The 72,089-nt window shown below is 36.3% G+C and overlaps 2 protein-coding genes across 2 annotated transcripts; one reads left to right on the top strand and one right to left on the bottom strand.

Annotated features, from left to right (window-relative positions):
• The first annotated feature begins 37,092 nt into the window (after nt 1-37,092).
• On the top strand, nt 37,093-40,575 carry LOC108466944 (E3 ubiquitin protein ligase RIE1-like). The gene is made up of 5 exons (XM_017767336.2): nt 37,093-37,903; nt 38,799-38,918; nt 39,506-39,638; nt 39,728-39,886; nt 40,003-40,575. Exons 1-5 carry the CDS (start codon nt 37,431-37,433, stop codon nt 40,162-40,164), a joined length of 1,047 nt encoding a protein of 348 aa, XP_017622825.1. The 5' UTR covers nt 37,093-37,430; the 3' UTR covers nt 40,165-40,575.
• An 88-nt stretch (nt 40,576-40,663) lies between these two features.
• Nucleotides 40,664-49,983, bottom strand: LOC108456060 (nuclear pore complex protein NUP155). The gene is made up of 13 exons (XM_017754655.2): nt 49,469-49,983; nt 48,772-48,941; nt 47,905-48,031; nt 46,154-46,416; nt 44,281-45,940; nt 43,993-44,205; nt 43,620-43,867; nt 43,107-43,521; nt 42,744-42,949; nt 42,119-42,476; nt 41,499-41,717; nt 41,025-41,353; nt 40,664-40,891 (listed from the first exon to the last, which is right to left on the bottom strand). The coding sequence occupies exons 1-13, from the start codon at nt 49,625-49,627 to the stop codon at nt 40,774-40,776; spliced, it is 4,485 nt and encodes a 1,494-aa protein (XP_017610144.1). The 5' UTR covers nt 49,628-49,983; the 3' UTR covers nt 40,664-40,773.
• Between the last annotated feature and the right edge of the window lie 22,106 nt (nt 49,984-72,089).

Here is a 72,089-nt window from a genome sequence, read left to right as displayed (position 1 = left end):
TATCGCTGCATGAGTTAAATCCAGATTTCGTCCAGAATTGTTGTCGCACCTGACAGCTGTCTGTAATGTCGTGGCATGAGTTAATCCCAGATTGTATCCAGTATTATCGCCGCACTTGACAGCTGTCTGGATTAGAACTAAATCTCCGTGAGCTATCCAATCTAGTATAACCAACGTGTACATACAAAGACAGAATATTTTTAGGGAAAGGACACCTATACTAGGGAGGAGGGCATAAAAGGTAGACATAAGAAGAAAAAGAGAGCTTTTTCTCCATCATCATCTTCATTGTCCTACCTTGAAGGTTGAGGCCATGGCAGCTTAAGCCTTTTACAGGTGAGCCAACGTGAAAACCAGATGCAGACTAGCTCCTGTTGAGGAGACCTAAGTTGTGACAAGAGGAAATTGAGAGATTCAGTTGAGTTGTTTAGGGATAGTATTCTCCATTCGATTCTTTCTTATTTCTTTCTAAATATTGGTGATTACTCTCTAATTTCTGATTGTATGAAAGTACTGATGAATTCTTGGTGACATTTTATCTTATTTAATCTTGCTTTTATTGTTTATTCTTGAGGTTTGAATGTTTTTTAACATGAAAGTGTTATTGCAATCATTGACACTAGAAAGTGCAGTGACAGTTTGAGCTAACAAGCATTATGACGAAAGTTAAGTAAGGATTAGAGGAATTTAGTCCACTTGTTCTTAATAGTACCATACTACCATCATCGAAGGTGAGGTTAATATACATGTTTAAGTTTGAGATTAAATAAAAGAGTAACGCTAAGTAAGATATACATTGAATTTTATTGCATCGACAATCACCTATACTTTTATACCTTATGAGTACTTAGTATTCTACTAAAGATTCATGTTGGGGATCCTAGTTTATCATTATCATATTTTATTTTATTTTTTTCCAGTTATTGCATCGAAAACTATCCTCACAATTTATCTTGTTTTCATCTAGTTATTGCATCGACATTAATAGACAAAAGACTACCATCCCTACAGGATCGATATCTGACAGACTCACATCTGTCTACTATACTTGCATCGATAGTGTACGCTTGTACATTATTGTTGTGACGTTAAACAGCCGATCAACATTACTACCAGCTTTTCTTATCATTGTAGTTTGGTTGATTCTTTGACTATCTTGCTTACTCGCGTTCTCAGACATCATATTCATCCGATCATGCTACTCTCCATGCGAGTCATACAATGATCTCCCTCTTCTTGTCCTGTCAACTTAGATTGACATTTTTGCGAACCTTATCTGGCATCATAGTGCAAATATGGTCTTACAATGTTTGAACTCATGTTTAATGTCTCGGCAAACTCGATATGTTGCCATAGCCTAGGTATGATCTTACACAATATGATCCCACGTTTAATGTCTTGAAGGACTCCATATATTGCCATAGCCTAGCTATGGTCTTACACATTATCATCTTATGTTTAATCTCTTAGAGGACTCCATATGTTGCCCTCTCTAGCTATGGTCTTACACATATGAACCCAAGTTTAATGTCCTAGTAGACTCATGATTTTGAGGTGTCAATAAACCTCTTCTGAGGTGTTGCCCTGAAAGACCTGATAATCAGTTCCCTGGTGTCGTCCCGAAGGGCCTTACCATTTTTGCAGTATCGCTCCATAGAGTCGATAGACTTTCATCACAGTGTCGCTCTAGTGAGCAAGTCAATAACGATCCACGGCACTACCAAACTCTCTTATATTCCCTTAACAATCCACCCATTCTTCTATTCCGCCAATTATTCCTAAGTTCTTCTACCCTGTCAAGGTACACTTCTTCCGTGCTTCATATATAATATAAACATGCATTACACACAAAAGCAAGATAATTATTACAGAATACACAATAAGTCAATTACTCGATCACAATGTAATTACCACTTATCATTCAACAATCATACTTATACAAAGTTATGCATCCACAGCATACTCACTCGCCATTTCACACATAACAACAGATTCAGGTAACGTAGAATAGTCACATCACATTGTCATCAGCCACCCAAAGGTAGAGTACAGAAACTCACCTAAATCCCTTTATCCTCGTTAGCTTAGCTAGTTCAAATGCCAGAGCCTCGTTCATCCTAGTAGCTAAGCATGACGACCATTTCCTAATTAAATTGAAGGTATTCAAACCCTAAAAATAGAATCTATAATTATAAAGTTCCTTTTGAGAATCCTTACTTCTCTTTCCCATAATCCATGAATACAGGGAGGCTTAGGCCTTACCAATTTATCAAATTCTTTATTTCCCAGACTTCGTATCCCACATTTCTTGAACTAATTCTTCTTCTTCTTTGGAGCAACCGAAGAAGACATTGTAGATGAGAAGGAGATTACCAATTAATTCAGGAGAATTCTTTTCTCTCCTAATTTTCACGGTCTCCTTAGTCCATTTGAGCCATTCATTACTAATTATTTTGTCTCCCACTAAGGAGATAGTCGGTTCCAATCTAACTAAACCAGAATTGAGATCCAACTATTCACAATTCAGTAACTAAAATTTTGAATTCCCAATGAAGCCCGCCAACTCCCAATCCATTCAATTAGGTCTTAACTTTCTTTTAATTTCAAGACATAAGAGAAAACCAAGTGAGACAACTCCCCCACCCTTAAAGAAAATTACTTCCTCGAAATTTCTTTTCTTGACTAGCTCTATAAGTGGACTACGGGTAGTTATTTCTTATCGAATAGGCTTATATTATAACTAAAGGGAGGACACCACTATACTTACCTATTACCTTAACACTAACCATTAACTTAGCTTTTCCTTAATCCCATCTTTCTTGCATAGCGGGTCCGCTCATATTCCATATGTAGCGGGTAACGGGCTTAAGGACAACCTCACCATTATCTTGGTGAAACATCTAGTTTACACCTAGTGCTAGAATGTTCCCAAAGCAAAGTTATCTAACTGACTCTACTAGTGTACACCAATTTGGCAGATATTTAACGAACAACTTACTTTAGTGGATCTTTCCACTTTTCTGGTTATCAAAGGGTTTGGGAAAAAACACCCTTCCCTAATCAATAGGTGTCAAAAGTAGGTTCGAAAACCTAAACAACTATTGCTTTTTGAATCCAAGCTTCTCTTGGACACTTGTTTATTTAAATAAGAACTAAATAAAAAGAAATTCCTTTATCTGATACCAATTCCCCCCTAAATTCTGTCTTTTAAGTTACTCTCTGATCTCTATGTCTCATTTCTTCCATTTCTTAATTCCTTTACCAGAGTGATTCTTCCTTTGTGAGTACTTCTCAATTTCCAGGTAATCCTTCATTTTCTTTTCTTCTTTCTTTTATCTTACACTATATCATTATGTCTAGGTTTACACCAACATTCGGAGGAAGGGCTAGGGGTTCTGGTCCTTGGAGTCAGAAGAGCTACTAGAGAAGTTCTATAGTTGTAGATGATAGTGGTTCCCAGTCCCAAGAAACTAGTTCTTCAGTGAGAATGCCACTGTATAGATGCTTAACCACTTAGAAGGAGATGGTAAGTAACTTGGCAACCCATGGTATACTATTTCCAAACTTCTCCTTCCATTTCGAGATTATCACTAGGGAAAGGCATCTTAGTGATTCCAGCGAGTCTGCCCCTTTACTTGTTAGAGATTGGCTTTCATCTCCCAATGCATCCATTCTTCTGCATGGTACAAGAAGAGTACAGAATTGCACCACAGCAGCTAAATAGTCTATCTTGGTGGACCTTGGTAGTGTACTTCTTACACTGTAACAGCTAGAATGAGCAACCCCTACTTGGCGCCTTCTAACAGTTCTATCGGTTGAAGGTTCTGAATTAGAGGCCTTTAGCTAGGATGGTCTATTTTAGGGTTCATCAAAGTCGCGAGCTCATACTCAAGGATTTGGCTCCAAACCTTCATCTAGGTGTTCACAGATAGGCCATATCAATTTTGGGTTAATTCCCACATTGATAACTTCTTATGGGCGTCAAGCCTAGGGTTTAGGTTCTCTCTTTCCAGAACAACGGATCCGTTGACTAAGCCTGGTTTGTATTAAGAACAAGAGTGAATCTGGTTGCATCCATAAACCAAATTTCTTGAGATAATACAAAGAACAAGCTACAATAAATCTAAAACCTAATAAAAGAGAAAAACTAAAATACAAGTAAAAAAGAGAGACTCTAAGCTAAGTAATTAGTGTCCATAACATGTGCCAAATAAGCCTATTTAGATACTGTAGGTAGCCATCGTCCTTAACCCTAGGTTAACTAGATGCTCTCGAGATTTAAATTGGATTGTGCAGACCAAAATGCCCCCTGGCTTGTATTAATTCCAATCTAGAGTCAATGTCGCAATACATCAGGACCTCTGTCGTGACATAAAAGTTAGTACACTTTTCCTTAGGATGTCTTCAGGGGTATGTCGCGACACCCTTACGCTATGTTGCAACATCGAAGGCAGTTTTGAAATTTCTTTCATCTACTCCCTATGTTATGACATCGAATTCTCCGTGTTGCGACATAGCTACCAGTATCAATTTAGAACGCCTTCTAATGGTCTCCTACAACTCATAAGGTTCATTAGCTCACCCTTAGGCCTCATGCAGCCCCTAAAGTCAATAAAAGACTCAATTTGTTTACTTTATTGAATTTAACTAAACTTATTAAAATATAACTAAAACCTAATGATAATGCTTATTTTCAAGCTCCTAAAGTGCAAAAACTAGTTTAATCTGCTACACCAAATTACGACAGATCAAACTCCCCTACACTTAAGTCATTGCTTGTCCTTAAGTAACTCAAGCAAAAACAAGAAATGAAAAAGACAACCCTTAAGCAAATATGATACCATCATTAACTTTGGAGCACATAACTAGGCATTTCATCTTTACAAATAATCTTGACATGATGCATAATTGATTTACCACTTTTGACCTCAGAAATCTAAGTTCAATACATTACAAAGTAGACAAACATTAAGGGTCTCACATGTAGGAACTTATCAACAAATCATAAAAGTAGTTGGATTATCCTAGTAGAATACAAATAGTTGCTTATGTGATTGTTTAGTATAATGTCCATTTATGCATAAGGATTCCTAGGTCACATAGGACTTTTCAGCTTGTAATGTTCTGAGGCTTAGGACAGGTATGGTATTCAAAAAAAAAGTAAGCATCAAAAAGGTTGCAAACATGAAAAAATGTTGGCACATCATATCAATCCTTATTCTTCCCCCTTAACGACCCTTACCCACTCACCGTCTTATTTCTCCTTCTCTTACCTTCATTATTTCTCCACATAGGAAATCACAGCATAATATAGTAACTATGGCTAGCCTACAGGTTTTGTGCACTAATAAATGAGTTTTTCTTATTTTTGTGACTGTAACACGTGTAACATTCAAAATAAGAACACACGGCCATGTCTCAGCCCATGTCCACGCCTATGAAACTTTCTGACTTGGGTCACACGGCTAAGCCACACGCCTGTGTGCCAGGTCGTGTAACTCTCGAAATGCAATCTTTAAAACTTACAAGGAACACACGGTCGTGTCGCATGGCCATGTGTCACATACAGCTAAGACACATACCTATGTCTTAGGCCGTGTGGATAAGAAATAGGCCAAATTCAAGCCATTTCTTACACCCAATTCAAGCACACCCTTACAAGCCATTTGCACCTATATTTAAGAGTTCAAAATGTACCTAATACATGCATAATAAAGCTAGATCAATATGATAGTTATCCATACAACCAATATACCCAAAAGGCACCTCAATCACAACAACCAAATGTGTTTAAACATTTGGATAATCTAGCCATTCACCAACCATACACAACTACCTATTTTTATGTCAAGCCATAGCATAATTAACCATATGCCAAACACATCTAAATATACCAAATTTGGTCAATCAAAACATATCATCACTTAACCAATTCAACATCAACCATTTTAAGCACCAAACTGCTAACATGTCAATCACTTAACCAATTCAACATCAACCATTTTAAGCACCAAACTGCTAACATGTCATTAACCATAAAACCACATATATACATGCCAAAATGACAAATAATCTATCAACCAAAATACCATATTTACAAGCCAAACATAATGGCTATTTCAACAAGCACAAAACACCTATACATTTAACATTCTTAACCATCTATCCATTAACTTGTTTCCATATCAAAACATATCAAAATGACCTTACCATTTGGACCACTTCTCACATGCATCAAAACCATTTAAATGTTACCAATCTAGCCATTTCCAAATGGTTCCAACAACCAACATATATACATACCAAATTTATGTTCAAATAGTCATAATTCGACCAAACATACTTGATTAAATTCCATATCAAAACATGCCCTAAATGATCAATTTGCAACCATTCCAACACTTACCACTTTGGCTATAAACCATGCATCAATTTGATCTCATAAACACCAACTATTAAGCATTAAAGTGCCAAAAGCCCACCAACCATCAAGGCATCAAATATCATAAGTTTCACAAATTCAAAGCAACATTGCATGTCGATATCATTAACTAAACATTAGACATAAGTCCACCTATACATGCCATTATAACCACGACCAAAGAATCAAAATCTACCGATAAAATTGATGGATAGTGTGATGGATCTTCGACTAGCTTCCAACCCAATTTAGCTTCTGATAATCTATAAAATAATGGAAAAATAACTACGTAAGCAATGAATGCTTAGTAAGCTCGTATAAACTTTAAGCATAATATTCCATTTCAATAATAAACTTTATAGAATAAACATAAATCTATGCCAATGCCATAAGATTCATAAATTTATATGATTATCAGCTCACAAATCAGTAAGTTCACTAAAGTCGCATATATTTATCATTCATAACATGATAGGATTTTATGGGACGTAATGTATAATCATCAACCTTTTTATAAGATTATACACCTTTCAATGTACTTACTTTCCATTCCATTTCCAATGCTTATCATAAGCCTAAACGACATTATCAATTCCCGACTTAGTGTATTTATCCATGATATAGGTATATTCATCCATAGCATACATAAATTTCTAACAAATGAGTACATCTTTAACTATTATGTCCTTTTCATCATATTTCTTTTTAACTATGAATTTACCATTTCATTACCTTTCCTCACTCATTTCATATGCATAACACACAAGATATAAGCATAACATCAATCATGATTACAAGTTAGTTCATTTAAACATAGCACTTATGGAATCAACTACATGATAAACCATTTCATAAGAAATTACATACTTTGTTATATACTACCTTTTTATGTACATAAGCATATTACCCATTGAACACTTACTGTTTCAATGTATTTCATTAAGGCTAAGCATGATATAATCCATTCATAATGTTGGCACAAGCCTAAGCACATCAAAAACACATGCTAGTTTATTTAAACATAATTCGTATGAATTTAATATGGATAACCTTTATACCTGAGCATCATTCAATTGAATTTATCATCTATCATAACGTAACATGTTTTCCTTGTAGCTCACTATTTTAATGTATTTCTTACATACATGTTTTGGTACGTATAGAACACTTACCATTTCCTTGTAAATTCATGCCCGTTGAACCGATTAGAATACCGTTGGATACACGGGATAGCTCACATGAAGTGTGCTAAGCATATAACTGTAGCCCATTAATTCCTTTACATATATGCTCATACGAGCTGTGAATAAATATGCTCACACGAGCTTTAGGTCGGAATGTAGCTACACGATGCTGCTAACACAAGCTGTGGAGTATCCGCAACACATGCCAAAACTCAGTTACTGGTAGGACATTCAAGACTAGCACCTGAAACATGTAAACCTTAATCACATGTCATTTGTATCCTATGAATTCCTAAGGTTTAAACGAGCTCAATAATAGTCGTATGTTATTGGATTTCCATCGTCTCATGACATGATATATTTCATAATAACATATATATATTGATTCTTTTACATTAGAATAACGCATCAAACATTCAATTTAACCAGCATTTACGTAACTATAGTTCACACGAACTTAGCTGGCTAAATTGCAGAAAATCAAAGTACAGGGGCTTTTTTGGTAATTTTTCATTCTCTTCGATTTTCCACTCGATCTTGATCTAAATTAATAATTTTATTCAATCTATTAATTAAGACAGTAAAATAATGTATTTTATGCAATTTAGTCATTTTTGACATTTTTACAAAATAGACCCTAAAATTTTACTATTTTTCAATTTAGTCCCTGAGCCTAAACATGCAAATTAACCATTTTTATTCAAATTATACATGATAAAAATATTCATAGCCACCATTTTAGCCCATTTTTGCAACAATTTCACAGCAAATCCTTGTATTTTTACTAATTTAACAATTTAGTCCTTAACCAATAAATTCATCAAAATTACTTAACAAAATGCTTTTAAATGTCAATAAGCATTTCAAATTCATTTAACATCTAAAAGCACAAATATTTGTCAATGAAAACATTCAAAATCTTTAACAGTTTCAAAATCAAAGGTACATGCTAGCTGGACCTAGTTGCAATGATCTCAAAAACATAAAAATCATTAAAAACGAGTGCGAAATGGACTTACATGCATAAAATGAAACATGGCCGAACCTAAATTCTCCATATCTATGGCTTTCAATTGAAACAAAGAAACTTAAGGTTGAAGATGGCCACTTTTGTATTATTATTACTTTATTAACCTTTTACTTTATTATAATAATAAATTAACTTATAAAACATATAAAATTAAAAGATTTTAAAGCTTAAAACCGTCCCACTATCTTAGGTATGGGTAAATTACCCATTAAGGCCATCCGACTATAATTCTTTAATCAAATTACACCTTTAAACTAATAGTGATTGACTTTTTCAACTTTTACAATTTACTCCTTTTTGCTTAATCAATTATCGAAACATTAAAATTTCTTAAAAAAATTTAATACAACCTTAATGACACTCTGTAAATATTTATAAAAATAATTACAGCCTGGTTTATAGAAATAAGATCTTGATACCTCATTTTCTAAAACTACTTAACTTTAGGGTCTTACCACTTAAACTAATTAATCATTCAAATAGCATAAATTACCATATCAAAAACCCTTTAAAAACCATAGTTGACTTGTAAATATTCATAAATAATATTTACAAATTTACTTGTCAAATTTGGTGGTCTCGAAACCACTATTTTTGACATCACTAAAAAATGGGTTTTTACAGTGACTATCATTTTTTTTCTTCTTCAATACATCTCACTCACAAATTCTTTTACTTTTCAAGTACTTTTTCAATCGTTTTGATTTTCCTTTTGAATTTCTCCTCCTTTTTTTTTTTTTTTTGCACTTTAGGCTAACCTATAATTCCTATATCACACTGATCTTTCCTATTTCACTCTGTTTTTACAAAATCCGCCGTGATGTATCTACTTAACCCTCCATACGTATGGTTAGACATCTATAGCCATGTAATTCAAGACCAAAGAAAGAGGGAAAATACAAATTAACATTTCTAGCTCAAGTTTTGAAATAAGGTTCATTAAGAAGAGTTTATAGGCTCAAAATAGGTACTAAGGGTGGATAAGTACAGGTCAGCTTTTTGGCTCTGGATATGTTCCAAACAATGCCTTAGGCCATCTCTAAATATCTCAATATGCACAAATTTAATCAACCAAACAAACTCAAATTCAACCATTTATCCTTCATTCTAGCATTCTCACTTCCTTGTATTTTCTATATCATTTGGTACAGTTGATTGTTTAATGCCTATTTATAATGTAATGTGAAGAACTTAGTAGTTTAATAATCAAAAATTTAAAATCACCTATCATCATACCAAATTTATTTGTAAACACAAACAATCTACACACATGCTCCTAACCAATTTTTCTTTGATTTAAACTTTAGGCTAACCTATGGTTCCTATATCACCTTGATTTTTCCAATTTCACTCTACTTTTACAAAATCTATCGTGATGTATCTACTTAACCTTCAATACATATGGTCAAGCGTAAATAATCGTGCAATTCAAAACCAAAGAAAGAGTGCAAATACAAATTAACATTTCTGGCTTGGGTTTTGTAATAAGGTTCATCAAGAAGTGTTTACAGGCTCAAAACAGGTACTAAGGGTGAATAAATACAAGATAGGTTTTTGGCTTTGGATGTGTTTCAAATAATGCATTAATTCATCCCTAGATATCTCAATATGCACAAATTTAAGTGGCTCTGGATGTGTTTCAAATAATGCATTAATTCATCCCTAGATATCTCAATATGCACAAATTTAAGCAACCAAACAAACTCAAATTCAACCATTTATCATTCATACTAGCATGCTCGTTTCCTTTTATTTTCTATATCATTCGGTACAGTTGATTGCTTAATGCCTATTTACAGTGTAATGTATAGAACTTAGTAGTCTAGTAATCAAAGATTTAAAATCACATATCATCATGCCAAATTTATTTGTAAACACAAACAACCTATGTACATGCTCCTAGCCAATCACTTCTATTTCTACAAGCTGAAGCACACAAATGACAAGAAAAATCAAGAAAAAACATAAAAGCTTAAAACAAAAATTTTCTATGTTACCCACTTCACACTTTAGAAAAACACATTGTCCTTAATGTATAGCCCTGAAAACAAAATAAGGAAGGCAGTTACCTGATTAATCATGATCATTCCGTAGGTTATTGGTGGGTGTTTCATCGTTGTTTATTCTTAGGATGTTTTCGATGTGTAAGAATCTATATGAAAATAAATAAAGAATTTTAATTCAACAATTTAAGAAAGTACAATATCCTAATAATATAAACTGATTTAATTTTCCTAAATCCATTTATTCCTAAAAAAATTAAAATCCTACTAAATTATCTCAAAATATTATTCATCATCTTCTTGAAATCCTCTTTTCCTCTTTTCATTTTTTATGCAAAAGAATGAACTGCTTACATATGCCATCCCTAAGTACTTTCCTTGGAGGACTCATGGTCCTATCTAATCGCTAGATAGGTACTCCTACTTTTTTACACAATTTTGTCATTAAATGGGGGGAAATATTCTCTTTTCCAAGTTTCTCACATATTCAACCATATTATTACATATCCATGTACCAATACATATTTTCTTTTTTTGGAGTATCCTGTATTTTATGATAGCATGGATTGGGCTGATCTCAAACATATCTACGATAGGTTATAGGCTGAATTCTTGAACAGACAAATTTCATCCACATCTTAGCTTTTGGTGCCACTAACTCTTGATTGAATGTTTTAGGTATTGTTGTTCTTTTTCGATATGTGTACATCTCTTTCCCTTTCGTCAAGAATTTTAGTATTTCCTTCGTGTCTACATTTTTTAATTCCTTCATATCTGTTTTACATAGACAGCCATGATAATAATATGTTGTATCATAAAATTGACAAATACTCATCTTAGTTACCAAGACATTGATCCCTCTAATCTTCACCAAAAACTACATTTCATAGAATGGTCTGGTTGCTTCCCTTTATTTCAATGCTAGATAAAATTCCTGCATTATAGGAATTATTACAGGCTCTTCAAACCGCAAACAAAAATTGGTCAATTCTCTTTCTGTTACATTGTCCCGTACGCCTTTATAATTCCAAATGGCCATTCAGTAATCTCTTCTTGTTGATTTCTCTTGTAAATCTTCTAAGTCTGCAAATTGATATTTCTTTCCGGTAGTGGTAAAAATAAGAGGATGGATGTGGCCTATTTATGTTTTAGAAGAAAATAATAATATATTCAATTGTTATAATTTATTTCTACTTAGCAAGAAGAGAAAGAACTAGAAACATAGTATAATTAAACTACAAAAATGTTAGCAGTTAGTGTTAGTTCAGAAAGTAGAGTTATGCAGGGGTGTCATGACAACCCTTAATGGTGTCGCGATGTCGAAAGCAGTTTCCCTGTTCTAAATGTTGTCTGCTATCGTGACAACCAGTATGAGTGTCGCGATATGTAAGTCAGATTCCATTATGTTTCGGTTGTGTTGTGAAATCAACAATTTGGTCACTTTCTTCATTATCACCCATTTCGTTTGTCAATATCCTCTTGTGTAACACCCCTCACCCGAATTCAATGTCGGAATAGGGCTACAGAGCATTACCAGACTTACAGAACAATTAAACATCCATTTAGCATACATTTTCTAAAGACAAGCATTTATAATTCAATCTCAATCAATTTGTCCCTTAAACGAGCCTACGAGGCCCAAAACATGCTTTGGGAGTGATTCAGGACTAAACAGGTAATTCAAGAAACTTTCACAAAACTTTGAAAAAAATTTTCAAAACAGGGGACACATGCCCGTGTGGCCAGGCCATGTGTCTCACATGGCCACCAGACATGCCTATGTCACAAGCCATGTGGACATTTGAAATGGGAGCACATGGCTATATCCCAGGCCGTGTCCGACCCTATGTAACTCTCTGACTTGGGTCACACGGCCAACACACACGCCCATGTGGCTAGCCTGTGTGCCCTAAAAATGGCCATACATGCCTTAGTGCCAGGTCGTGTACTAGGCCATGTCAAACCTGTAGGGTATACTGACTTATGCCACACGGCCAGTCACATGCCCGTATGTGAGGCCGTGTGAAGCATACTGACTTAATTTTAATTTCAACACCAGGGGATACACGGCTGTGTAACATAACCATGCGTCACAAACGGCCGAGACACGCCCGTGTCTCTGCTCGTGTAGAGAAAAATAGGCTATTTGCAAAGCCATTTTGCCACCCTATTATTACATACTTGCACAAGCATAATTTGCAACATTTTATAACTCAATAGACAGCCAATCCATAACATTTCATACACATATTATACCAAATTAAACCAAAACACATGGTTTTATCTTATACCACAACATGTACCAAAATGACTAGTTCAAGTAACCATAACTATCATCTTTATAACTAGCCTATACATGTCATATTTACATATATCCATGAGTTCAAAGGTACCAATCGTCAACTAGATAGAGTGATGCGTATCCCCGACTTTATCTGAATCGAGCGAGCTATCAAACCTCTATAAAACATAGAAAAGAAACAGAGTAAGCTTTATAGCTTAGTAAGCCCATATAATTCAGAATTTAACTTATCATTTATACATAATCAAACAATTAAACAAAGTATATCAAATTCACTTACCAAATGTCTATACACAAGCATTCATCAATATGATAGTCTTATAAGCACATATAATCAACCTTTATCTCAATTTCATACATCAATGTATTACATCATACCAAATTCAAGTAACATGTATAAAATATGTAACAATTCATCCTCATTCATATAATTGACAAACCATTTATATAACCAGTAACTCATCCGTATAACCATTATAGAATTATGCCCATTGAACCTATTAGAATATCGATAGATACACGGGTGAAACACACTAAATATATTAATTGGTAATCCGTTAATTCATCATCGTATTCACTCTTTTAAGCTATGATCGGTAAACTCCTCCTGAGCTGATGAACAATAAACTCTATCGAGCTAGAAACAGTAAACTCTGACGAGCTGAGAATAGTAAGCTCTTATGAGCTGGCATATCAGTAAGCTCATACGAGCTGCGGTGAGTCCGTAACACGTGCAGGATCTCAACCTAAATGGTAACCCTAGTGACATGTCACTCATATCCTACGAATTCCTAAGGTTCAAACGGGCTCGGTAACCATTAGATTATATCAATAAGGCATTCGAATTTCAAGTAGATCATTTACTCAATTACATACATTTATTTCAAATAATTACAAGTATTTAAAAGTTCAATTCTAATTCTACGAACTCACCTCGTATCGCGCAGATAACAAATATCGGCTAATCGTTAACCTTTCCTTTTCCCCGATTTAGATTTAATCCTTGCTTATCTTGATCTATATATATTTCAAAATTAGAGCATTCAGTATCCGATTTATTCAATTTAACTTTTAATTCATATTTTGGCAAATTTACACATTTGCCCCTAACGTTTCACACTTTTACAATTTAGTTTCTATCACATAAAATTGCAAATTCATGCAATTAATCACAAACCCATGCTAAGCTGAATTTTAATGTAGTCCCTAGCAGCTCATATCTTTTATTTATTCACACTTTTACCCACATAATTTTACATTTTCACAAATTAATCCCTTTTTGACATTTTTGTCAAAAATCACTTTACAAAACTAGTAAATCTATCAATAAACCTTCATAATCTATTATCAATATCAATTTACTCAAGTATTCAACAATGGAAACATGTTAAATCTTTAACAGTTTTGAAATTTAAAGTACGGTCTAGCTTGAATATGAAGCAACGATCACAAAAACATAGAAATCATTAAAAATCGAGCAAAAATGAACTTACATGCTTCAAAAAGAGCTAGCCAAACTTTGAAGCTATTTTAATGGCTATTTTTTCATTAATTTCGGCAAGAAGATGATGATAATGGGTGGGAATTTTTGTTTTATTTAACTTATTATAACATAATTCATAAATTACAAAAATAACCTTAATAAATAACATCAAAATTCACCTAATACATGTCCAAACATGTACACTCAAACAACCATTGGTCTAATTGTTGTTTAAGGACCTCCATGTAAAAATTCTATAGATATTAAACACCTTTAGCTATTAGAACCTCACTTTTACACTTTACGTGATTTAGTCCTTTTTATCAAATTAAGTATTTAAACGGTAAAATTTCTTTATGAAACTTTCACATAATTAATATATGACACTGTAAAACTTATTAAAATAATAAAATAAATATTTGACTTTGGATTTGTGATCTCAAAACACTATTCCAATTTGACCAAAAACGGGATGTTACACCTTGTTTCCTCCTGAATCCCATAGTGTGTTGCATTGTAAAAATTGTTTATCAACTATCATGTTTTTCATTCCCCCAAAATAATGTTTTATTCTTTGGCAATTTACAAGAAAAAGTTGCCCTCCTTTTCTGATCAACTCTATTGCCTCATGAGGTGTCACCTAGTGTATAGTGTACAAGCCTGCCCATCTCAAATTAAGCTTGTTAGGAAATTCACTTGACCAAAGGAGAAGATGTATATAAATAAGGTGGTGTATAGTGTACTAACGTCCTGAGTGTGAATACTGCAGCAATATATATATATATATAAATGAGGCAGTGTCCGCAAGTATATGGGTCATGTTGTAATATAGTTACAACAGAGTAGGTGAGTACTCTAAGGATCGTACCCAAAGGATACTAGGACTAGATTAATTTCAACCTAAACATCAAAAGATCTAATTAGTACTTGAAATAGATTATATTATGAAAATATAAATAATGGGGATTTTGGGGGGGTTTATAATAATAGTAATAATAATAAGAAAAGCAAATAACATTGGGAGTTTGAAAAGTAAAATTGATCAAATCTAATTATGGGTGATTAGCTTGCTTCAATAATATTAATCAACTATCACTTCGACCTCCTTGTCAATCAACTAGTCGAAACCCTAGCAGGAGCTTCCGATACATCCACTAGAATAACGAGTCAGCAAAGACTACTTATCTTCCGACCTCACAGTCCAAACTGACTCAAAATTAAGGTGTTCATGGATAGGCCATACCTATGTTGGGTTAATTCCCACCTTAATAACTTCCTAAGGACGTCAAGCCAAGGGTTTAGGTTCTCCCTTTCCTAAACAGCTGATCCGTTGAGTAACCCTACAAAATAGTTAATCAATCATACCTCCACTCGCTAATCCCCCATAGAGGGATTAGTTCCTCATGGTTTTCGTAAACAATATAAAACTGATATAAAATGTAAACATAATAAATGAATCAAAAGTACAAAGTTTAGGAATAAGCCTAATTTGTATTAAGAACAAGAGTGAATCCACAAAGTCTAATAGCATCCACAAACCAGATTTTTTGAGATAAAACAAAGAACAAATTGAAATAAATCTAAAACCTAAGAAAATAGAAACTAAACTAAAAGTAAAAAGAGAGATTCTTAGCTAAGTAATTCCTATCCATAACATGTGCCAAATGAACCTATTTTCCTTAACCCTAGGTTAGCTGACACTTTCGAGCTTTAGATTGGATTGTGCAGATCAAAACACCCCCTATCTTGTATTAATTCTCATCCAAAGTCGATGTCATGACACATCAGGACCTGTGTTGCGACAAAGAAGTCAGTACACTCTTTTTTAGGATGTCTTTAGGGGTATGTCGCGACATCTTTAGGCTGTGTCATGACATCGAAGGCAGTCTAGAAATTCCTCTATTTTGCTCCCTATGTTGCGACATTGAATCCTCCGTGTTGCAACATAATACTAGTATCAGTTTAGCATCCTTATAATGGTCTCATGTACATTCACAAGGTTCATTACCTAACCCTTAGGCTTCATTCAGCCCCTAAGGTTAATAAAAGACTCAATTTGCACACTTTATTGAATTGAACTAAACTTATTAAAACATAATTAAAACCTAATGATAATGCTTATTTTCAAGCTCCTAAAGTGCAAAAACTAGTTTAATCTGCTACACCGAATTACGATAGATCAAATCCCCTGCTCCTCCTCTAGTGCCCATGACAATAGTCCCAATATCTGACTCTACAACACGCCCCTTGTCCCTTTATGTAGTCCTTCTCGAATCCTCTATTGAGTCTGCCAATGTTGTAGACCCACCTACTACTACCTCTATTCCACTTCCCACAAATTCTGACACTCACTACAAAGCTCTCCATACTTCCCCAATTGGCACCCTCTATTATACTCCCATTTTAGTAGAGGTCCAAACCTTCTTCCCCTGGTGGAAACATATCGGCACGGGCCAATATTCCTTCTCTCCTCCGGCCATCCAACAAAGACAAGACAAGGATCTATCCTAGGAATTGAAAAAGTTTTTTTATCCTTCTTCCCCTTCTTTTGACGTTCAAAAGTCCACTTTCCTCGAAACTAGCGAGTTCCTTCTCCATGTTATCACCAGAGTGTGGCCTCGCGAGCTGGGCCCTTCAAAAGGCTTGTGTTGAAGCTGAGGCTAAGCAGGCAAAGTCTGAAAGGGCCTTTCTCTCTAGCAAGAAATCTCATACCCAGCTTTTCCAATTGTATGAATCTTTTATCCAACAAACTACTAAGCTTACAAAGTTTGTCTCCACCTGGAAGGCCAAGTATCAGTCCCCAGAGACCTGAACAAAGGAGTTAAAGGAGAAAGTTCTCCAAATGGAAACCTTCAAGGAGTAGCATCTCGCCAATAAGGAACGAATTTAGAAGGAGAATAATGAGGTCTTGAAGAAGTATAATGCGGACACCTAGAAAGGCATTCAGGCTTATCTACCTAGGTTAAGGGCTAACATGATCCTACACGCACAGGTTGTTGCAAGTCTACTGAACTTAAGTCAAGTAAACTTCAGTTGTATGCACTAGTTTACCAATGTGAACCTTGGCTTCAACGTTTTCAATTCCTTGGGAGCTAGCTGGGAAGAATTTCAGAGGGAGTGGAAAAAATCTGAGGAAATCTATCATGCCAAAGACTTGGAAGTGTCTAACCCTGAGACTCTAAAAGAGTCAGTTCCAGGGGAGAATTAAAGTTTTCATTGTATCTTGTAAAAATCATTCTTTTTATTTTTAATGAAGATTGCCTTTACTTTTTTTTCTTTGTCTTTCACATTTTGCTTCATTTATCTTTCCTTCGGCTATGGTACGCCAAATGTCGACTTTCAATGATTCTCATAATTGCATCCACTTCCATAACACACATTAATCTTATATAATAATGAGGGACTAAGTGAGACCTATTGTAACATGCCTGTAAGGGCTATTTTTTAATTTCCCATGTCTAGAAGATCAGCTAAATCAAAGTTTTGATACCACTAAATTTGTAACACCATATACTTGACCCGATTGCCAGGTTCAGGTACTAGATGATACAATAACCCAATAACTTAATGATATTTCTGATTCTGATTTAATTACATGCTTATGCAACTCAACTTTCAACATTTAATTGTTATTAAAACTCATACAAACCCAGTGTTAAATTCTTACAACTCTGATCCCAACAATTATTTGCAAATTTTAAATTAAGACTCGATTACAAATATAATCAACTTAAACCCTGAGGCGTTGCCTCTAGGGATGCCCCTCTATACACATGAATGACTTTCACACCCATCCCTTAAATTTGGCGGTGTTTAGGTTAGTCCCTTCACTCAATTCTCGAGTCAAAATGTTTATCCTACAAACAATAAGTAAATTTGTAAATTCAAATATACTTGGGCATAAAATAATGAAGTAGAAATTCTAAACTCCCTATATATACTTGGGCATTCCGTGTAATAGCCTATTTTTCAGTGGTGTCAAAAATAGTGGTTTTGGGGCCACAATTCTAACTATTAAGTCAGTAAATATTATTTATTTAACATTCACAAGGTTATCACAGTGTCATATTAAATTTTGGTTCGATAATTTTGACGTTTGGATAGTTAAGTAAGGAAAAAAGGTTAAATCATAAAAGTTGCAAAAGTTAATCACTATTAATTTATATGTGCTAATTAATTATAAAATTATAAGTGGAGGGTTTTATGAAGAAATTAGCCCATGTTAGCTATAGTGGACGGTTTAGGTATGGTATTTTAACAAATTTAAGTTATTATTAAAGGTTAAAATAGTATTTTAATAAATAAAACATAAACTAAAACAAACAAATATCATCTTCCTCATTTGAGCTTACCAAAAGAAAATCACCATTTTTAAGGGTTTAAGAATCGGCCAAGCTTAATCTTCTTGCATGTAAGTCATTTGGAAACCCGTTTTTAGTATTTTTTATGTTTTTGAGACTGTTGTAGTTTAATCTAGCTAGTTTATGGACTATTTTGTAAAACTATTATAGGATTGAAATATCACCGTTAATGAATTTTAAGTTTTTAGATGTTAAATAGTTGATCTTGAAGAGTTGTTTTGATAGGGGATTGTTTTATAAAGTGAATTTTGTTAATTTTAAGTTTAAGGACTAAATTGATAATATATTGAAATTAGCATGAAATTCTTGTAAAATTTCATTAATTATGGGTTGTAAATGAATAAAAGTAAATTTAGCTAACATTTTTTGGGCTTAATTATGATAAATGTGTAAGTTTCGGTTTTAGGGGCTAAATTGAATAAAAGGTAAAAGTTCAGGGTAATAATGTAAAATTTTATTAAAGGTTCAAATGCATGTATTTATATATTTTAAGGTATTTTAAATGGTTAATTAAATTAAATTATTATATAGATCAAGAAACAAATCAACCGATCGATAATCACAGAAAAAGGAAAATTGCTGAGTAGTCATTGGTGTAGTGTTTATTGTTGTCTCATTTAGTTAAGTTCATATTAGGTTTATTCTATTTAATAATTTCTTAAGTTCATATTATGTATGTGAATATAAGTATATGTTGATATGATTGGTTGATAAAAGAATTGAAAGTAGAAATAAGGGATTGAAGTGTAAAGTATTCTAGTTGTACGTGTTTGAATTAAATTGTATTATCATATAGAATGTTTATGGTCATGTTGAACATGGTACTATGATGTAAAGATGGAAAGAGTATGAGAATTGAATTAAGGCTCGTGTGAGCTTAATGAATGATTAGGATACAAATGACACGTCATTAAGGTTTATCAAGCACTATGCATTAGTGATTATATTTATCAGGTACTTTGTAACGATGTTACAGTTATCAGGCACTACGTTTTGGTTTTATATTTATTAGGTACTATGTACTGATGGTGGATACCATACCAATGGCTAGAATCTAGCATTTGTTGTAGATTCTCGATAGCTTGCGTAAGCAGCATCGAGTAATGGTTAATGTCCTGATTGTCAACTTGTGTGAGCAAAGTTATCCCAAGTATCCAAAGTTAATTTACTATAGTTCTTCAAGAAAAACAAGATAAAGAAATGAATGGAAATGTTGAATATGAATAATGTGCCTATCATGTTAATAGATTGTATGAAATGATGTACTAACCTATTTGATTATGTTGTAAAAGGTGTAAGTGATTATGGAATGATAAGTATGTATGTTAATTGCAATAAATGAATTATGAAATACCAGGTACATTGTGTTTAAGTTTTATATTAACTTACCAAGCTTTAAGTAAGCTTACCTCTTTTTGTTTGCTTCCTTGTAGACTGTCAAATTTGTGTATAGATTGGATCATCTTGGGAGATCACACTATCCGTTAACTCTTTTGGTAGCTATTAACTCATTTTGGCCTAGTTATAAGTGGCATGTAAATAGTTTAATGACAATGTATTATTATAAGTAGTTTGTAACACCCCGTACCCGAGACCGTCGCCGGAGTCGGACATGAGGGGTTAACGGGCTTAATCCACTTACTTGCAGTTCATTTTAAAAATTTCAGACATATGGCTAACGTGTCACTTGTCACCTTAAAATCATATCTTGAGTTCCACAACTCGAAAATCAGTTTCGTGATTTTTCCCTGAAACTAGACTCATATATGCATCTACAAATTGTTTTCTAGAATTTTTGGTCGGCCAATTAGTACAGTTTATTAGTTAAAGTCTCCCCTGTTACAGGGTGCGACTACACTGACCTTCCTGCATTACGATTTGGATATCTCCATGTACAGGGCTTCAATACTGATGCCGTTTATTTCTACGGAAACTAGACTCGAAAAGGAATCTGTAAATATATGGCATGACTTCTAATTATCTCTGGTAAATTTATAATTAATTTCCAAAGTCAGAACAGGGACTCCAGAAACTGTTCTGGCCCTGTCTCACGAAAACTTAAATATCTCTTAACATACTGTTCATATGATCGTTTCGTTACTCTCCTATGAAAATAGACTCGTCAAGGTTTGTTTGCATAATTTATTCACTATTTAATTCCATTCCTACTATTTTTAGTGATTTTTCACATCCACGTCACTGCAGCTGTCAGCATCTGTCTTTAAGGTAGGCTTTACCTATTTCATAGTTTCCATGATTCAACTAGCCCTTAAACATAAATAGCACAAAATATGATCATGATTAACCATCCCAATGGCTAATCGTTTCCAAACATTTCCATACCTCTTAATGAACAACATACAATGATTATAATACCATGCCCAAAGTATACTTAAGCCATTTTCGCATGGCTATCCAAATTTACACAAAACCGAAAGGTACATGACCTACAACAAAAGGGTAGTCCTATACATGCCATTTCAAAGTTCAACCAAAATCGTATACCAAGAAGGAGCTTTGATAGTGTGGGCGACTTCGACTTCAAAATCCCGAGTCCGATAGCTAAAGAACCAAAATCTATAAAACAGAAAATCAAAGAAAACGGAGTAAGCATTTAATGCTTAGTAAGTTTGAGCCATGAATTTAAACACAACCAAAGTATAGCATTCATGTAGCTAAACAGATAATTTCATATGCACAAATTCTCAATATCATACTTACTTCACATTACCAACCCTTATATTCATACACAAAGATCAACTTAGCTAAAGGCGGTAGCTCATTTATCAACTGGCGAATACTTATTTGTAAGGGCTCAACTAATTCAAAGCACATACGAAACATACCTCATTGTTGGGATTTCACAAGCGTATTAACTGAAATTTTTACAGCAAGTTCATTCATTCCCGAATCACGTACCTTCGGAGTTTAACCGGATATAGCTACTCGTTCAAATGCCTTGGGACATAGCCCGGTTATAGTAACTCGCATGATGCCTTGAGGACTTAACCCGGATTTAGTAACTCGCACAAATGCCTTCGGATCTTAGTCCGGATTTAGTAACTCGCACGAATGCCTTCGGATCTTAGTCCGGATATAGTCACTTAGCACAAAGCCTTGAGACTTAGCCGGACATCATTCAATAACCATGCACATTTATCAATAAATCATGACACATTCAGTATTTCATTTTCATTAGCAAAACTCAAACACAAGGCACTTTTCACACTTGCAATTTGGCTCAATAGCCACACACAAAGAGCATGATTTTGATTTGCTTAAAACATGATCTAATCAAATCATAATCTAAGTTCCATTACTCGAAAACTTACCTCGGATGTTGTCGAACGATTTCGATGGCTATTCGACCACTTTTTCCTTCCCTTTATCGGATTTAGTTCCCCTTTGCTCTTGAGCTTAAATTGACAAACAAATTGATTTAATCATTTGAGTATCAAAAAGAGGAACTCAAGGTACTTAGCCCATATATATTCATTAGACATTAAAGTCACATATATACGAAATCATGAATCTAACTCAACACAATAGTCCACACTCTCTTTTAGCCGATTATCTAAGCCAAGAATAGACATCAATATGCTTGCCTCTAACCGAATGCATGCACACCAATCCACCTCATGTGGCGAATATGCATGTCCATGTTGAGGCCAATTATTTACTTAATATCACACATAAATGGCATACATTTTACTAACTAACGATTACATATTGTAACTCAATACGCATCAATCATTTACTTCATAACCGAAACATCATCATATGTAAATATATACCTTGAGATAGTATATATGTCATACCAATACATCATGTGCAAACATATATATATATATATATATATATGTGCAAGAGCCGAATCACAAGTTGATTATAACCAAATATAAACATATATCCAAAACACAAATCTTACCTATCATGCAATAAGCATAAATCATGCTTATGGATATACCATGGCCGATACTTCCAACAACACCAAATAAAAATATACTTCATGGATCTAAGGTAGACCCAAGAAAGGAACTCATAATCATCAAGATTTAGCATGAAACACAACCATCACCCTTATTAATCTCCATAGCCGAAAACCTTACTTATTCCAAAATCACAATTTCAACATGGGTTACCAACAATAACTTGATATCTCACTCAAAATCAACTAGGATTTCAAGAACTAGTATCAACTTCCTTACCTTAATATCGACCTAAGATGACCGATTGCTTCACTCCTTTCTTCCCCTCTCAAATCGCCAAGAAGAACCAAAGAACATAACTTGTTTTCTTTCTTCCTTAGAATTTTCAGCCAAAAGAAGTGAAAATGATGGACACTTTTTTTTCTTCTTCCCTCAACTCACGGCAATGGTGGGGAACACTCACACCATTCTTTTTTTTTCCCATTTCTTTATTACCCATACTCCTTATTTTATTTTTCCTAACATACACCATTGTCACAACATGTTTTATGACATGTTTTGCCCATCACCCTTTGTCATGGCGGCCACTAGCAATTAAAAAGGGAAATTGACATGCAAGTCCACCCTTTGATTACATACACTAATAGATCCTTATAGATTTACCTATCACATTTCAAAAGTGTCACACATAAGTCCTATCGACTAATTTCACATGCAATTTACTAAATCAAGCTTAAAACCTTCACACATTCATAATCACATATTTTAGACAATAGATATCATATTTAAATAATTTGGTGACTCGGTTTAGCGGTCCAAGCCGCTTTCCGACTAGGGTCACTTTAGGGTGTCACAACTCTCCCCACTTAAGAAATTTTCGTCCCGAAAATCTTACCGTAAATAGGTTTGGGTATCGCTCTTTCATAGAGTTCTCGGGTTCCCAAGTAGCTTCTTCCATCCCGTGTTTGAGCCATAACACTTTTACTAACGGAACCCTTTTGTTTCATAACTCCTTCACTTCACGAGCTAGGATACGAATCGGTTCTTCTTCATAACTCATATCGGCTTGAATTTTGACCTCGGAGGGTTTATTACGTGTGAAGGATCGGATCAGTAACGTCAAGCATCGAAACATGAAAAATGTTGTGGATCCTTTCGATTTCAGGGGGTAAAAGCAACCTATATGCAACTGGGCCAACTTGTTCGGAGATCTCATAGGGCCCAACGAATCTCGGACTCAATTTGCCCTTACGGCCAAATCGAGTATCTTTTCCAAGCGACACCTTAAGAAACACTTTGTCTCCCACGATACTCAATATCTCTTCGTTTTAAATCCGCGTCACGACTTCGACGATCCGATGTCGCCTTTGGACTTTCACAAATTATTCTTACTTTACGCTCAAGATTTTTAATCAAATCCACTCAAAATTTTACTTTCACCGAGCTCGGTCCAAAACAATGCCGTCGGCATTTTCGACCGCATAAAGCCTCGTAAGGTGCCATCTTAATACTTGATGAAAACTATTGTTGTAAGCGAATTCAATCAAAGGTAAATACCATTCCCATGAACCACTAAACTCGAGGATGCAACATCTCAACATATCCTTAAGTATCGAATTATCCGCTCGGATTGACCATCATTTGTGGATGAAAAGCGGTGCTAAAATGCAGCTTGGTACCCAAAGCTTCTTGCAATTTCTTCCAAAATCGTGAGGTGAATCTCGGATCTCTATCCGACACGATAGAAATAGGTACCCCGTGTAATCTCACAATCTGAGAAACATACAATTCAGCTAATTTATCCATTGAAAAATCCGTGCGTACGAGGATAAAGTGAGCCGACTTAGTCAATCTATCAACAACGACCCAAATCGCATCTTTCTTACTTGCCGATTAATCGGCGGCCGGATACAAAATCCATCGTTACTCGATCCCATTTCCATTCAGGTATCATGATCGGTTGGAGCAAACCCGTAGGCACTTGATGTTCCGCCTTCACTTGCTGACATATTAAACACTTCGAAACAAAATCGGAAATGTCTCGTTTCATACCATGCCACCAAAACTGACGTCTTAGGTCGTGGTACATTTTGTACTCCCGGTGAATTGACATTCGGCTACAATGAGCTTCGTTCGAATCATCGAAATGAGTTCGAATTTCTTGGAACACACAACCGATTTCGTACCTCAAACAATCGTCATCATCAATTTGAAACTTCGATTCCACATTCGAACACATTCACCCGTCTTGCAACCAACTCATCGTCGACTTTCTCGAGCTTCACGAATTTGATGAATCAATAATGGTTTGGCCTTTAATTGGCTACTAACACATTGTCGGGTAGAACGAGATAAGTGTACATTTATTGCTCGTAAAGCAACAAGTGATTTCCGCTTAAGGCGTCCGCAACCACATTAGCCTTTCCGGGTGATAATCAATGACCAGCTCATAATCTTTCAACAACTCAAGCCAACGCCTTTGTCGCAGATTCAAGTCTCTTTGAGTCATCAAATATTTGAGACTTTTGTGATCCGAAAATACATGGCACTTCTCACCAAATAAGTAATGTCGCCATATTTTCAAGGCGAATACGATGGCGACTAATTCGAGATCATGGGTCGGATAATTTTTCTCATGTGGCTTTAATTGTCTTGACGATAGGCCACAACTCGACCTTCTTGCATCAATACGCAACCTAACCCAAGTAGGAGGCGTCACTATAGATGACAAACTCTTTGCCCGATTCGGTTGCACTAAAATTGAGCTTCCGTCAAATAAGTTTTCAGTTGATCAAAACTTTTCGACATTTTTCCGTCCATTCGAACTTAACATCTTTTGAAGTAGCTTCGTCATGGGTGTGGCTATCATCGAGAAACCTTTACAAACCGTCGGTAAGTAAGCAAGTCCCAAAAAGCTCGAACCTCGTAATATTTCTGAGGCTTCCAGTTAAGTATGGCTGAAATTTTGCTCGGGTCAACTCGAATACCCGATCACGGATACCACGTGACCCAAGAAGCTAACCTCTCTTAACCGTAACTCACACTCATCGAACTTAGCATATAACCGCTTATCCCGTAAAATTTGCAACACGAATCTCGGTGCTCAAGATGTTCGGTCTCGTCTCTTGAATAGACCAAGATGTCGCCAATGAACACAACTACAAACCGGTCCAAATCATCTCAAGATCGATTCATCAAATCCATAAATACCGCAGGGCATTAGTGAGCCCAAACGGCATCACTAAGAACTCGTAGTGGTCGATCTTGTTCGAAAGCGTTTTGGGTATATCCGAATCTCGAATTCATGAATCGGTAATACCCGATCTCAAATCTATCTTTGAAAACACCGAGGCTCCCTTTAGTTGATCAAACAAGTCACCAATACGCTGTAACGGATATTTATTCTTTATCGTCACTTTATTCACCGACGATAGTCAATGCACAACCTCATGGTTCGTCCTTCTTTTCACAAACAATCTTGGTGCACCCCAAGGTGAGAAACTTGGTCGAGCGAAACCTCTATCCGTCAACTCTTGCAACCGAGCTTTCAATTCTTTTAACTCGGTTGGTGCCATACGACACGGAGCTATCGAAATTGGCGTAGTCCTGTACAAGCTCAATACTAAACTCTACTTCCCGAACAAGTGGTAAACCGGTAATTCTTGGGAAAAACATCTGGTATTCACAAACCACCGCATGATTCGGTTTCTTTTCCAATTCCTTGTCATCAAGTACATACGCAAGGTATGCTTCGCACCCTTTCTTACATATTTCGGGCCAACATTGCGATATTACGGTGGCAACCCTTTAAGTCCGTAGACTCAACACGGATTATCTCGTTATTTGCGCACCTCAAATCAATAGTCTTGCTTTTGCAATTCACAACCGCATCATGCACGGTCAACCAATCCAAACCAAGAATAACATCAAATTCATCGAACGGCAAAAGCATCAAGTCCGCCGGAAAACAGGAACCTCGAATTACTAGGGGGCATTTCTTACACACTTTGTCAACAAGCACGTAACGACCCAAGGGATTTGACACCCGAATTACGAACTCAGTAGACTCAATAGGTAGAGTCTTACTAGATGCTAAAGTTTCGCATATATAAGAATGTGTAGAACCAGGGTCAATCAAAGCAATCACATTAGTATCAAAGAGAGTGAAAGTACCGGTAATAACATCTGGCGAGGAAGCATCCTCGCGTGCGCGTATGGCATAAGCCCTAGTAGGAGCACGAGCCTCAGATCTGGTGGTAGCATCTCTAGATCCTCTCTGACCGCCGCTAGCATTGCTCGTATTCCTAGATGGTCTACCCCGAGCAGTGGTAGCACCCGGTTTCCCATTCGATTTACATTCTGCTCGGACAATCTCGGGCAATCTTTGATAAAGTGGTCGGTGACCAAGACTTGTAACAGAGCGGTCATGGAACCTACAACTCCCGAATGCCATTTACCACAATACGGCATTCCGCTCTGTCTCGACGGTCATTTCCAACACTGGCGATCAAGTGACTCGTGTGCTCACGGGGTCGATCGCGATCTCGTCTAGAAAAGCCCAAAGTGTCCCTAGACCGCCCAAGCCATCTCTAAATTTCTTCGATGATGTGGGAAGGGCTTCCCAAGACCTCTTACTGAAACTCCCTTGCTCCCACCTCACTTTTCTTTTCTCCATCTTGAGCTCCTCGGCCTTGCAAGCTCACTCAACAAGTACCACAAATTCTCGGATTTCCAAGATGCCAACATACGACTTTATATCATCATTTAGTCCATCCTCAAACGCTTACACATTACACTTCGAGGAAATGCATTCTCGCGCGTCTGGCTAAGCCTCACAAATTTTCGTTCATAGTCGAACCGACATGGAACCTTGTTTAAGTTCAAGAAATTCCTTCCGCTTTTGATCCATAAATCTCGACCGATATACTTTTTCCAAACTCGGTTTGGAAAAACTCCCAAGTTACTTGCTCTCTAGGCATAACGAAGTCAACGTATTCCACCAATAGTAGGCGTAATCACCTAGCAAGGAGATAGTACACTTTAGGCACTCATCGGTGTGCAAGATAGCTCATCGAGTACCGGGATAGTGTTGTCCAACCAAAATTCACTTGCTCGGCATCATCATTGTCTCGTAGCTTTAAATTCAATAGCCCGTGTTTTCGGATTTCATCAACTGGGGCTTATTTGACCTTATTTGGTCAGCTACGGAGGTATCGTGAGTCTTGGGGTGGTATTTGTCGGGAATGGAGGTTGTGGAACACCAGTATTAGTTCGAATGTATTGGTTGAACCAATCATTCATCACGCTTATAGAAAGCTTGTCTAGCTTCATCATTCGGATTACTAGCATTAGGTTGAGAGTCCGCCGGCCTGTCCCTTAAAGGGAGCAAAGCGCTACACTCTCAAGATCATCACCACCGCTTCGGTCGGGATCGGGATCCATTACTATAAATAAACACATTTGCAAATGTCGAAATCACCACACTATCAAATAATCACATAAAATGGCATGTATAGCTAATCCCAAACGCATTATGGTAGTCCTAGAATCGACTAAACCGTAGCTCGATACCAATAAAACTGTAACACCCGTGCAGAGACCGTCACGAGTCGGACCACGAGGGGTTAACGGCTTAATCCACTTACTTGCACAGTTCATTTTAAAATTTCGACGATATGGCTAAGCGTGTCACTGTCACCTTAAAAATCATATCTTGATTTCCACAACTCGAAAATCAGTTTCGTGATTTTTCCCTGAAACTAGACTCATATATGCATCTACAAATTGTTTTCTAGAATTTTTGGTCGGCCAATTAGTACAGTTTATTAGTTAAATTCTCCCCTCTTACAGGGTACGACTACACTGACCTTCCTGCATTACGATTTGGATATCTCCTTGTACAGGGCTTCAATACTGATGCCATTTGTTTCTACGGAAACTAGACTCGAAAAGGAATCTGTACATATATGGAATGACTTCTAATTTTCTCTGGTCAATTTATATTGAATTTCCAAAGTCGGAACAGGGACTCCAGAAACCGTTCTGGCCCTGTCTCACGAAAACTTAAATATCTCTTAACATACTGTTCATATGATCGTTTCGTTACTCTCCTATGAAAATAAACTCGTCAAGGTTTGTTTGCATAATTTATTCACTATTTAATTCCATTCCTACTATTTTTAGTGATTTTTCACATCCACGTCACTTGCAATTGTCAAGATCTGTCTTTAAGGTAGGCTTTACCTATTTCATAGTTTCCATGATCCAACTAGCCCTTAAACATAAATAGCACAAAATATGATCATGATTAACCATCCCAATGGCTAATCGTTTCCAAACATTTCCATACCTCTTAATGAACAACATACAATGATTATAATACCATGCCCAAAGTATACTTAAGCCATTTTCGCATGGCTATCCAAATTTACACAAAACCGAAAGGTACATGACCTACAACAAAAGAGTAGTCCTATACATGCCATTTCAAAGTTCAACCAAAATCGTATACCAAGAAGGAGCTTTGATAGTGTGGGCGACTTCGACTTCAAAATCCCGAGTCCGATAGCTGAAGAACCAAAATCTATAAAACAGAAAATCAAAGAAAACGGAGTAAGCATTTAATGCTTAGTAAGTTTGAGCCATGAATTTAAACACAACCAAAGTATAGCATTCATGTAGCTAAACAGATAATTTCATATGCACAAATTCTCAATATCATACTTACTTCACATTACCAACCCTTATATTCATACACAAAGATCAACTTAGCCAAAGGTAGGTAGCTCATTTATCAACCGGCGAATACTTATTTGTAAGGGCTCAACTAATTCAAAGCACATACGAAACATACTGTTGGGATTTCACAAGCGTATTAACTGAAATTTTTACAGCAAGTTCATTCATTCCCGAATCACGTACCTTTGGAGTTTAACGGATATAGCTACTCGTTCAAATGCCTTGGGACATAGCCCGGTTATAGTAACTCGCATGATGCCTTTGGGACTTAACCCGGATTTAGTAACTCGCACAAATGCCTTCGGATCTTAGTCCGGATTTAGTAACTCACACGAATGCCTTGAATCTTAGTCCGGATATAGTCACTTAGCACAAAGCCTTCGGGACTTAGCCGGACATCATTCAATAACCATGCACATTTATCAATAAATCATGACACATTCAGTATTTCATTTTCATTAGCAAAACTCAAACACAAGGCACTTTTCACACTTGCAATTTCGGCTCAATAGCCACACACAAAGAGCATGATTTTGATTTGCTTAAAACATGATCTAATCAAATCATAATCTAAGTTCCATTACTCGAAAACTTACCTCGGATGTTGTCGAACGATTTCGATGGCTATTCGACCACTTTTTCCTTCCTTTATCGGATTTAGTTCCCCTTTGCTCTTGAGCTTAAATTGACAAACAAATTGATTTAATCATTTGAGTATCAAAAAGAGGAACTCAAGGTACTTAGCCCATATATATTCATTAGACATTAAAGTCACATATGTACGAAATCATGAATCTAACTCAACACAATAGTCCACACTCTCTTTTAGCCGATTATCTAAGCCAAGAATAGACATCAATATGCTTGCCTCTAACCGAATGCATGCACACCAATCCACCTCATGTGGCCGAATATGCATGTCCATGTTGAGGCCAATTATTTACTTAATATCACACATAAATGGCATACATTTTACTAACTAACGCATTACATATTGTAAATCAATACGCATCAATCATTTACTTCATAACCGAAACATCATCATATGTAAATATATACCTTGAGATAGTATATATGTCATACCAATACATCATGTGCAAACATATATATATATATATATATATATATATATATGCAAGAGCCGAATCACAAGTTGATTATAACCAAATATAAACATATATCCAAAACACAAATCTTACCTATCATGCAATAAGCATAAATCATGCTTATGGATATACCATGGCCGATACTTCCAACAAGACCAAATAAAATATACTTCATGGATCTAAGGTAGACCCAAGAAAGGAACTCATAATCATCAAGATTTAGCATGAAACACAACCATCACCCTTATTAATCTCCATAGCGAAAACCTTACTTATTCCAAAATCACAATTTCAACATGGGTTACCAACAATAACTTGATATCTCACTCAAAATCAACTAGGATTTCAAGAACTAGTATCAACTTCCTTACCTTAATATCGACCTAAGATGACCGATTGCTTCACTCCTTTCTTCCCCCTCTCAAATCGGCCAAGAAGAACCAAAGAACATAACTTGTTTTCTTTCTTCCTTAGAATTTTCAGCCAAAAGAAGTGAAAATGATGGACACTTTTTTTTCTTCTTTCCTCAACTCACGGCAATGGTGGGGGAACACTCACACCATTCTTTTTTTTTCCCATTTCTTTATTACCCATACTCCTTATTTTATTTTTCCTAACATACACCATTGTCACAACATGTTTTATGACATGTTTTGCCCATCACCCTTTGTCATGGCCGACCACTAGCAATTAAAAAGGGGGAAATTGACATGCAAGTCTACCCCTTTGATTACATACACTAATAGATCCTTATAGATTTACCTATCACATTTCAAAAGTGTCACACATAAGTCCTATCGACTAATTTCACATGCAATTTACTAAATCGAAGCTTAAAACCTTCACACATTCATAATCACATATTTTAGACAATAGATATCATATTTAAATAATTTGGTGACTCGGTTTAGCGGTCCCGAAACCGCTTTCCGACTAGGGTCACTTTAGGGCTGTCACATAGTTGAAGTATATTATGTGCCATCTTGAAAGTAAATTATGTGTTTTAGATGTAAACATGGTGGTTGTTTTGGTTGATTGTGGCCTGTGTTGATATAAGCATATTTTGGTACTTATAATGCTATATTTCTTGATCAATTGGTACTATTGTCTTATGTCATTTGGTGAACTTTACTTGATGGTATTCTTGCAATTAAAATGATGATGATATGTGATTGTTTAAGTATGAACATTATGTTATGATTGGTAATGAATCCTTAATGGTTAATGGTTGAATTTAGGTTCCAATTGTGGCATATTGGTTAGGCACTTCGGATGGATGTTATATGGCATATTTTGGTAGGTTCTTGATGATTTTGAATAGCTTAAATGGTTGGTATATTGCATGACTTGTAGCTTAATTGAACTTAGGTTGTGATTGCTTGTTTTGGAAGATAGTTTAGGTACACAAGGTCTGGTACACAATCTGGCACATGGTCGTGTACCATACATGGGCATAGGGCATAGTCATGTAGTCTGTTTAATTTAGGTGCACAATAATCCAAACGGCCACAGTCTGTTACACAGTCTAACGACACAGCTGTGTGACCTAGGACTACATGGCAATAGTTTGTTACAAGGTTTGGCAACACAACCATGTCATTAGCTTTACACGGCATTAGCCTGTCACAGGCTTAGGTTTCACCTGATCATTTCATTATCACCCCTAAAACTGGTTTACTCACCAAATATAGGTGGACTCAAACCAGTAGATACTTTATACCTTGAATAATTTATCCCTCCTATTTCCTTTACTTTGTTAAGAATCACATATACCAAATTCCTTTTTCTATAACAATCTGGTGGATTCTCCCATTAACAGGCTTGCCCGCATTCTTATATATTACTACTAGCTTTTCTTATATTCATAGTTCGGTGAATTCTTTAACTATCTCACTTGCTCGTGTTCTAAAACATGTCATATTCATCTGATAATGCTACTCTCCGTGCGATTCATACAATGATCTCCCTCTTCTTGTCCTGTCAACTTCTTAGATTAACATTTTGGCGAACCTTTTCTAGCACCATAGCCCAACTATGGTCTTGCAATGTATGAACCCATGTTTAATGTTTTGGTAGACTCCATATGTTTCCATAGCCTAAGTATGGTCTTACACAGTATGAACCCATGTTTAATGTCCTGGCGAACTCCATATGTTGTCATAGCCTAGCTATGGTCTTACACATTATAAACTCATGTTTAATGTCTTGGAGGACTTCATATATTGTCATATCCTAGCTATGATCTTACACATTATGAATCCATGTTTAATGACTTGGTAGACTCCTGATTTCGAGGAATTAATAAATCTCTTTTGAGGTGTCACCTTGAAGGATATGATAATCATTTCCATGGTGTCACCTCGAAGGACCTTACCACTGTCATGGTATTGCTCCATAGAGTTTATAGACCGTCATCATGGTGCCGTTATAGTAAGCCGTCGATAACGTTCCACGACATTGCTAAACTCCCTTGTATTCCCTTAACAATCTGCCCATTCTTCCATTCTACCACTTATTCCTAACTTCATCTACCCTTCAAAAGTAAGATACTTATTACAGAATAAGATACTTATTACAGAATACACAATACGCCAATTACTCAATCACCTTGTAATTACCACTTATCATTCAAAAATCATACTTATACAAAGTTATGCATCCACAACATACTCACGCACCATTTTAACACATAACAACAAATTCAGGTAACTCAGAACAGTTAGAACAAATTTTCATCAACCACTCAAAGGTAGAGTACAAAAAACTCACCTGAATTCCTTTATCCTCGTCAACTTAGCTTGTTCAAACGTTAGAGCCTCCTTTGTCCTAGAAGCTAAGCATGAAAATTATTTATCGGTTAAATCAAATGTATTCGAACATTAAAAATCCATAATCCATAATTATACAGTAACTTTCGAGAATTCTTACTTCTCTTTCCAATAATCCATGAGTACAGGAAGGCTTAGGGCTTACCAGTTTATCAAATTCTTGGCTTCCCGAACTTTGAAACCCACATTTACCACCTTATGAAAAGCTTTCTTGAACTTCTTTTTCGAAGCAACCAAAGTAAGACGTTGCAAATGAGAAGGAGATTACCAATTAATTCAGGAGAATTCTTTTCTCTCCACCCATATATATATATATATATATATATATATATATATATATATATATCCTAATTTGCACAGTCTCGTTAGTCCATTTTAGCCATTCACAGCTAATTATTTTGTCTCCCATTAAGGAGATAACTGGTTCCAATCTAATTAAATCAGAATTAAGATCCAACTACTCACAATTCGGCCATTAAAATTTTTTAATTCCCAATAAAACCTGCCAATTTACCAATCCATTCAATTAGGTCCTAATTTTCCTTTAATTTCGAGACATAATAGAAAATCGAGTGTGACTTTTCCCTACAAATATTTTGAATATTTTGGAATATGGAAAAATCCAAAATTAGAGGTTTTTGAACTCACTCAAAAGTGAGTTTCATTTTTTTTTGGTCAGTGAGTTTCATTTTTTTTGTCAATTAGTATAGATTACGGTGTCCAAATTCATTTTGGAAAAAAAGTATAATATCAAATTTAGCTTTCAACATTTATTATTTTTTTATTAGTTTGATTCTTATTTTTTTTAGAGTTAAATTTGATCCTCAATATTAAAAAAATCAAATTTAACCATCGATCTTTTAAAAGAGTTGAATTGTTTTTTTATAATAAAAATACTAACAAAATGTGTTATTTTTATACATGGCAACTCACATGATAATTCATACATACTTGAACTAATTTTTTGAGTTTTTATGAATTTTTTTTTTTACATTTGAATTATCAAGTGAGCTATCATGTCAATATCATTAAAAGATTGATGTTTTAGTTAGTATTTTTAAAAAAAATTAGTTGACTCTTTTTAAAAATTAATAATTAAATTTAAGTCTTAACATTTATATTTTTTATTAATTTAATTTTTTAATTAAGTTGATTTTATACCAAAAATACGAACGTGAGAGTTTTGGATGGATGCAAATAAAATCAACACGATACATGTCATGTTCTTCAGTTTAGACGTGTCCATTACGGCATTACCTTATAATTATTTTATTGCGGACTCAATTCCTGTTTAAAATAAATTGACATAGGTAAAAAAAAAAAACCATGTAAGACTTCTTCGTTCAAGCATAAAATTAAAAAGATGACAATTAGAAATTTTAAATTAAATAATAAAATGATAAAGAAAATTATATACATTCTTTTTAAAATAACCTATGCAAATCAAGGTTTTATCTTTTGTGCAAAAAGTAACTCGAGGTTAATATTGATTTTTGGAAAGCTAGGATGAGCAAAGAAAAATAGTAGGAAGATTGGGTCGTATTTTGTTATTTTTATTAAAAAATAGATAAATTAATTCTTATATGTTAGATAAAGAACGAATTAACTATTTTGTTAAAATTTTATTTATTTTTATCATTAAGTGATGACATAGTTAAAATAGTAATTAAGCGGTGGCATACTATGTGTACTTTATGCTAACGTAATATTTTTTATGTCAAAAATATTTAAAAATAAATAGTTCTAAAAAATATATTTTTTAATTATTTGAAAACCCAAATACACGGAAAGAACGGTTATCCAAATTCAAATGTGTGACTTTTCAAATAATTATAAAATATATTTAAAATTTGTTAAGAATTGTAAATTTATTTAAAATTAAAACAAATATTAGAATTATAAATTAATTATTATTATTGAGTTACAATTTCTTATATATTTAAAAATTATTGTGATGAATTACTATAAAAAATTGAAATGACAAAAACTAGCAAAATAATGCAATTTTAATGGAAGTGAAAGCATGTGTTTTTATTTATAATTTTTATAATTTTAAATAAATTATTTATTTTTTAATAATTATATGAAAAATCACGTTGAAGATCAACCTGTAGAAATTATTGTTCAGGATTTTTATTTTTACTTTTAGGTTTTTTTAATTTTTAAATATTGAGGTACATGTGGTTAGAAGTGTTTAAATTTGGTTAAAATTAAATTAATTGATTGAACCAATCTAATTCGGTTAATCAGTCGGTTAACTGGTCTAATTCGATCAGAAGTTGATTAATAAGTTTTTGAAAGTTCGATTATCGGTTAATTCAGTTCAAAATCGGATAATTAACCAAATTTAATAATTAATAATAAAAATTGTATGTAGTTTTAATTTGGTTAATTCGGATAATTCGGTCAAATGAATATTATCAATTTATTTTTTATATGTTTTATACTTGTTTTAACCAAAAACAAAAAATAAAAACATATAAATTTCGGTTTGGTTATTTTTTTGAACAATTTTTTATTTGGTTAACGGTTAAAGGATTAAAAAGTTTGATTAATTCAATTAACACTAGTTCGGTTTGGTTAATAGTTTGAACACCCCTACATGTGACATGACACGTGTGGTTGCCTATTTGCTCACTCAGTCACATCGTCACTTAACGATAGAAATGAATGAAATTTTTAATAGAATAACTAGTTTACTTTTTTATCTAACATACATAGTCTAATTTGCTCATTTTTGAATAGAGGGATAAAATGCAATACAACTCTTAGTACAAGGGTTTTCATACTACTTTACTACAAAACCTTGTTTTGTTTAAAAAATATATTTTTGAAAATATAGTTTAAAATTTTAAAATATTTAATATTTGCGTAAAAAAATTGGGTAGAAAAACACGAAAGAGTTATAAAAGTAATAAAATCAAGAGTAAACTAAATCAAGAATCACTAAATTATTAGTAAGTTTATATTTTGGTCATTTAATTTTAAAAAGTTACAAAATAGTCATTGAACTATTTGAAAGTTTTCTTTTAAGCCACTGTGTTGTTAAATCACAATTGTATGGTATTCTCTGTTCGCACCGCCTACACTAATCGAACGCTCTCTTTCCCTTATTTTCTATCCTTTTTTTTATATAAAATAGCTTTGAATGTAATAAATTTGTGAAACAAAATTTAAATAACTTTCTTCTTCAATCTCTTACACTGACCATCATATCGAATTGAATCTAAAGCATGTTCTTTTACTCGATGGGTATTAATCCATCATAACGATCATCAAATCATCGCTTGAAGCTTACTAACTAGACTTAAAAAAAACAAAAAAAAATCTTAACAACACAATGACTTAAATAATTTTTTAAAATAGTTTAGTGACTTAAATAGAAATTTTAAATAATTCAATGACCATTTTATTACTTTTTAAAAGTTAAGTGATTAAAATGTAATGTTTTTAATAATTCAAATAATAGTTTAAAATCAATTAATATTTATGGAGTGTAGTGAATCATAGAAATCTCAAAGTATTATAAAATAAATAAAGTTGTAAAGTACTATGTTTGAACTTCAAAAACCGTATTACAGCAATACAAAAAACGCAGCGCTTTAACGGAAAAATAGAAAACGCAGCGGTAATAAATATGGTTGGGTAAAGAAAAAGCCAAAAAGACTGATAAATATAAAAGAAATAAAGCGCGAAAGTAAGTGAAAAAGGAAAATTACATACATAACACACTGTTTTTATCTTTTTAGGAAACAAAAATAATAGAGCAAAGCAGAATCCGACAGAAAACAAAATAAAAATCAATAAAAGCATCTAATTAACAGTGAGGAGGGCAGTTCCGTTCTCAACCGAAAACTCTTTAATCCAACCAGATATTCCCTTCTTTTTCTTATTTTCAACAAATATGGTTTTTATTCTTGCTAATGTTAATACTCCAATTATGTGTTTCTTCTCTTTGTGAGTTCTCCCCAGATTTCTGAAAACCCCGAAATCAAAAAGGTGTTTTCTTTTTGTTTGTTTGTTCACATCTTCATCCAAAGCAACCATGGCGGCGTCTGATCCTCACGCGCCACTCCTCCCCCCGCGTCAACCTGATGGCTCGGCTGCTCGCCCTGTATCGTTGGCGCATTTATTGGGGCGAGCCACGGGACGGCGTGGCGCTTCCATGCTGGTTAGGGAGACAGCGGCACGTGAGTTGGAGGAGCGGAGGGCCGACTGGGGGTACTCGAAGCCCGTGGTGGCACTGGACATGCTGTGGAATACAGCGTTCGTGGTGGTGTCGGTAGTGATGTTGATAAGTACGGCGGATGAGACGCCCAATACTCCTATTAGATTATGGATCTGTGCTTATGCTTTGCAGTGCTTGCTTCATGTTGTTTTAGTGTGGTTGGAATACAGGCGAAGGAACAGTAGGAGAATATCTGTTACGGATGAGGAGAGAGGAGAAGCAGTTTCTGGGGATGTTAGTGATAGTGAAGATGAAGAAGACAGCGGTCTTTTTGGTTCAAATGAATCAAGGTCAGTTTCTTTTAGTATAATTTGACTTAAAATTTGATTTTTTTTTTTTTTTGTGTGTGTGTTTAAGCTTAAAATGTTGATTTTTTTTTGTTTAATTTTAAAATTTAGTGTTTATTGTTCTTTAGTTTAATTGAGATGAGGATTCAGGCTTTCTTTAGAACCGATTTGTATTGGAGCATGAACTATTTATGTTCTGAAGTTAGAATTTTGATGGAAGTATTGCTCATTTTCTGTGTTAAACTGGATGAGGATTTTAGTTCGATTTGGCGTTTTATTGGATTTTCAAGATGAATTAGATTAGGGTTTGAGGATTTAGGGGATTTAGGTCTATGGTTATTCTCAAGGAATTGGAAGGGCTTTGTTTTGGTGTTGACATTTATTTTGGCTATGGCACTGTTTTGTATGGTTTGCATGAATATATGAATTATCATTATCCTTAGTCTCCCTTTCAAGAGGAGTGGAATGTCGAAACTCTGGGAATATTCTGGGCGGGGCGAATTAGGCTGCATTGTGTTTTTGTATACTTCCATGGTTCAAATAAAAGAACTAGAATCATAGGCCATAGGACTAGCGTTGAGCTTTGAATGATGGTAGAATAATTTAAATTTACGACACTTTTTGCCCCACGTTGTGCATGATAAGGAAGTTTTGGAATTTGATGTGTCTTATCTTGTAACCAACCAATTACTGCAATATGTCCTATTATAGGTAGTTTTATTTTGATTATATCGATCGATGCAGTCGACCAAAGCTATGAAATTGTTACCAAGCTATCATTTGAATGGATTTTTCTTGTATTGTACATCTAGATTTGCATTTATTTCCTGTTGTAGAAACTTTAACTTGGGATGATCAATTTATTATTATTGTATTGATTTGATGATGTAATGGGCAGTATAACTAAACGATGCGAAACAGTGAATACCATGGCATCATTTCTTTGGTGGATAGTTGGCTTCTATTGGGTAGTTTCTGGTGGTGATATCCTTCTGCAGAATGCCCCGCGGTTGTACTGGTATGCTGTTAGCCAATCTATTTTTTAACAAGCAACTTATTCTTCAGTTTAGGGTTTTACATATTTGTGAATAACATATTGATTTCCAACCCCACGGAAACAAGAAATATGTAGAAGAGTTTCTACCTTTAATTGCCAAGTTATTGAAAAGTTGTACACCGGATATTATCTCATTCTTTTATAATTAATCTATGGTGTTCTCCTTCAGACACAGTCACAATCAAGCTGTCACCATTAGAATATCTTTCTCTGTTTCTCAATCTGTTGCATAAAAAAAAGTTGATATTTTAGTTAAGCCAAAGAAAGGAAATGGTAAAATGCTTCTACCTGTTAAGCATTTTGGATTTTCAAATACCTTTTTCCAAAAAGACTGTCTAGTGTTTTCTAGTCTTCTTCTTCTTCTTCTTCTTCTTCTTCCTTTCTTTTTTTTTCTTTTTTTTTTCTTTTTTTGCGGGTATGTTATATGGAAAAGCTTTAAAAAGAGATTGAGATACACATTAACCCCTATTCCGAGTAAATTAGGTTTGTGGCATGGGTACCATGGTGTTTGCAAAGAGACTTGGATCTCAAATTTGTGACTTTTGCAGGTTGGCTGTGGTTTTTCTGGCATTTGATGTGTTCTTTGCAATCTTTTGTGTTGTTTTGGCGTGTTTGATTGGGATTGCTCTCTGCTGCTGCTTGCCGTGCATCATTGCAATTCTTTATGCTATTACGGAGCAGGTATGAAAAACTTATGTTATATTGACTGAAATCTAGAATGGATCTGCAGTAGCGCTTAACAGCATTTTCATTCTTGTGGTATTGATCAGGAAGGTGCATCGGAAGCAGATCTTAGTATCCTTCCAAAATATAGATTTCAGATTATAAACAACCGTGAGAAGCCTAGTTTGGGAGCTGGAAAAATGATCCCCATAGAAACAAGCAGTGGATACTTGGCAAATGAGCGCATACTCTTAGCTGAGGATGCAGTAAGTTACAACGCAATCTGACTCCCCTTTGGGGTGATTGCTTTGCTAAATATGACTCTCTAAGATGACTGCTTTGCTATTATAATTGCCCGTGTTTTCTTTTTCTGTTTTTGCAGGAATGTTGTATATGTCTAAGCTCATACGAAGATGGCGTGGATCTTCATGCTCTCCCTTGCAACCATCATTTTCATTCAACGTGTATTGTGAAATGGCTTAAGATGAATGCAACTTGTCCTCTCTGTAAGTACAATATTTTGAAGGGAAATGAGCAAGTATGAAAGAACAGGAGAGCAAGCCTTGAACATTGTCAGATTAAGTTGTCGATGATGCTGTGTATGTACAGAAAAAACGGAAGTTATGAAGAGCTGAAACTGAACTATGAAGACCGACATGCGGTAATACATTCTTAGCTTCATTTTTTTTTTTTTTTTTGGTTTAAATGACCTTTTGGGGTTGACCTGATTCCTCTGGGGCTGGGCCCTCCCTGTGCGAGTTTTTCCACCGTCTTTAATGAAAATAGAGATGGTTTTCATGCTTCAAATGTTATCAGTATTTTATTTGCTTCATTATAATTGGTAAGAGTGAAAGATTAGTGGCTTATTGTATATTTGTTTGTTTGTTGTATATTTCCTATATGGTTGTTTTGTTCAGTTGAACTTACGAATATATTTTTTCTATTTTCTTTTTAATTTTTTTCTTTCACTAGAATAAAAATCGATATTATTTTATTTTACCATTATAGCACAAATGAAGCTAAAAAGCAAATACAAAGAACAATAGAGAATTCACTTTTTCATTAAATGAATAGCAAATTTGAAATGTGATACAATTTGTTTATTATTCATACAACAACAAAACCAAGTTTTAACTTTGAACCGAACAAACTATCAAAATCGGTCAAAAGAAAATGGGGCAATTAAAGATTCTTCAAGTTCCCGAAATCCTCTATAAACAGCCTCAGTCCGACTCTGTGGAAGTGGCAATCTCCTCACCTCCGTCATGTACCTGCAAAATCCCAAACCAAAATATACTATTTTATGAGTCCAAAACTAAGTATTCGCTCAAGGACACCCTTATTAAAGGATACATTTAAGGCTTCACAGTTCTTGCTCAACATATGGAACATGAAAAACTTGACCTGTTTGCTGCACTAGTGATCTTGTCCCGAATCCCCTGGTTTAGAACCATTGTTTGTTCTGGCGAGAATGCTCCACCTAATATTAAAGAAGCACCAGCAGCAGTCGTGCCCATCCTCTGTGCAAATACAGACATTGCCCATTCGCGAAGTACCACTAGCATTGATTGAAGAAGGCGTAATCTGAGATTCGGTGATGACAAAATAGCCCCATTTGATAATAGTTGATCGTAAGTGTTCAAAGAAGGTTCAGCTGCACCCTTGCAAGCAGCCAGAAGAGCCCTTGCCACATCTTCATCCCCAACAGATTCAGTTCCAGATTCCACCCTCTCCTACCAAGTCGATCATGTTACGAAGAAGTTTAGTATTCAACAAAACAAGAACCAATTCCATTCAACAAAGCTACTGTAATGAGAATAAAATAAATTCTTGCTTTTCTTCCATTACTTTAATTGAAATTGTAAGATAAAAATATACCAATGCAGCCTTCTCTAGATGAAGGCATAGAGTATCCAGAGGTAATACAGCTCCATCTCCCGGATAAACTTTAGAACCAACCCGCTTCAAAACGGAGCAAGCCTCAGCAACTCCACCGCTTAAAAGAGCTTGATCAATAAGTCTAGCCCAAGTTTCTCGGATAATGCTACTATCAGCATCACCTGAATAGTTTGCGAAGTACAACATTTCCAGGCATATCTAAAAGCAGAAATGAGAAGGCAATTAATCTCATTATTAACAAGAATAATGATATAGGAACACAAGTTAGCACATGATTAGGTAAAAGGAAATAATAGGGTACTCAGCTAAGTTCATGGAAGCGTTATCCAAGAAAAAACCTTACTAACCTAGAAAAGCCATAATGTAAAACAACTCCTAACAACATGCAAAAACATTTGAAAACACAATTCAGTTTAACAAAAATTCAAGTACCTACATAGGAGATAAAATTCTCTCTCCACCCTCATTTTGATACCCGTTTGTCCCTTGTCAGATCCCAAAATATATGTGCATATATAAATATATTCTTTTACCTTTCTTTTATATGCAAAATTCTACTGGGAGTATGAAAACAGAGGATTAAAAGCCAGAAACCGCACCTCCCAAAGTTCAAAAGGAACTGCATATTCATTATACAACTGAGTAATGCTCTTCAAATCTGAAGATAACTCCTTGGCCTTCTCTCGTGCAGCATTTGCTAAATTGGCATCACCATTAAACCTGCTATCAGCAGCAGATCCATTTTGAACAGATTCTGATGTACCAGGTGTAGCTTCTAACCTGGTAGCCATTGCCTCCAGTTCCTCTTTTACTTTTATCTGAAACTGAAGAACAGCAAGTTTCCCTTCTAGTAAGTCCAGCAATCCACTGTCAAAAGCACCCCGGTTAGAAGCTACCAGACCATCATTGTTACTAGCACTCTTGGCCTGAAGAACAGCATTACTTAGGTATTGACACCTGGCATTGACAACGATAAAAATTATTAGACAAATCATAGTGAAGAGTTCTTTTTTTTTTTTTTTTTTTTTTCTCTTACAACCACATTTAAAGCTCATTCAACAACTTATAAAACTAGAGCTGAAAACTTCAAACAGTACATTGGATTTAAGGAATAAGAATACATCTGGATTTTCAAAGGTTATAGAGATGAATTTGCTGATATTCAACCCACAAGTCCATCTAAGAAGGATATTGATAAATATTGATAAAACAAAAAATGTCTACCTCTGTTCAAGACTAGGAGCATTGCTCCCATCAATTGAGCGTCTTTCAGCCAGCCTCAACAATACATGAGCTGCAAGCAAATGCTGTCGCTTCAAGACATAATATCGAGCCAAAAGATCAAAGTATTTAGCTTGATTAGAATGAATAGAAGCTCCAGGTTGACCCACTGAAGGAGTTGCTGATGTCAATGCAGAGAGAGCTCGAACCTATATGGAAGATAATAAAAATGAGGAAAAACTAAAGGAAAAAGTTACTATAGCAATTCATTGTCTAAGCTCTGCAGAAAGAAAACTGTGTACACAGGTTACAACAGTCAAAACTTTAAAATAAGACATGAACGATCACAGCAAGAAAAATAAGCACCTCTTGTGCAGGTTCACAACCAGCAGTCTGCAGAAAAGGCACCAAATCAGGACCCCCATATTCCAACAGCTCATTCTCAAGACCTAAATCAATCATAGTTCTGTACAAGTACTCATGAAACAATCTGTCAGGTGATTGAACACTAAGCTGAACAATCTGGCATATATATTTTCTTCGTGAAGCATGATCAAGGACAGATCGCACTGCAACAGGCCTAGCAGGAGACCCAAATTCGCTCTGTGAGCCCTCACCTTTCAGAGAACGTAAAGCACTAGCAATTATCTCATAGCACTGTTCACGCTGAGCAATTGCATAATCTCTGATTGCTTGATCAATTTGTTCATTGAAAGCATCACCTGCAGGATCAAGTGCCTGAGCTTTCTGTAGGGGCAAGCGAACCACAGCCTCATAAAATCTGCAGCAAGGACTCAAGTTAAAGATGAGATAATCTGATTTAAAATTATATTGTCAAAGAAATCCTATGCTAGCCTTGTAATTGAATGATAAAATCACCTTAAGTCCTCAAACCGTTTGCAAACAGTTATTAAATCAGCAGATTCTGGAACTTTACTTAGGAAATCAAAGGCTTCCCTGGCAAGATTTTCCTTCACATCAGGATCAGGAGTTACAGCAGCTCTTTCAAGACATTCCACAGCTAAGAAAAACTTATAATCAGACTCCTTGAAATAGCTTGGACATCCCTCACGTAATTTACCACTTATATCATCCACTGTCCCCCTGCCATCAGGGCCAGTATAATACTGGAGCAAGAAACAACAGTTATTAGTGCAATCCTTCAGAAACTCTAATAAACATTTAGAAGAGAAAATCTTGAGACTTAAGAAATGAGCTCATTTAGTGAACTTATACTTTAAATAAGATTTACCTCCATCAAAGCAGAAATAAGTCTTGTAGCAAGGCGGTCACCCTCCTCAGAACAAACAAGTTGATGGAATGTCAACTGAACCAATTCCTGGCGGATGTTAGCATCAAATCCCTGAACCAAGCGTGTTACATGATGCTGAGAAACAAGCTGTAGTAAAAACAGAGCTTCAGCAGACCTAAGAAGCAACTGCCGGATGCATTCCATCGCCCTCACCTGTAGCACAAGACTTGTCAGAAACAGATATGATGCCTAGTACATAATAAATGGATCCAAGAGATTCCACCCCACCTCCATAGCAGCCAATTCAGCGGGACTATATGGTAACCGCTGTCTTTTATTGGACGTTCCACCACCATTAGACTCCACACTCCGGAAATAAGCACCAAATAAGTTTCTAACCATGCTCCTATCACTAGCACCTAATTCTGAACCAGTTCCATAGAGAATAGAACCAGTCATGTCACCTAAACCAGCTACACATCCATAAAGCCCTCTTCTTTTGTTCCTTCTAGACCTTAAGAATATCTCCAAAGCACGAGTCTTGTTCTCAAGGACTTGCATAGCCCCAACAGAAAGTCTGCATGCAATCAACCCATTTTCCGATGTTGCATCATAACCACCTTTCACAACCATAACAGGGAGCTCCCAAACAGGAAATAGCAACCTTGATGAGCACAGGCAGAGCCCTTCATGAGCACCTGAGAACACTGGCTCAGCCTCCTGAACAACCTGCCCCATGCTGAAACCCCCAGCAGCAGTTCTAGTATTTGATAGTCCACCGGTACCTTCAACTTGTGGCACTCCAACAATTCTTGGGTCCTCAAATGCTTCAGCTGCCTTTTCAGCAACAACATTGCTTATAAGATTTTCAGAATGAACTATCCTTGCAGCTAGCATCAAACACATTGCAGCTGCTTCACCAGCACCAAAACGATTAAAGAAATCCTCTAAGATTGGTCTTGGAGAGTTTGACTCCAACAATCTTCTCAGAATATCAACGGGCCGATTGAAAACTACTTCCATCATGCCCATGGTACTGAAAATAACAATTCTCCTCCTTGGCAATATATGTTGAGTTGAAAGGTCACCTCTAGCCCACAACTTCCCTGATGCTTTTTCACAAGACTCAACTGAGCTTTCAGATCCACAAAATTCAAGCTCGGAATACAGCGATAACACAGTGGCAGCTGTATCTGGTAAAGGAAGAACATCTGCCACAAAGAGCATTCGGCCTTCAACGGGCAAGGAAGAAACAGATTCTCGTAATGCTCGGGAACTCCGAGCACTTGCTCCTAAATTACCTGACAGAGATGACTGTGAGCTTGAATCTCTGCTCACAATGAGAAGCGAAGACATGGTTGGCGGTGAAGAATCAGAAAGGACAAGAGTTCCAGTAGAATAGTACGCTGTTTCTACCTTCAGTGAAAGATCCTCAGTCTGAGTCCTACCAGCCAAAGACATTGCGCCAAAGGTAAGTCCACCACTGACGCCTAAAGGAGGTGAAGGCCTAGTTGTTACAACTTTTAAACAGCTTGGCCTGTGGTGATGATTGTTAAATCCACCCAAACCTCCAACAGTACTATTACTTCCACTAGATGTGGAGGTAGAAAGGTACATTCGCCTACCATCTGATAAAATAGCAACAAGATGCAGCCACTTTGATTCCAACGTGGATAAAGGGGAAATTGAAACAATGGATGGTTTTGCTGATCGATTTGACGCTCTTGATGCTGTTGTTTGTCTACCTCCATAATGTGCATCTTTCTGATTTAACAAATTCCTTTCTTCAGCCACTTTTTTCAATGGACTGTCTCCACTTGGCCCCATAACAAAAACCTGAATTTTCATCTCTTCAGTTCTTGCATATAGAATCTGCCTTTCGTTATCAACAACCATTTCAACAATGGGATCTACAGCTCCAAACTTAAACATATTTGGTATAACCCACCTGGAAAACCAACAAAGTTCTCTGTTCTGAAAGCATATCTAAATACTTATCAAACCAGAAGTACTCAAGATCCTCATTGTGAGGTTGCATCACACTTTTACAATCAGAAGGGGACAAATCATGCAGAAAGAGAGAACTTTTAAATATATAGGTGAAATTATAGGAAAAGCAAAATGATCACACAAGCCAGCAAGATTAAGTAGCAGAACACACCTTGAAATAACACTCCCTACACCTGCAGTGAGGCAAACTTTCCGACAACGCTTATGCCAGCCTGAACCAGTCGTGTAATGCAGCTCATATATGTGGCCATCTCGGCCAGCCATGAAAATACGACCCTTATCAGTACAAGAGATACAAGTCATAGTAACTCCGTCAGAAGGTATTGCATACTCTGGCAAAGGCTGCAGTGAAACCTCTGCATATGGATCACTATTATCACCCCCTCCAGAGCAGCATACTCCTACAAGAATCAACTGATAACAAAGAAAGCTGATAAGAAAATATAATTTCATTAACCTACAAGCCAGGAAAAATTGGAGAGAAGTCAATAGCAAAAAAAATGATGTTAAAACTGCAATGAAACAGATAAAATCAGTGTTGTCAGCACCCAAAGAGTTAATGCTTTTAGACCCTCCAAATGAGGGCAATTTGATGAGATGAGGGCTTTTTGCACCTAAGTTCACTTTTGAATAGGGGTGAAGCCAGAGATTTTTCTTTTCTTTTTTTTTTTTTTTGGGGGTAGTTACTAAATTGTATATTTTTACGATAGTAAAAATGCAATTTCACCATTTTAATAGCCTATATCTTTTTAATTTTTAAAGGATTAAATCAAATTTTTATCATTTCGAGGGGTTAAAGTGCAATTTTACCATTGCTAATTTAAAATTTTATAAATTATTAAGGGGCCTAAATGGAAAATTTTCCAGTTTAGGGAGGGCCAGGCCCCTGCCACCCCCCCCCCCCCAAGGGGCTCCACCACTGCTTTTGAATAAAATTTTTGAATGCTAAAATTGGCATGCTAGAGTAAAAAGCCTCTTGGATTTCTGTTTTTGTTTCTTTTAAATTTTTATCAGTCACTATAGAAGTCAAAAGCAGACCCACAATTAATCTTCATAAATAAAATAAGGCATTATATTCTATTAAAAATTTTTCTTAAAAAATAGAGCCACATCCCCAAAATTTATAGGGTAAAAAATATCTTCAGTAAAGCAGCTAGAAATCTCAACATGCAATACTTCTAAGAGAATCGGGACCACTTTCCACTCTTGACAATGTTTCAGAGACAGATAAAAAACCAGTAGTTAGCTGCTTCTATAAAAAGTATGATAATAAGTATCTACTCTTTTCTTATTTGGCTCTCAATTTTCTGTTCTTTTCTCGATTTCTACTCTTTCATTCTCTCTTCTTTCCTTACTTTGCTAGTGCAGCCTGTGCTCTGTTTTTCATTTATGAAACAGAGGACAAATGCTGGTACGGAAGTAAAAATAAAGCAAGCATTACTAAGTTTTTGTGTTAAAAAACAGAAAGCCTTGCCCTTATTTTCTCCTTCATAACAAGGCATTTTCCTTTCTTTTTTAGCCAAAAGCCAGAAAAAATTTTATATAGATTATGGAAAGGACTAGACTTGAAACAATCTTTTCAATTTATTATAAGAGCTTTATTAAATCCCAGTTTATTACATATGATAATTAAATCTTCTTTGATACTATTTATGTATGTATGGTTTACTTCGCTCAGTCAAGTGCTTTTTTGCACATTGCACCTCGGCAATAAAGGGGTCATTGCACCTATTGTTCTCCTTATGCTCTTGCCAACATTAGATGCAATTGAAAAAGGAAATATCCATGTCCACGGGAATGATTTAGAAAGAGGATACTTTATCAATCCTATATTTGAAATTATAAATAGGATATTCAGAATAAACATCTTCCAAAGGCATATAAAAAAAGCCAAGTCTTTACCTCGACAGGAGTTGCTAATATTAAAAGATACTGTATAGCTTCAATGAAAATGCCAGGTCTAGATTTGGCGAGGCCAACAGCACATATAGCTTGTTCCTCCACATTGTATTCAGGGCATTGGCCATCCCTAATGAAAAGAAAGATATGACAAAGGGGAAACAAATAAATACCAAATAAATGTTTTAGACAAGATAGAAAAGGACAAAGCACTTTGTTTCTAAAAAGTTATTAACTCTGAATTTAGCCCTGGTCGTTCAAGTACCATCTCTTGAGGGGTGAAGTATGGCAGGTCCTAGACTCAAATGATCAAAGGATGGCTCCTGGGATTGGGATCCCCCCCCCAAAAAAAAAGGTGAAGGCTATCCATTGTGGTGCAGCCAAGCAATTGAATAACAAAGAAGTACTAGGTGAACTAAATGCTGGATATATCAAACTGCGACCCAATAAGGGCCTTAATATTTCATCCAACAAGTGATTTGACTTAACTGCATTTGTAGATTGCCTTTCATATAAATTGGCAATATTTTAGAAAGCAAGATTCAATGAGAAAACATTATATTTTATAGACATTACTCTGATAAACAACCCCTTATCTATAGATAGCAAGTTCACCTATTTATAACAAAGCTTAAATAAAATATTTATTTTACATCTCTGCACAGTTACCCTAGAACATTATGTAAAGATTTATTGCTGCCTTCATCTAAGTTACTTCTCTAAGTCCATGATATTCATTCCATAAAAATTGCTTATCATTTTATAGATATGCAACAAGCAGCAAACCAAAACTCACAATAGATGAAATGGGTGAGCTCATAAATGATAAATTACAAATCATTAAATCAAAACCAGTAACAAAAATCTCACCATTTGTCAAAACGCCAAAGAAACAAAGAATTATCCACAGATGCCCACGCCCTACGTATCTCCGGAAATATTCCACATAATGCAGTTCCTTCTCCACCAGCTGCATTATATCTTTCTATGAGTACCAGAGGTAGCTCCCAAGTATCTTCCACCTCGATCAAAGGAGGCCACTGTGGTAGAATATGAAAGAAAATTTCATTAATAAGGAGGGTAACTCATCTCAAACCATCCAACCTATTTAGACATGTCAATTTTGCCATCAAAATGCTGTGACTGCAAAATACGCTTAAAAGAGACGAGGAAAGGACATGCCATGGGCTCAAAATAAGGTGAAACGAAAATTAGCACAAAGCATCTATGCTGACCAACTGAATGCGGAACATTATATGGATTACTGAAACTTAAAGATAGCACTATTAGTTTAAGACTAAATTAATTGCACCCAGAAAAATGTCAAATGTGAAATGAAAAAGGGAAAGCATTTTAGAGTCCCAATGAATGCTTAATACCTACATAGAAGAACATAAGACTGAACATATTTGAAGCATTGCAATTCCACATAAAACGGAAAAAGAGCAAACTTCATATTCTTTAGGGACAGAAGACGAAAACCATCTGGTCAAGTGAATGAAAGCAAGAGTCTTCAGATAGATGTCAAAGACTTCGTTTTTAGGGAAGAAATTGAGTAAAACTTTACCTCTCTGGGGTGTGTGGAGTAGGGATGACTGGCGTATCTGGAAGCTTCCAAAGCTTCCTCAAGGTCCAACTGAGCCGCCACTTCACGGCCAATACGGTCGCTAACGACGAGTCCCGCATTGGTGACATCACGCAATACAACCTCCTCCACCCACGACATCGTAAAAAACCTAGAATCAGAAAGGGGGAGAATGTGGTTGGATTCAAAAAGAAGAGCCCCAAGGTTTTCTTCTAGGGGCTGTCAAATTGAATGCAACCCTAGCTTAATTTTATCGATTTTGGTTTTATTTCCCTTAAATGAAATCAAAAGGAGGGGGGGGGAAGGGCAGAAGTTAGTGAAAGTACAGGAAATAAAAAAAGAAAGGAAAGAAAGCGTTAAAGCGTAAGTATATAAAATAGGGTTTATTCAAGGGTTTTCCAGTGGCGGGCAAATTAAGCTATTTTTTAGAGAGCGGGCCTTCAAGTTTTGAGTTTTCATCTTCCGTTCTCTTTTTCTACAATATGAATCCAATTCTTCGAGGGTTTTTAAGATTAAAAGATTGTAATAATATATGTTATGTAGATAACTCTAACATTGCTTTATTTCTATTTTGTTAGCTAAATTTTTTATTAATTTAATCACTTGAATTAATATAATTATTTGAATAGATTACTGTTGTTAAAAAGTTAATTAATTCATTAATAAATTATTGACATGATATATTACTTAATTGAGCAAAGATATGTGATTTTTATTTTTTACTTTTGATTAAAGTTTAAAAACCTAATTGTAATTATTTTAAAACATTTTTCCGTTCCAAAAGCAAGTTACTTCCTTGTTACACATGTTCAAACCCCAAGCATGATAGGGTTGAAAATTTTTGCAATTGAAACTGTGATTCGAACCTCCCCTACTTGGATTATAAAGCCACCACTTATGATTTCTTCAGAGTATTGATACTTGTTGCTATTCATTAAGAATCACATCTCTAAGGTCTCAATTAAGTAACAAGGATTAGTCAAGATTCTTGATTTCTCACTTATTTCTTTGTTCGTAATAGAGGTTAAGACGATCTTTAACACATGTAAAGGCGAAACTAAGAGGCTGGCAACAGCCCTGATCTCCCCTAAAATGGAAAATTTTCCATTTAGGCCTTTTAAATTTTTTAAAATTTTAAATTAATAAAAGTAAAATTACACTTTTGGCCCCCTAAAAATATAAAAATTTGATTTAATTCGTTTAAATTATAAAGATATATGCTATTAATGTAACACCCCTTACTCGGGTCCGAGGCCAGGACTGGGCACGAGGCATTACCATACTTAACCACCTGCATACATTCGTTTCTGAGTCACCAAGACTTGATTAAATTTAAAACTCTTTCGAACTCTGGTTAAACTCCTTAAAGTGGGCCTATAATGCTTCAAACTTTCCTTGGAAACCCTTCGGAACCAACTCGGGTCCTTAAACCGACTAAATAAAAATGATTCTAGAAACAGGACACATGCTCGTGTGGAAGGGCAACACGCCCGTGTGGTCGTTATAACATGATCGTGCTGATGGCCTGTGTGATATACACGGCCTAACCATCTAGGGACACGCCCGTGTCCCATACCCGTGTGAATTTAATTCCAAATTCGAACCTACAAGGGTTTTCACACCGCCTGACACACGCCCGTGTCTATGGCCCGTGTCCTTCACACGGCCATGACATGCCCGTGTCCTAGCCCGTGTCTGAAAACTTTGAAATTCTGTTTCTGACGTCAGCATCCAATAAGGGGCACACGGCCAAGGCACATGTCCGTGGCCAGAGGCCATGTCCTTCACACGGCTAAGACACACGGCCATGTCTATGCCATTGTGTTTATTACCATGCATACTGACTTGAAATTTTTACGTGCAGGGGACACACGACTGGACAACAAGCCCATGGGATTGGCCGTGTGTCACACATGGCCTAGACACACGCCCGTGTGTCTACCCGTGTGGACAACATAGGGCTATTTACCAAGCCTTTTGCCACCCTGAAACACAAAATAACAATATCCATCATGCAAAAGATCATCATAATATGATTCCTCAATCCAACAACCATGTCTAAAGCCTTTACACATTTCATATTTACTAAAACAACCAACAAATTACCCATTAATGAAATAACTTCTTGTATTCACATAACGACTTTTAACTTTAGCCATTTCTATGGCCTTATATAAAATGAATCAAAATGCTAAAGTAAGCCAACACATTTGGCCAATTAACAATGACACAAAATCATAAAGTCAGGGTCATATTCATGCCATAATCAAAATAAATAGATCTAACTATACCAAGTACTTCGTTTGATAGTGTGATCGATGCCTCCGACGTCTGTTGATCTACGAGCTAACTAGGCGGCACTATAAGAAAATGAAAAGAAAATAGAGTAAGCATAAAGCTTAGTAAGTTGCATGAAAATAAACAACGACTTATCATAAGGCAATATGCTCATAACCTTTCATAGCTTATTCATGAACACTATAAGTAGACGTAAATACAACTTATTCATCACCATCCAATACAACTTGTATTGCATACATTGAACCCATATCTCATACATTTCAATTAGGTACATGTATCACTCATCACATGATCATAACTCTTCTCATTTTGATTAAATCATAAACCTTTTTGTTGAACCATTTGGAATACTACCGGATACTTAATAGCCCTAACATGGGTTAAGATGCTGATGCCATGTAGCAGACATGGTCTTACACTAGCTTTCATATAGCGAGGCCGATGCTATGTCCCAGACAGGTCTTACACTGGCTCTCATCTATCGGTGTCGATGTCATGTCCCAAACAGGTCTTACACTGACACACGACAAGCTGACGCCATGTCTCAGACAGGTCTTACACTAGCTTGTCTACCACGAGGTTGATCCATGTCAGAGACATGTCTTACACTAGCTCTCGTCTCAATGCCGATGCATGTTCTAGACATGTCTTACACTAGTACACATGTCACCTATTATCACGGTACAAATATCCAAGTCTATTCCAAATGTTCAACGAAAGACTCTACTATGCTAATTCCTCAACATATATTCTCATATTCAAAATTAAAACAATTTATGCCATATCAATTCAATTGCATGTCATAAAGATATAGTTGCATTATTAACATAAACTTACCTCGGTAATCAAAATGTAGGCAACTAGTCGGTTTTAGTCCGCTAGTTTTGCTTTTCCCCGGTCTAGGCCTAGATTTTGTAACTCTTGATCTATAATGATAAAAATTCACAAATTTAATTACTCTATCGATCTAGGTACTCAACAATGCCCCTAGACTCTTACAAAATGACCATTTTACCCCTAGACCCGAAAATTAATTTTATCACATTTTCTTATTAACCAAGCCTAGCCGAATACTTTTCATGCTAGACGCAGCCTACAATTCTCATTATCTCACACATTTATCACCCATTTTACAACTTATGCAAAATGGTCCTTAGTTAGGGTTTCCATGAAAACTACTTCACAAAAGTTGTTTATTTCACAACTATAACTCATATTCTTCCATAAAATTTTAGAAATCAACATATCTACTATCATGGAAAAACCCTAGACTTTCAACTATTTTGCAAAATAGCCCCCTTGTTAGAAACCTCATGCTATAAGGACCTCAGAAGTACAAAAAATTCAAGAAAAACCAAATCACTTACTTGCAAAGGCTTTAAGTTGCTGAAAATTTTTCAAGCTTCCATGGCCATTTTATTAGAGAAAAATTGGTGGAGAAGAAAGAGAGAGATGAAAAAAATGACAACTTTTACTATTTGTTTTATTTTATTCAATTTCAACACCTAATTTCACCAAATTTTGACTTTTGACTACCTTTGTCTCCTATGGCTGGCCATGCTATTCTAAAGGGTCTAATTGCCCTTTAAAGACCTCCAATTTAGGTTCTCTAGCTATTTGACACCCTTAGCTATCAAATAGGACTTTTGGACTTTATGCGATTTAGTCCTTTTTCACAATTAAGCATGAAATCACTAAAATTACTTCACCAAATTTTTCATGCACTAATATAAACATGTTATAACTTAAAATTAATAATAAAATACTTTCTCTGACTTCGAATTAGTGGTCCCAAAACCACTGTTTCGACTAGGCCTAAATTCAGGTTGTTACAGTTAAAATGGTGAAACTACATTTTTACTATCGTAAAAATTACAATTTAATGTTGGTCCCCCTAAAATTTTTTCTAGTTTCGCCCCTAAGCACGTGACCATGAATTTTTATCTGCAAGGAAAGAGATTGAAAATGCTCGTGTTTCAAGGAAAGTTCTAATGCTTCATGCATTTGTTCATCAGAATATTTCTAAGTTTGAGAGGTAAGTGTTTGACTTCTTATTTGTTTGGAACATAGCCCATGTTTATGCTAAATTGTCCATGGCTTTATGCAAATTATTTGCAGAAGTTATGAGATGATGGAACAACTACTCAAAGTTTACACATACAAAGGAGTAAAGCCCATATTTCATGAGCCAAAGATGAAAGGAATTTGTGCCTCAGAAGGATGGTTTATGAAACTCGTGGAAGGTGTTGAATGTTTTTCGCTAACTCCCTCAAGTAGTGGTATATGCATATTTATATGATATGGATACTATTTATTGACATGACATGCTAGGTAGGTTTCATGCATATAAACACATATCCTATTCTAGACTTAACATATGTTTATACGGTCTTCTACATATGTAACCTCGCAAGAGAGCGAGCTCGACCTATGAACTTGGCCTACGAGCTCATCTCGTGAGCTCATTAGGATCCGACCCAAATCTAATCGAGTTTTGGGCTAACGATGGTAATTATCCTAATAATTTGGTCCCCATCTGGTTTAGAAAAGAGTCATAAATTGACTCTGGTTGAAACCTGATTTGGCTAAAATAGGGGTTACATAAATGAAGCTTATCAAGTATGTTTTACAGTTCATTATATGCCATATAGCTTACCACGTGTAAAGAAAAAACAATACAGACAATACAATTGTTTGTAACTAATTATATTTTTTACCCTTAGGCATTTGAACTATTGAAGTGTGTAGGAAACCCCTTTTAAAACGGGGTTAATTGAATCCTAAAAATCATATTACCCTAATTCAAAATTTTGAAGAAAAGTCACAACCAAGAAAGATAACTTCAGAGGTAATCTTTCTAAATTTTTTTTTGCATTCTCAACTTTCTTTCTATTTTCACTAGTAAATCATGGCTAGAACCAGAGGTAGTGGTCGTCAAATCATGAGGAATCCTTCATAACATTAGGATACAAGGGACTTTGTGGAAGCCAAAGAGTATGTTTGCACAATAAAAGTAAAAGAGATGAATCGAATCCTAGTTGAGCGAGGGATTCAAATTCCCAATTTTACGTATGATTTTTTAATTCCTGAAAGATCACACCGATAAAAGCAACACTAGTGACAATAGTTTCTTACTTCCATTACATGTGTTAAAAGCAGGTTTTCATTTGCCCCTACATCCCTTTTTTGCCATCTCCTTGATGATTATAGGATAGCTCCCGACCAATTATCTTGTTTTTCTTGGTGGTTGGCTCTAGCATATTTCACCAAATGTAGTCGACACAATGAAGTACTGTTAATCATTGTATTTCAAGGTTTATACCAACTAAAGGCTCATAACCGAGTAGGCTCAATAGGTTTGTTCTACTTCACTCCTCACAAAGGTGTGAAATCCATCGTCACCAATAAGTGTACCAATCTTTGTCTCAATCTTTGCAAATATTTATGGGTCAAATACAAGCTTAACAGTGGTTTTGATTTCCCGACTAAGTGGTCATTTCCAGACAAAAATATATACACGAGAAGGCAATATATAAAATCAGAAGAAGGCTGGGGACAGTATTATAGGCTTCGCCAGGGTGGTTTGCTTGATTTGGAAGAAATATTGACTATTAGAAATGTTTCTCAATATTGCCTGTTAAACTTGAGTCCTAATGGATGGAGACAAGTTGATGCAGATGTTAGGGCAGACACAATTAATCTTGTTCTTGTACAGTTCACATGGCCTAATGAGGCAATTGATGAATTGGCTCTTATACTATATAAGCATAAGGATGAGCCTAGGAATTATTTTTATACTTTTTATAAACAAAAGCCTCGTTCATGGTCTTTACAACCTTTAACAAATACTAAGTGTGATATGAATTCCCTTATGCTAACTTTCGGTGATGATAAAAGAATTACTGGTGATGCAGGCACAACTAAAGGTATTCAAGATAATTATGAGGAATCCACTAGCTTATCAAGAGAAATTAGCGAATACATGGACGTACACTCACTTATGAAAAGTGTGCAAAGTAGTCCTTCTGGTGTCACTACTAGAGATGACAATGCAAGTAGTAAAAAGAAACAAAAAACTATTGCCAGAGCTACTAACATTGTTCTAAGTAGCGAAAATGAAGGTAGTCCAAGAGCAGATCTCCGTCGAAAGAGAAGAGGAGTTCACACTGAAGTTCTTGATGATGTTAATCCTATCTCTATAGCTTCTACTGTAAGTTTTTCTCTTGGTACTTCCCCTATTAACTGCTCATTACCATCAAGAACAATTATCGATAATATTTTTGGAATTACTATTTATCATGGACCCCTGGTGGTTTTGTGAAATTCAATATTCCTAGTGGTGGTATAGGGACCTTATTCCCTTGGCACGAGCAACTTAATACAAATAAGTTTCCCTTCAACCCTAGTGAAGTAGCAAAGTAATGATACTCTTTCTTACCTTAGGAAACAAAAAGGCTTTTCTATCTAGGTGAATCATCTGCAAACCAAGGAAACCTTCACTGCAAGGGTTTGCAGTCTTTTTGTAAGTGGTGTTAAATGAAGCTTGCATTGCTAGCTTGGGCCTTATTGAAGGTATCAACAAGAAAGAAACTAGAAAGAGGGAGAAAAAAGTATATATTAGTTCACTATGGGAGCACTGGCATAGACACACAAACATTATACTACTTTGGCTAAAGAGAATAGGAGATTGTCAGAAGAAAACCAAAGGCTGGGAGAACAACTTGCTATTACTGAAAAAGATGTGGAGAAATTACATAGAGTGATTGCTGGTGAGCAAGCGGATAAACTAGCAATGGAAGCTAGTTTAAGAAAGATGGATGAAGACTGTAAAATTGTGGTGGCTGACTTAAAGAAGAGCCATAAAGAAACTATGGAGAAATACAAGAAGGAAATTAGTAGAGCCTATAGAAATAATCGCCAGATTTGAAGGTTAATTTTTTGTTACATGCTCACATAGTTGGCGGCCCTTTTGATGATCAAAGAGTAAATTTCGATGCTTTTAACGAGCTAAGTGGTAGTCATCTAGATTTCGACATCTATATTCTCTCTAGAATAGCTTGGGAGGAATTTGCAATAGAATGAAAAAACTCACCAATTTTTTTCCTCGCTGGTGATTCTATCGAGACAAGCTCTACTTCTAAAGATCCCACTGGTGCTAGTGTTACTCCCGTAAACAAAGGAGAAGGCAATGAATGAAGGCACATGATGAGGAAGAAGATGAAATGTTAGCTGGCCTTTTAGGAACAAATAGTAATTCATGATTTGATTGTTCTTTGTTGTATTTTGCTTGTTTCCTTTGAATAAGAAATGAAAATCTTAGTTTGATTCTCGTTAATGTAGTGATGTGTTTAGCTGTTGATTTATTTTAAACTGTTGCATAGTCATATTACTAACATAAATACACTAAGTAACAAAAGTTACCGAGATGATTAACTTTAAGAAAATCATTCATAACTTTGAACCCGTTATACTTGGGTTATAATTTTAGATAATTGAATCCTTTGCTAAATAAATGTATGTTAAGAAACTATTTAAGAGTTGTGTTCTTAAAGCAGCGAATTCAAATAAACTTAGGTTGTGATTTTAAATCAGCTAACCTTTATCACATCAGCTGTGAATGAAGGTCAGTGAGCTATTTTAGGAGTTGCAATCTCAAATCAGCTAACTCAAAGAAACTTAGGTTGCGATCTTAAATCAACTAACCTTTATAATATCAGCTGTGAGCATAGGTCATTGAGCTATTTTAAGAGTTACGATCTTAAATCAGCTAACTTAAAGAAGCTTAGGTTGCGATATCAAATTAGCTAACTTTTATAATATCAGCTGTGAATGTAGGTTAGAGAGATGTTTTAGGAGCTGCAATCTCAAATCAGCTAACTCAAAGAAACTTAGGTTGTGGTCTTAAATAAACTAACCTTTATAATATCAACTATAAATGTAGGTTATTGAGCTATTTTAGGAGTTGCGATCTTAAATCAGCTAACTCAAAGAAACATAGGTTGTGATATTAAATTAACTAACCTTTATAATATCAGCTGTGAATATAGGTCATCAAGTTGTTTAGGAGTTGCGATCTTAAATCAACTAACTCAAAGAAACTTAGATTGCAATATTAAATTAGCTAACCTTTATCATATTATCACTTGTAAATTATACTTATTTATTGAAGAAAAGAATTTGTTCATACATAATACTTATTCAAATGGTGGGCATTCCAAGTTCGTGGTAGAATAGGACCCTTCATTTTTGCTAACTTGTAGGCTCCATAACCTATTTTTTTTATCACCATGTATGGCCCTTCCTAGCTTGGAGCCATCTTTCATTGCTGCGCTGCCAGAAAACTAGCTTCAATATTTCTGAAAACAAGATCACTCACTTGAAACTGCTTGTTTTTCACTTTAGAATTATAGCGAGCTGCTTGTTGAATTTGCACAGTAGCCTTAACTTTTGCTATTTCTCTAACTTCATCAACGAGATCTAGGCTGAGTCTCATAGCCTCTTTGTGACAGCCCAAAATTGACCCTAGTCGGGATGTGGTTTCGGGACCACAAAACCGAGGCATAAAAATAATTTAAAATTTATTTTGATGCCTATGATATGTGTTAAATTGTGTGTGACATTTTTGATGATTTGATTTAGTGTTATAAATGTGAATTTCACTAGAAAGGGCCTAGTAGTAAACTTTGAAAGTATGATGGGAAGATGTGGGATGACTAGTTGATCATGCATGCAAAAATAAGGGATTTGCATGTCAAATTTCCCCAAAAGAAGCATAGTGGCGGCCAAGGTAGGTGTTGATGGGCAAGGGAAACATGTTTCCAACATGTTTGGTTAATGAGTTATGTATGAAGAAATAAAATAAGAATTAGCATTAAAGAAATGAACAAAAAAAAAGATGAGCATGGATGCCCCCTTGCCGTGAGTTGTAGAGAAAGAAAGAAAAAATTTTGTTCATCCATTTTCACTTCTTTGGCCGAAAATACTAAGGAAAAGAGAGGATTTTGCTCCATTTTTGGTTTAGAAGAGATCTAGAAGGAGATTTGGCTATACTTGCATCAAGATTAAGGTATGTATGAGGTTGTGTCATGAGATTCATGCATGTTTTAGTTTCTAACTTGATGTTCATGCTAGCCATGGTTCAAATCCTTGTTATGCCATAGAAATGGTATTTGGCCAAGGTTGATATTGTGTTGAAGCCATTGCATGCTAAATGTGAAGCTTGCTAATGATGCATGTAATGATGGATTGACTACTCTTGAAATTTCTTTTAGTATTCTTGAGTAGGGCATTGAGTCCTTTGTTTAACCATGACCAAAAATTTAAAAGGAGTATGGTGTGTGAGGTATTCGGCCATGGCATGCTCATGAGCATGGTTTATGTTTCTTACATGTTAGTTAAAATTTGTGTTTTGGATGGTTATGAACACCTTGAAATTGACCTTGCACCTATATGTGTATATATGTTTGCACATGATGATTTGGTTATGAAGTAAATGATAAATATGTTTGTTTAAAGAAGAAATGGTTGAAGAATGTTTGTGAAACTTGCATGTATATTCGGCCTAGTACTTATATGGTGTGAAAATCTCAAATTTATTGTTGATTTGTGCAAGTATGACTAAGTATAATCGGCCATATGAGTGCTTGATGCTATGTTATAATTATTGAGCTTAAGTATGTGGATGTAAGTGTATGCGGCCTTATAAGGGCTAAGTACCTTGGATTCCCTTTGATATTCAAAACGATTAAATCAATTTATTTGTTAACATTAAGCTCAAGAGCAAAGGGAACTAGCTCCAATAAAGGAAAAGAAAAGGTGATTGAATAGCCGTTGGAAGCGCTCGATAATCTCCAAGGTAAGTTTTGAGTATCGAAACTTAGATTTTGATTCGATTGAACGAAGTAATAAGCGATCAAAGTTGTGCCCTTGTATGTGGCCATTGAGCCGAAATGATATTCTTGATTAAGTAAATTGTGCATAAAAGTTTGTTATGAAATTGAAACAAAGATGTGTATGAATGTGCGATTGTGATATCGGGCTAAGCCCAAGGCAATTGTGCGAGTTGTGATATCGGGCTAAGCCCAAGGCAATGGTGCGAGCTATGATATCGGGCTAAGCGAAGGCAATTGTGCGAGTTGTGATATCCGGGTTAAGTCCGAAGGCATTTGTGCGGGTTACCATAACGGGCTATGTCCCAAGGCGTTTGAACGAGTAGCTATATCCGGTTAAACTCGAAGGTATGTGATTTGAAAATTATAAGCTTGCTGGAAAATTTTCAGTTAATGCACTTGTGAAATTCCCAACAACAAGGTATGTGTTGTGTGTGCTTTGCACACTAGGAGTAAGTGCGTATGAATATTTGCTCCAATGATAAACGAGTTATCGGCCTTAACTAAGCCGTTATTTGTGTATGAATATAAGAGTTGGGATTGTGAAGTAAGCATGTCATTGAGAAATTGTGCATATGAATTATTGTTTAGCTACTTGAATGCTATGCTTTGGTTGTGTAAATTATGGCTCGAAACTTACTAAGCATAAATTGCTTACTCCGTTCCTTTGTTTCTCTGTTTTATAGATTTTGCTCGTTAGCGATCGGATTCGGGATCATTGAAGTGAAGTCATCCACACTATCAAACCCCCTTTTTGGTACTCTTTTGGTTGAACTTTGGATATGGCATGTATAGGACTACCCTCGATTGTTTTTAAGTTCTTTGTGATGTATATGTGTACGGCCATGCGAAAATGGTTCGTAAAAGTGGAGGATGGAATTTGACCATTTGTGCTTTGTAATTATATTTGGTTTCATGATGTGATTATGGTTTGGAATGAGAGTGTTGGTCACATGATCAGCCATTGGAATGGCTAAATATGATCATATGTGGACCTATGTATGTCAAAATTTTAGTTGGCCCATGGAAACCACAAGATAGGTAAAGTTTACCTTGAAAATAGATGCTGGCAGCAGCAGTGGTGCGGATTTGAAAAATCGCCAAAATTTGTAAGATTGGTATTAAATAGTGAATAAGTTATGTAAACGAACCTTGACGAGTCTATTTTCATATGAAAGTAACGAAACGATCATATGAACAGTATACCGAGAGATATTAAAGTTCTCGTGAGACAGGGCCAGGACGGTTTCTGGGTCCCCTGTCGCGACTTTGAAAATTTACTATAAATTATCCAGAAAGAATTAGAAGTCATGCCTTATATGTGCAGATTCCATTTTGAGTCTAGTTTCATTAGAAACAAACGGGACCAGTATTAAAGCCCTGTACAGAGAGATATTCAAGTTGTAACGCGCGAAGGTCAGTGTAGTCGACCCCTGTAACATGGGTGACTTCAACTAATAAACTGTACCAATTGGCCCAACCAAAAATTCTAGAAATAAATCCATGGATGGATATATGAGTCTAAATTCAGGGAAAATTTACGGAATCAGTTTCCGAGTTTTGAAACTCGAGATACGATTTTTAAGGCGACAATGATGCAGTTTTCCAGCACGTGCGAAAGGCCAAATTAATTCGGCACTTTAAGGATTTGTCTCGTTAACCCCTCGTGTCCGATAACGGCGATGGTCTCGGGTTCGGGTGTTACAATTTTATTGGTATCGAGCTACGGTTTAGTCGATTTTAGGACTACCGTGATATGTTTGGGGTCTAGCTATACATGCCATTAAGTGATAATTGATAGTGTGGTGATTTACGACATTACGAATTTGTGTTTGTTTATAGCAATGGATCCCGATCCCAACCGAGCAATAGCTGATGATGTGGAGAGTGTGGCGCTGCTCAGCGCAAGGGAAGGACACCGGGCGGACTCTCAACCTATGGCCAACAATCCGAATGATGAGGCTAGGCAAGCCTTTTATAGCGTGATGAATGATTGGTTCAACCAATACATTCGAACTAACACTACTGTTCCACAACCTCCATTCCCGACTAACGCAACCCCGCACCTACAATACCTCCAAGAATCGACCAAATAAGGTCAAGTAAGCCCCATCGACGAGATTGAAAACATGGGGCCATTGAATTTAAAGCTACGATGATGACGATGCCGAGCAAGCTGAATTTTGGTTGGACAACACTATCCGGTGCTCGATGAGCTATCTTGTACACCGATGAGTGCTTAAAGTGTACTATCTCCTTGCTACGCGATTTCGCCTACTATTGGTGGAGTACTCGACTTGGTTGTGCCTAGGGAGCAAGTAACTTGGGAGTTTTTCAAACCGAAGTTTGAAAGAAGTATATCATCGAGAGATTCATCGACCAAAAACGAAAGGAATTTCTTGATCTTAAGCAAGGCTCTATGTCCGTTAATTGACTACGAGCGAAAATTTGTTAGACTCATTAGATACGCTCGGGAATGTGTTTCGTCCGAAGCTATTATGTGTAAACGCTTCGAGGATGGGCTGAATGATGATATAAGGATGTTTGTTGGCATTCTCAAAATACGAGAGTTCGTAGTACTTGTTGAGCGAGCTTGTAAAGCCGAAGAGCTTAGAAAGGAGAATCAAAAAGTTGATGTGGGAACTGGAGAATTTCGAAAAAGGTCCTCGGGAAAGTCTCCTCAACAGGCATCGAAGAGATTTCGAGAAGATGTGAGCCGGTCTAGAGGCGCTTCGGGCCTTTTTAGACGAGATCGTGATCGACCCCAATGGGTATCTGAGGCACCGGTCTCGGTGTTGGGAATGATCGTTAAACCGAATGGAGTGTCGACATTGTGGCAAATGGCATTCGGGAGGCAGAGGTTCCGTGATCGCTCTGCTATAAGTGTGGATCGGCCGACCACTTTATCAAGGATTGCTGAGGTTGCTTGAACAAAATGTAAGTCGAGTGGAAACCCGGTGCTACCAACGTCAAGTAGGCCATCCAAATACGGCAATGCTAGTGGCGGTCGAGAGGTCGAGAGATGCTACAACAAGACCCGAGGCTCGTGCTCTGCTAGGACTTATACCATACGCGCACGCGAGGATTTGCCTCACCGGATGTCATTCTTGGTACTTTCACTCTTTTCGATACTAATGTGATTGCTTTGATTGACCCCGGTTCTACTCATTCTTATATATGCGAAACCTTAGCATCCAGTAAGACTTTGCCTATTGAGTCTACTGAGTTTGTAATTCGGGTGTCAAACCCCTTAGGTCATTACGTGCTTGTCAACAAAGTGTGTAAGAAAAGTCCCCTAGTATTTCGAGGTTCTTGTAAGAAAAGTCCCCTAGTATTTCGAGGTTCTTGTTTTCCGGCAGACTTGATGCTTTTACCGTTCGATGAATTCGACGTTATTCTTAGTTTGGATTGGTTGACCATGCACGATGCTGTTGTAAATTGCAAAAGCAAGACTATCGATCTGAGGTGCGCGAATAACGAGATAATTCGGGTTGAGTCTACGGACTTAAAGGGGTTGCCAGCTGTAATATCAGCAATGTTGGCCCAGAAATATGTAAGAAAAGGGTGCGAAGCGTACCTTGCGTATGTGCTCGATGACAAGGAGTCAGAAAAGAAACCCGAATCTGTGCCAGTGGTTTGTGAATACCCGGATGTTTTCCCTGAAGAATTGCCGGGTTTACCACCTGTTCGGGAAATAGAGTTTGGCATCGAATTGGTACCTGGTACCACTCCAATTTCGATAGCTCCGTATCGTATGGCACCAACGGAATTAAAGGAGTTGAAAGCTCAGTTGCAAGAATTGGTGGATAGAGGTTTTGCTCGTCCGAGTTTTTCACCTTGGGGTGCGCCGGTGTTGTTGTTAAAAAGAAGGATGGAACCATGAGGCTGTGCATCGACTATCGTCAGCTTAATAAAGCGACGATAAAGAACAAATATCCGTTACCGCGTATCGACGATTTGTTCGATCAACTGAAGGGAGCCTCAGTGTTCTCGAAAATAGATTTGAGATCGGGCTATTATCGATTCTTGAATTCGAGATTGGACGTACCCAAGATTGCCTTGAGCGAGATATGGTCACTACGAGTTTCTAGTGATGCCGTTTGGGCTTACTAATGCCCCTACGGTATTTATGGATTTGATGAATCGAATCTTCATACCATATTTGGATCGGTTCGTAGTCGTGTTCATTGATGACATCTTGGTCTATTCAAGAAATGAGACCGAACATCTTGAACACCGAGGTTAGTCTTGCAAATTTTACGGGATAAGCAATTATATGCTAAGTTCAACAAGTGTGAGTTCGGTTAGAGAGGTTAGCTTCTTGGGGCATGTGGTATCTCATCGGGTATTCGAGTCGACCGAACAAAATTTCAGCCATACTTAAGCTGGAAGGCTCAGAAATATTACCGAGGTTCGAGCTTTTGGGGCTTGCGGTTATTCTTGACGATTTGTAAAGGTTTCTCAACGATAGCCACGCCTAATGACGGCTACTCCAAAAGGATGTTAAGTTCGAATGGACGGAGAAATGTCGAAAAGTTTCGATCAATGAAAACTTATTTGATGAAGCCCCAATTCTAGTGCAACCCGAATCGGCAAAGAGTTTGTCATCTATAGTGACGCCTCCCTACTTGGGTTAGGTTGCGTATTGATGCAAGAAGGCCGAGTTGTAGCCTATGCGTCGAGGCAATTAAAGCCACATGAGAAAAATTATCCGACCCATGATCTCGAATTGGTCGCCATCGTATTCGCTTTAAAGATATGGCGACATTCTTGAGTTGGTGAGAAGTGCCATGTGTATTCGGATCACAAAAGTCTCAAATATTTGATGACTCAAAGAGACTTAAATCTGCGACAAAGACGTTGGCTCGAGTGTTAAAGGATTATGAGTGGTCATTGACTATCACCCGGAAAGGCGAATGTGGTTGCGGATGCCTTAAGTCGTAAATCATTATTCGCTTCTGAGCGATGAATGTGCACTTGTCTTCGATCCGACAATGTGTTAGTAGCTGAATTGAAAGCCAAACCATTATTGATACATCAAATTCGTGAAGCTCGAGAAAGTCGACGACGAGATGGTCGCAAAACGAAATTGAGTGTGTTCGAACAAGGACTCGGAGTTTCAAATTGATGATGACGATTGTTTGAGGTTCAAAAGTCGTCTGTGTGTTCCAAAGAATTTGAACTTATTTCGATAATTCGAACGAAGCCCATTGTAGCCGAATGGCAATCCACCCGGGAGTACGAAGATGTACAACGATTTGAAACGTCGGTTTGGTGGCATGGTATGAAACGAGACATCTCCGACTTTGTTTGAGATGTTTAATATGTCAACAAGTGAAAGCGGAACATCAAGTGCCTTGAGGATTACTTCACCGATCACGATACCCGAGTGGAAATGGGATCGAGTCACCATGGACTTTGTATCCGGACTGCCATTGTCAGTGAGTAAGAAGGATGCGGTTTGGGTCGTGGTAGATAGATTGACTAAGTCGGCTCACTTTGTCCCCGTACGTACGGATTTTTCAATGGACAAACTAGCCGAATTGTACGTTCTCGATTGTGAGATTACACGGGGTGCCTATTTCCATCGTGTCGGATAGAGATCCGAGATTTACCTCGCGATTTTGGAAGAAGTTGCAAGAAGCTTTGGGTACCAAGTTGCATTTTAGCACCGCCTTTTACCCCCAAACCGATGGTCAATCTGGCGGATAATTCAAATACTTGAGGATATGTTGAGATGTTGCATCCTCGAGTTCGATGGTTCATGGGAGCGGTATTTGCCTTTGATTGAATTCGCTTACAACAATAGTTTTCAATCAAGTATTAAGATGGCACCCTACGAGGCTTTATACGGTCGTAAATGCCGTACACCATTGTTTTGGTGAGCTCGGTGAAAGCAAAATTTTGGGGTGGATTTGATTAGAGATCTTTGAGCAGAAAGTGAAAGTAATCCGTGAAAGTCGAAGATAGCCTTCGACCGTCGTAAGTCGACGCGGATCTGAAGCGTAAAGACATCGAGCACCAGGTGGGGGATAAAGTGTTTCTCAAGGTTTCGCCTTGGAAGAAGATACTCAGATTCGGCCGTAAGGGCAAGTTGAGCCCGAGGTTCATTGGGCCATATGAGATATCCGGCGAGTCGGTCCGATTGCATATCGTTTGATTTTGCCCCGAACTCGAAAAGATTCACGATGTCTTTCATGTTTCGATGCTTGACGCTATAGATCCGATCCATCGCACGTGATTAGTCCATCGAGGTTGAAATTCAAGCCAATATGAGTTATGAGGAAGAACCGATTCGTATCCTATCACTTGAAGTGAAAGAGTTGCGAAACAAGCGGGTTCCGCTAGTGAAAGTGTTATGGCTCAAACACGGATAGAAGAAGCTACTTGGGAAACCGAGAACTCTATGAAAGAGCGATACCCAACCCTATTTACGGTAAGATTTTCGGGACGAAAATTTCTTAAGTGGGGAGAGTTGTGACAGCCCAAAATTGACCCTAGTCGGGATGTGGTTTGGGACCACAAAACCGAGGCATAAAAATAATTTAAAATTTATTTTGATGCCTATGATATGTGTTAAATTGTGTGTGACATTTTGATGATTTGATTTAGTGTTATAAATGTCAATTTCACTAGAAAGAGCCTAGTAGTAAACTTTGAAAGTATGATGGGAAGATGTGGGATGACTAGTTGATCATGCATGCAAAAATAAGGGATTTGCATGTCAAATTTCCCCAAAAGAAGCATAGTGGCCGGCCAAGGTAGGTGTTGATGGGCAAGGGAAACATGTTTCCAACATGTTTGGTTAGTGAGTTATGTATGAAGAAATAAAATAAGAATTAGCATTAAAGAAATGAACAAAAAAAAAAGATGAGCATGGATGCCCCCCCTTGCCGTGAGTTGTAGAGAAAGAAAGAAAAAAAATTTTGTTCATCCATTTTTCACTTCTTTGGCCGAAAATACTAAGGAAAAGGGAGGATTTTGCTCCATTTTTGGTTTAGAAGAGATCTAGAAGGAGATTTGGCTATACTTGCATCAAGATTAAGGTATGTATGAGGTTGTGTCATGAGATTCATGCATGTTTTAGTTTCTAACTTGATGTTCATGCTAGCCATGGTTCAAATCCTTGTTATGCCATAGAAATGGTATTTGGCCAAGGTTGATATTGTGTTGAAGCCATTGCATGCTAAATGTGAAGCTTGCTAATGATGCATGTAATGATGGATTGACTACTCTTGAAATTTCTTTTTAGTATTCTTGAGTAGGGCATTGAGTCCTTTGTTTAACCATGACCAAAAATTTAAAAGGAGTATGGTGTGTGAGGTATTCGCCATGGCATGCTCATGAGCATGGTTTATGTTTCTTGCATGTTAGTTAAAATTTGTGTTTTGGATGGTTATGAACACCTTGAAATTGACCTTGCACCTATATGTGTATATATGTTTGCACATGATGATTTGGTTATGAAGTAAATGATAAATATGTTTGTTTAAAGAAGAAATGGTTGAAGAATGTTTGTGAAACTTGCATGTATATTCGGCCTAGTACTTATATGGTGTGAAAATCTCAAATTTATTGTTGATTTGTGCAAGTATGACTAAGTATAATCGGCCATATGAGTGCTTGATGCTATGTTATAATTATTGAGCTTAAGTATGTGGATGTAAGTGTATGCGGCCTTATAAGGGCTAAGTACCTTGGATTCCCCTTTTGATATTCAAAACGATTAAATCAATTTATTTGTTAACATTAAGCTCAAGAGCAAAGGGGAACTAGCTCCAATAAAGGAAAAGAAAAGGTGATTGAATAGCCGTTGGAAGCGCTCGATAATCTCCAAGGTAAGTTTTCGAGTATCGAAACTTAGATTTTGATTCGATTGAACGAAGTAATAAGCAATCGAAATTGTGCCCTTGTATGTGGCCATTGAGCCGAAATGATATTCTTGATTAAGTAAATTGTGCATAAAAGTTTGTTATGAAATTGAAACAAAGATGTGTATGAATGTGCGAATTGTGATATCCGGGCTAAGCCCGAAGGCAATTGTGCGAGTTGTGATATCCGGGCTAAGCCCGAAGGCAATGGTGCGAGCTGTAACACCCCGAACCCGAGACCATCGCCGGTGTCGGACACGAGGGGTTAACAAGCCAAGTTCACATGTTTTGCCACCAATTTGACATTTCCAGTCAGGCTGGAAAACTGCGTCACCGTCGCCTTAAAAATCATATCTCGAGTTTCAAAACTCGGAAACTGGTTTCATAAATTTTCCCTGAATTTAGACTCATATATCCATCCATGGATTTATTTCTAGAATTTTTGGTTGGGCCAATTGGTACAGTTTATTAGTTAAAGTCGCCCATGTTACAGGGATCGACTGCTCTGACCTTCGCGCTATAACTTGAATATCTCTCTGTACAGGGCTTTAATACTGGTGTCGTTTGTTTCTAATGAAACTAGACTCAAAATGGAATCTGTACATATAAGGCATGACTCCTAATTCTTTCTGGATAATTTATAGTAAATTTTTAAAGTTGTGACAGGGGACCTAGAAACCGTTCTGGCCCTGTCTCACAATAGCTTTCATATCTCTTAACCTGTAACTCCTATGACCATTTCGTTTCTTCCATATGAAAATAGACTCATCAAGGTTAATTTACATAGCTTATTCACTATTTAATACCATTCCTACAAATTTTGGTGATTTTTCACATTCACGTCACTGCAGCTGGCAGCTTCTGTTTTTAAGGTAGGTCTTACCTATTTTGTAGTCTCCATGAACCAACTAGTCTTGCCATACATAGGTTCATATATGATCATTTTAACCATACCAATGGCTGATCATGTGACCAACATTCCCATTTCCAATCCATAATCACATCATGACACCATATATATACATATAAACCAAAAATAGTCTAAGTTCATGCTTCCTTTTACAAGCCATTTTCGCATGGCCGTATACATATACATCACCACATTTTAAACCAACAAGGGTAGTCCTATACATGCCATTTCAAAGTTCAAACAAAATTTATACCAAAATAGAGGCGTTGATAGTGTGGATGACTTTGACTTTATTGATCCCGAATCCGATTGCTATCGAGCGAAATCTATAAAACAGAGAGCCAAAGCAACGGGTAAGCATTTTATGCTTAGTAAGTCTCAAGGAATATAATCAGCTTTAATTAAAGCAATACATTCACATAACCAAATGCATCATTCCATTAATACACATTCACATAGTCATTCTTACTTCACACTTCATCATTATATACTTTCACAAAGTATCGATCAATTCAATAGTTGAAATTGTTAGGCGATTGAGCGAATGTTGCTCAAACATGTCGACTTTCCAATGCACATATAAACGTACCTTATTCTTTGGGCTTTTCGAGCGTACTAATTGAATTCATTACAGCAACCAACACTCACCTCCAGCCCAAGATTCTTGAATATAACAGATATAACCACGTGCACAAATGCCTTGGTCTTAGCCGGATAGAATGACTCATACGAATGCCTTGGTCTTAGCCGGATGTAGCCACTAGCACAATTGCCTTGGTCTTAACCGGATATAATTTCCAGCATTAACGTCTTCGGCTTAGCCGGATATCATTCAATTTCTCATGCGCACATACATCAATAATCATTGGACATACATATTTCATTTTCGTTACTAAGGCTCAAACACAATTATGATCACTAGCATAATCGCCTTGGGACTTAGCCCGGGTATCATTCAAATACTCATACACACATAATCAATAATCAATACACATCCATACATCATTTCACATAATTCAAGTAGGGTCACTTCTTGAGGACTTACCTCGGATGTTGTCGAACGGCTTTTACGGCTATTCGATCACTTTCTCCTTCCCCTTGTCCAATTGTGGCCCTCTAAGCTCTTGAGCTAATTCAAACAAATTCAATTTATTAAAACCTCATTGTGCTAGCTTATGGCGAATATGACAAGGAGTTTAAATGGTCATATGGCCACCCTTTAGCTTGAATACACAATGGTCATGCACATTTTATACTACATCAAGCAATTCAATACAATTTATTCGAGCATCAAGGAAAAGCTAAGGCCTTCAATAGGCTACCCAAGGCCGAATATTCATGTACATGTTGAGGCCAATTATGCACTTAATACCTCACAAAAACAGCATGCATTTTACTAGTTAATGCTTTGCATATTGTAGCTCAAAACTTATAATATAGCATCAAGCACTCATGTGTGTGCTAGGCGAATGTGCTTGCAATTTCACAATTATTCTTCAACATCTTCTTCTTTAAACAAACATATTCATCACTTCCTTCATAACCAAAACATCATGTGCAAACATATATATACATATATGAGCATGACGAATTTCAAGGTGTCCATAGCCATCCAAAACACAAATTTTAACTAATGCAAGAAGCATGAATCATGCTCATGAATGCATCATGGCCGAATATAACAATCATGCCCCTTTTTAACTTCAATCATGGTTGAACAAAAAGAAAACTCAAAATCTTACTCAAGAGTAGACAATCCATCATTGCATGCATCATCATCAAGCTTCACACTTAGCATGCAATGGCTTTATCACCATAACAACTTTGGCCAAATACCATTTCCATGGCATAACAAAGATTTGAGCCATGGCTAACATGCACATCAAGTTAGCAACCAAAACATGCATGAAACTCCCAACACAACCTCATACATACCTTAATCTTGATGCAATTTAGCCAAATCTCCTTCTAGATCTCTTCTAAACCAAGCATGAAGCAAAAATCCTCCCCTTTTTCCTTAGTATTTTGGCCAAGAAGTGAAAATGGATGGTCAAAATTTCTCCTCTCTTTTCCTCTACTCACGGCAACAAGGGCATCCAAGCTCATCTTTCTTTTTTTTCATTTTTTATGCTTATTTTATTATAATACTTCCTACATAACTCACTAGCCAAACATGTTGGAAACATGTTTTCCCTTGCCCATAATTTGTCATGGTAGGCCATCCACCTTAGGAAATGTGATAATTGACATGCAACTCCATTTATTTCACTTCATGCATTATTAGGCCACTTAAAAATACACCTATCACATTTTCAAGTCCTAGCACATGGGTCCTTTCTTATAAATTTGCACCTAATTAATAAAAATCAAGACACGAAATATTTACGCATACAAATTCCACATACAATAAGCCTGAGAATATAACACCTAATTATTCTTGTGACTCGGTTTCGTGGTCCCAAACCACTCTCCGACTAGGGTCACATTAGGGTGTCACAACTCTCCCCACTTAAGAGATTTTGTCCCTAAAATCTTACCGGTAAATAGGTTTGGATATCGCTCTCTCATAGAGTTCTCGGTCTCCCAAGTAGCTTCTTCTATCCCGTGCTTGAGCCATAACACTTTCACTAGCGGAACCCGCTTGTTTCGCAACTCTTTCACTTCTCGTGATAGGATACGAATCGGTTCTTCCTCATAACTCATATTAGCTTGGATTTCAATTTCTGATGGGCTAATCACGTGTGATGGATCGGATCTATAGCGTCGAAGCATCGAAACATGAAAGACATCGTGAACCTTTTTGAGTTCAGGGGGCAAAATCAAACGATATACCACTGGACCGACTCGCTCGGATATCTCATATGGCCCAATGAACCTCGGGCTCAACTTGCCCTTACGGTAGAATCGAGTATCTTTTTCCAAGGCGATACCTTGAGAAACACTTTATCACCCACGATACTCGATATCCTTACGCTTCAGATCCGCGCACGACTTCGACGATCGGAGGCTATCTTGAGACTTTCACGGATTACTTTCACTTTCAAAGCATCTCTAACCAAATCCACCGAAAATCTTGCTTTCACCAAGCTCGGTCCAAAACAATGGTGTACGGCATTTACGACCGTACAAAGCCTCGTAGGGTGCCATCTTAATACTTGATTGAAAGTTGTTGTTGTAAGCGAATTCAATCAACGGCAAATACCGTTCCCATAAACCACTAAACTCGAGGACGCAACATCTCAACATATCCTCAAGTATCCGAATTATCCGCTCGGATTGACCATCGGTTTGGGGGTGAAAGGCGGTCTTTGAAATGCAACTTGGTACCCAAAGCTTCTTGCAACTTTTTCCAAAATCGCGAGGTAAATCTCGGATCTCTATCCGACACGATGAAAATAGGCACCCCGTGTAATCTTACAATCTGAGAAACGTACAATTCGGCTAGTTTGTCCATTGAAAAATCCGTACGTACGAGGACAAAGTAGGCCGACTTAGTCAATCTATCTACCACGACCCAAACCGCATCCTTCTTACTTGCGACAATGGCGGTCGGATACAAAGTCCATTGTGACTCGATCCCATTTCCACTCGGGTATCGTGATTGGTCAAGTAATCTCAAGGCACCGATGTTC

This window comes from Gossypium arboreum, chromosome 3, assembly GCF_025698485.1.
Source record: "Gossypium arboreum isolate Shixiya-1 chromosome 3, ASM2569848v2, whole genome shotgun sequence".
Classification (NCBI taxonomy): Eukaryota; Viridiplantae; Streptophyta; class Magnoliopsida; order Malvales; family Malvaceae; genus Gossypium; species Gossypium arboreum.
Note: the sequence above shows the minus strand (reverse complement) of the source record. Positions and strands in the feature narration are given on the sequence as shown.

Bases quoted from the DNA above. Each gene is read 5' to 3' on its own strand.
- LOC108466944 (XM_017767336.2), top strand. From the start codon at position 37,431: ATGGCGGCGTCTGATCCTCACGCGCCACTCCTCCCCCCGCGTCAACCT. The intron at 37,904-38,798 runs GTCAGTTTCTTT...TGTAATGGGCAG, and splicing joins TTTGGTTCAAATGAATCAAG to TATAACTAAACGATGCGAAA. The intron at 38,919-39,505 runs GTATGCTGTTAG...TGACTTTTGCAG, and splicing joins AATGCCCCGCGGTTGTACTG to GTTGGCTGTGGTTTTTCTGG.
- LOC108456060 (XM_017754655.2), bottom strand. From the start codon at position 49,627: ATGTCGTGGGTGGAGGAGGTTGTATTGCGTGATGTCACCAATGCGGGA. The intron at 48,032-48,771 runs GTGAGATTTTTG...TCTTTTCATTAG, and splicing joins CTTTGGCGTTTTGACAAATG to GGATGGCCAATGCCCTGAAT. The intron at 46,417-47,904 runs GTAAAGACTTGG...CTTTGTTATCAG, and splicing joins TATTAGCAACTCCTGTCGAG to TTGATTCTTGTAGGAGTATG.